General features: G+C 27.6%; 6 protein-coding genes across 11 annotated transcripts; 2 read left to right on the forward strand and 4 right to left on the reverse strand.

Moving 5' to 3' along the window:
- Nucleotides 1–16771: 16771 nt before the first annotated feature.
- LOC134830005 (multifunctional methyltransferase subunit TRM112-like protein) lies at nt 16772–17422 on the forward strand. The gene is made up of 3 exons (XM_063843338.1): nt 16772–16940; nt 17007–17108; nt 17166–17422. The coding sequence occupies exons 1-3, from the start codon at nt 16863–16865 to the stop codon at nt 17358–17360; spliced, it is 375 nt and encodes a 124-aa protein (XP_063699408.1). The 5' UTR covers nt 16772–16862; the 3' UTR covers nt 17361–17422.
- Nucleotides 17423–17446: 24 nt separating this feature from the next.
- On the reverse strand, nt 17447–22057 carry LOC134830004 (uncharacterized). Of its 2 annotated transcripts, XM_063843336.1 has the most exons (10): nt 21919–22057; nt 21694–21790; nt 21474–21605; nt 21218–21411; nt 20673–21053; nt 20332–20576; nt 19320–19512; nt 18779–19045; nt 18380–18529; nt 17447–18319 (listed from the first exon to the last, which is right to left on the reverse strand). In XM_063843336.1, exons 1-10 carry the CDS (start codon nt 21996–21998, stop codon nt 18115–18117), a joined length of 1944 nt encoding a protein of 647 aa, XP_063699406.1. In that variant the 5' UTR covers nt 21999–22057; the 3' UTR covers nt 17447–18114. The 2 variants fall into 2 exon arrangements, with proteins under 2 accessions (XP_063699406.1, XP_063699407.1); XM_063843337.1 differs by lacking the exon at nt 18779–19045.
- Nucleotides 22058–24871: 2814 nt separating this feature from the next.
- On the forward strand, nt 24872–29357 carry LOC134831107 (probable peroxisomal acyl-coenzyme A oxidase 1). Its single transcript, XM_063844758.1, has 7 exons — nt 24872–25188; nt 25405–25564; nt 25633–26170; nt 27786–28053; nt 28119–28306; nt 28366–28839; nt 28895–29357. Exons 1-7 carry the CDS (start codon nt 25041–25043, stop codon nt 29153–29155), a joined length of 2037 nt encoding a protein of 678 aa, XP_063700828.1. The 5' UTR covers nt 24872–25040; the 3' UTR covers nt 29156–29357.
- LOC134831108 (protein shisa-5) lies at nt 29348–30266 on the reverse strand. The gene is made up of 4 exons (XM_063844759.1): nt 29961–30266; nt 29744–29900; nt 29636–29683; nt 29348–29577 (listed from the first exon to the last, which is right to left on the reverse strand). The coding sequence occupies exons 1-4, from the start codon at nt 30067–30069 to the stop codon at nt 29466–29468; spliced, it is 426 nt and encodes a 141-aa protein (XP_063700829.1). The 5' UTR covers nt 30070–30266; the 3' UTR covers nt 29348–29465.
- A 2550-nt stretch (nt 30267–32816) lies between these two features.
- LOC134831337 (basic helix-loop-helix ARNT-like protein 1) lies at nt 32817–52040 on the reverse strand. Of its 5 annotated transcripts, XM_063845052.1 has the most exons (9): nt 51674–52040; nt 49238–49315; nt 38533–38568; nt 37026–37192; nt 36615–36963; nt 36183–36557; nt 34294–35267; nt 33431–33498; nt 32817–33362 (listed from the first exon to the last, which is right to left on the reverse strand). In XM_063845052.1, exons 2-9 carry the CDS (start codon nt 49303–49305, stop codon nt 33267–33269), a joined length of 2133 nt encoding a protein of 710 aa, XP_063701122.1. In that variant the 5' UTR covers nt 49306–49315; nt 51674–52040; the 3' UTR covers nt 32817–33266. The 5 variants fall into 5 exon arrangements, with proteins under 5 accessions (XP_063701122.1, XP_063701123.1, XP_063701120.1 ...); XM_063845053.1 differs by lacking the exon at nt 49238–49315; XM_063845050.1 differs by lacking the exons at nt 49238–49315; nt 51674–52040 and adding an exon at nt 43752–44497.
- A 2168-nt stretch (nt 52041–54208) lies between these two features.
- LOC134832899 (tyrosine 3-monooxygenase) lies at nt 54209–61534 on the reverse strand. Its single transcript, XM_063847104.1, has 9 exons — nt 61199–61534; nt 61073–61122; nt 59037–59148; nt 58845–58871; nt 58713–58775; nt 57778–58261; nt 57201–57533; nt 55615–55741; nt 54209–54965 (listed from the first exon to the last, which is right to left on the reverse strand). Exons 1-9 carry the CDS (start codon nt 61212–61214, stop codon nt 54564–54566), a joined length of 1614 nt encoding a protein of 537 aa, XP_063703174.1. The 5' UTR covers nt 61215–61534; the 3' UTR covers nt 54209–54563.
- Nucleotides 61535–70937: the final 9403 nt, after the last annotated feature.

Below are 70937 nucleotides of genomic sequence, written 5' to 3' on the forward strand. Positions count from 1 at the left end.
TATAATGACTAGTTTTGTGGAATGCAATTTACTTGTGAATTGAATGCTTTAAAGTTTATGGTTAGTTGAGTAACTTGTTGAAAATTTAATTGTTTTGAAAAGTGTGTGTGTGTGTGCGTGTATGTTTGCATCATCTAAGGTAATTAAGTGAAATTGTTTGTCTGTGTGATGGGGGAATTAGGTTTTGTGATGCCTGTGGAGCAGAGAGAGATTATGCAAAAAAAAACTGAAACTTGTGTGAACATACAAATAATTGGAGTTTTATGTCATGCGAATGAACTTTTTGCAAGCCTCGTGTATGAATTTCAAACAGATTTTTCTGTTTTTAACATATGCTCTAATTAAATGAAAAGGCTTTTGACCTCTTTTCAACCAAAATTTGAATCAAAAGCAATTTTGAACCAAACTTTTGTGGAGACGCCTGATCCATTTTATTTTTTCAATTTGTTTAAATTTCACCTGCAGATGAAAGAAGACCAACTTCTTCAACTTTGTTTATTTCTTACACTTTCTTATCATTCTTTTTCTCCGTTGAGCAGAATCATTTCAGATCTTTTCGGTCTGATACCTTTTTTTATTTATTTTTACATGTTTGTCCATCTCTTCCTTCGCTTATCTGATGCCGGAGCACGTCTAAATTTTTTTCACCTTCTCGACAAACATTTACATGATAATGCGATGAAATAATAAAGTTGAAGAAAAAAAATTGTGTTCTCTACACTTTATAGCTATATTTAGTTACAAATTGAATTGAATCGTTTTTTGTTGTATTTTTTTTTTTTTTTTTGTTTAAATTGGTTGCCATACCAATGACACGTCTAGCATCTTATGTTCTTTATTATCATCTCACAAAAATTTATTTCGATAATATTTAACGAGAGAAGACAAAGAAAAAGACGAAATATTCTCGGCTCACTGCGTGTATCTTTTATACTTTTTTGTGACAATAAAATCAATATGACAGCTACTTCGGCAACACAATAACAACATTTTTATGTAGAGATTTTTTTTTCTTCTAAGACATTTCAATTTTTTTGGGTAGAAGGAGTTTTTGTTCATTTTGACGTCTGTCTGTTGAATGGAATTAAATTCATTTAATAAAATTTCGTCTTTATATCTTGAACTTCTTATCTAAGTTTCATTCAATTTAAACTCCATTTCAGATCACATGATCATGGAAGCTGTCAGATGATCTGGTAGCGTGGGAAATTAAAGATGGATGCAATAATGAAACAAAATGGATGACTCCTGATTTTTTATGGATGAAGTTTAAATTAATTTTTTAATGAAGAAAGTCACAAGATTTTTTTAAGTACCTAATTAAGGTAAAAAAAATGTCTTTCTTATTCGAATGTTTCTCACAAAGTCAGGAATATGTGAGTTTTGTGACTTTCTACTAATACTAATACATTTTTCAAGCGTCATAAAAAATTTTTTTTTTCAAACATATCGGCGTATATTTTCTTCTTGATCTTTGCTTAAGAAATGTGTTTGAATTCTTCGAAAGGATCTTAAACTGTTCATTTTAATCATCTTGTCAACTTGATACTTCTGAAAAGCTATGACTTTTGAATTTTTCAGAAAATATGTTCAGTGAATTGTTCTCCAAAGTAGATGGAAGTATATTATCGTGCGATCTTAAGAAGCATGTAATGAATTGACCATTGCAAAACTGTTCTACATTCATATATGGATGCTTTTTGTTGGCAGTCTTCATCAAGTCAAATTGTTCCTTTTACAACTTTTTCTTAACTTTAAATGTTTTCTTGCCTTTTAAAATACCTAAAGAAAACATAAAGAAAAATAAATTTTTAATCAAGTTTAAAAAAAATCTTACCGTTTTACCGCATAATATTACCAGATTTCGTAGATTTCTAGATTTTGAATAATTATTTTAAAATTTTCCAATTCTTTCGAATTTTTATTCGTAAAATATTACTTTTGAACATTTATTACTCGAAAACAAAAAAATTCTTAAATATTACCACATTTTTTTACCAAATGCGGTAAGAACTCAAAATGCGCTCAAGTTATTCTTCTATCGAAAACTTTCTTCTCAAACAAGACGAGGATAAAGTCGTCATTATTTCGTTCGTTCATTATTATTATTATCATGGCTAACCGAAAATAGATGGCAAATAAAATTTTATTTGTGACAATTTTTTATGAAGTCTCTATAGTCACAAATAACAAGAAGAAGAAGAATACACGAAATACAATGATAAAAAATATTTTGAAATTCGGCAATTTATTTTATGTTAAGTAAGTCGAAATTTGACAGGTTTGTCACAAAAAACACTGCGAAACATTATAACGACTGTCTCGTTCGTGCGAAAAAAATTTTTTAAGACATTTCCTTTTTCCTTCGAACTTTTTATGACAAGTCGTTCAAATAAAAAAAAAATATTTTTAATTAACGTGTGGTAATAATTTTTTTACAACCGTAAAAAATAAACAAAAAAATAAAATAACGCGTTGAAAGGACAACACACACTTACGATTCACTTGAGCGCCTTCAAATGCGGTTCTCATGGCAACGGACACATTTTTCATTTATTTCCGCGTGTCATAAATGCATGCAAAAAAAGTTGTGTAACATGAGTGCAGCAGGAGGAATTGCGAAAGAGATATGGTACACTGACTTTTTTCCATTATTTTTATTACTGTGAATGTTTTTTATTTTGCACGCATTTCGCACACGACATGCACCCGGGATGCAGATTGCACTTCAGCAACGCCATGTTTTTGAATAATATTTTTATTCAAATCAAGTATCATCATATTTTGAATTCCTGCGTTATTACAACAACCCGTAAAGTATTTTTTTTTTCGTTGTTCAGAAATTTATGCAAGGGTAATATTTCAGTGAATAGAAATATTATTATTATTTGATGCGAGTAGCATTTTTCGAGGAATTCCCGGAAATACATGTGAAGTTACATGATTCTATTGGTTTTACCTTTTAATTATATATGAAAGTACCGTGTACAGTGGAAGCCCTTTTCATTTGATTATATGATGCGATGGAAAATAATTGGATGGGCATATGATTTGATTTGCATTTGGAGTTACATGCATTTTTCATGTCGGATAAAAAAAAACAGTTTTTGACATGACGGAAAATGAGATTTTTATGTTTTTCATTATTTTTTCCTCTCCTGACCTCGATGGGAAATTGAAATATCAGCTAAAAAATTCTCCTGTCCTACTTTTCCAAACAAAACTTGTTTTAAAAATCGATTATTTTCTGTCAATCCTTTAAAAAAGATGACAAGAAAAAAAAGAGTAACTTCCTTTCTACCCACTTTTTCGCACAATAATAATTCATTAAATAAAAATTAAATATCAGCGCCTCGCACAATTGCCTCTGTGCGAAAAATATGAATTTTCTTCCATATCTTCATTATTATCATTATTTCAATTTCAAAACTCGTACAAAACTTTTTTGAATATAATAACACTTCCGATTTTGCACAAAAGTATATAGAGGTACTTATCGTCATCATCATCATCAACACCATCCATGTCGTTGTCGTGTTCAGTGCTCCGTGTAGAAAGCGCGAACAAAAGGATGAAAAACTCAAAATGAAAATGACTTTATTTTAAAATACAATTTTTTTTGTATGTTCGAAAAAGTAAAATAAGACGGAAATGAATGAAATATGTTTTTTAATGAATGGAAAAGACGGAGAAGAAAAGATATGAGGCGAACAACAGAGAAGACGAGTCATTTATTATTATATAAAATTTTATAAATCAGAGCGATGAAGTGTTGAAAATTGTATAGAACTTGTCTGACGGCTAAAAATACGGCTTAATAATAACAATAAAATGAATCATTAGTAATAAAGTTGATTCAATTTCTATATGCCATGGCGGTGCCGAAATAAAACTTTTATAATGAAGCAATTTATTATTTTAATTAAGCGAGTTGTGAATTTGTGTAAATTTTATAAACATTTCAGCAATCTAGATTTTCAGCGAAGCATTCATCTTGATTTGATTGAGATACAAAAGACTAGTAGGTCACGCAAAATAAACTTTGCAATGTCGTCACGGAAAGTAACGACAGTGTTTCAAGGAACATAAATTAAAACAGGGGGTTCAATTAAAATTTTTACTTTAATTTTTTCTTCTATATCTATACGTTAAAAAAATCGATACGAAAAAGAAAATGAGTTTTCGCAAATAAAATTAAGAGTATTTCGCTTTTTAAAAATTTGCAGCATTTTAAATGATAAATCTGCTTAAAATTTTTGATAGATAAAAATCACAATATTTTTTTAGCATATGGTAAGAGTCAATGGCAATGGCTTTATAGAGCATCGAACGCTTATTGAACTTTTTTGTGAGTTATCATATTTTGTATATTGTTACTTGAAAAGTCGCTTCTAAGGATTTCGCGAGAAAAAAAAATCTTTAGGTCATAGGAGATAGACCTTCTGAATGTATGATATTCTTTTTACTTCACGAAAAGTAGTTAGGATTTTCAACTGATTGTATAAAGGTTTGTTCTGAGTCCGCGGCATGCCTCTTATCGAAGTTTTTTCTCAGAATCAAATATGAAACTTAATTGAAGTTGTTGTGTTGAAATTGTACGTCAAGTTCTTCAAAGTTCTTAGCATTACTTCTTCGCTGTATCATGGGACCATTTTTGATTTTTTGTATTTAAAGTATGTAAGGTAGTAAGGACTATTCCTCTCCATATCTCTTTAAAAAATATTTCACTTTTCAAGCTGTTTGATTATTTGTTGATCTAATTCTTCCTTCTGAGAGATTCTGTTACTTCATTGAAATCAAATTAGGTATTTAAAATTTATAGAAATTTTGATTGCTGTCAAAAAATTGAACACCCTGTAAAAAAGAAAAGAAAAAAATTAGTTGAACTCCCTGTACCTATTTATTTAAAAAAATATTTTAATAAAACTATTGCTAAATAAACAAGTTTCTCAAACTTTTCCTATTATTTATAATAATATAATCATAACAACATCCCGCACACAGCATTTCTCGTCCCTTCCTGTTTATTAACGCAGCCATAGAAAAACTTTTTTTTCGCGAATTTTTTTTATCGTCTCCCTTGTGTCACGAGAAAAAAATCCAAGTTTTCGTGCAATTATTAAAATGATTTAAACCAAAAAAAAAAAAAAAGAAAAATACTCAGAAATTCTCTTTTGTTCGCTCTTGAACCAAAAAATTTTTATCATACTTTTTTTTCTCTATGTTTGTGCGTTTTTTCTGTGAGTGTGCCACGAATTCTCTTGATGATTGTCTCCATGAAAATGCACTTAAAAATCGTTGTTGGTACGTATATCGCCAGACAACGACGACAAACACTCTACTGCGCAAATGAGTGACATAATTTTACTTGAATCGGTCCTTTGAGAGGTTTCGCAAATTGTAAAATATATGCACGGCACAAAAATTGTAATTGCACTGCATTTTATTTTATGGATGGGTGAATTTGTTGAAAAGTGTTAGTTGATGCTCAGCATAATTTCGTGCAATGGTCATTCATCCTTTTCGTCTTTGCCTAAAAAGAAGAAAAAAATTTCTTTGAAAACTTAAAACAATGGAAAATTATTTTTTTTTCTTACCGATTTTCTGTAATGACTTTGCTCAGTAAATGACAGAGAAACGTCATCATCAAGAGTTTGATCTGTTTCTTTGTTCCCTTCTCTGACAAGTCAATGAAGGAGGGGATGAGCTACCGTCTGAAATGTGTTGTTGTGTGCCTCAAGTATTTTTCTGTCTCTCTGCTGTCTTTGAAAGACTTGAACAAAAAAAAAAAAAAAGATGTAAAAAGGAAAACCTGACAAAGTAAAAATAATATGATAAACTTTATTTGAGCATGAATTGTACTTTGTAGGAGATTCTTTTGTGGTTTGATGTTTTTTTCCTTTTTTTTGTGTCGTGCAGACATTTCCTTGTGTTTGTAAAGTTATTTTCAATCGTATTTCATGTACTTTTATGATGACATGCAGCTTCTGTGTGCAGAGAGATTTTGTACAAAGTTAAGAAGTGTGTAAAAGTTGATAAAGGATTCCCATAAGAGAGAGAGAAATGTTTGAGAAATTGGGATAGGAATTGGTAAAAGTGCTTTGTTCGGTAGATGGGTTCTTTAGAAATGGTATTGGAGATATTTTTTGATTAAAAATATTTTTAAAAAAATTAAGGATATTTTTAATTTTTATATTCTGTAAAATAAATAAAAAATAAAAATAAAATGTACTAAAAAAATTAAAATTCAAAATATAATTAATTAATTCAAAAATTAAAAATATAATTTCACTTGAAATTTCTTAAATTTTACAATTTTTTTTTTATTTTTATTTCAAATAAACTTATTTTCTTATTTTAACATTTTTTTATTAAATCAAATAATTTTTTAGTAAATTAAATAAAAAATATTTAATATTAATAAAATAATTAGAAAATAAATAATTTAAAATAAACAAAAAAATTAAATATATTTTTTTTTAATTAAATAAAAAATATTTAATATTAATAAAAAAATGTTAAAATAAAAAAATAAATTTAATTGAAATAAAAAAAAAGTAAAATTTAAGAAATTTCAAAGGAAATTATATTTTCAATTTTTGTATTAATTTATTAATTAATATTTTTTAATTTTAATTTATTTTTTTTTTAGTCTCCATAATTTTTAATTTTATAATTATTAAAAGATTTTATCCTAAAATTAACACAAAATTTATAACGTTTATAAAGTTTCATATATTTTATTTTTTATTAAAATATCAATAACAAAATTATCTTTTAATTTGAATTTAATTTAAATAAAATAAAAATAATTAAATAAAAAAATAAATAATTTTTTAAAAATTTACTTAAATAATTAAAAAAATAAATAAAAAAATAAAAATTAAATTTATTTTTTTTAAATTTAAATAAATTTTTTATTTATTTTTTTTTTTATAAAATTTAATTTAATTTTAATATCAATAAAATAAATTTATTTATTTTTTTAATTTAATTTTTTAAAAATATTTTTTTTACTTTTTGAATTATTTTCTTCACATCAAACATTTTTTTATCAAATTTTATCCTCAACCAGGTAAAAAATTATCATTATTTATCCTTGTCTCATCTTATCCTTCTAATACTTTCTTCATCCGACAAGACAAAAACAAAAACAAGATTTACATAAATCCAAAAAAAAAAGTTGTTTCGTCAGAAAAAAAAAATATCCGCCAAGGGTCAAACAAAAAAAAATCAATGTTCAAATAATTTTACCTTTTCCTCGTTTACGTTTCCTCCTTTTTCTCACAACACATATGAGCAACATCATTTTTCAAAAAACACAAAATTTATATTCAAGTCACATCACATTTTTTCCTTCGAAGTACAAGAAACAAAAAAAAAGTTTACCATAAAAAAAATACGGAAAAAAGTGACTTTTCTTCATGTTTTTCTCGTTCAGCATGGTGAACAGAATATGAAGTTAAGAGATGATGTTACGGTGCATTAATTTTATTTATTTATTTATTTCAAGGCCAATTTTTGCGATAGTTGATCAAAAATTGCTTCGAGATAATAAATCGCAAAAACATGAAAATTTTCGGTATGACGTCAACCGGAGTTGTGAATTGTATTCAATTGAGTTTCAATTGGCTTATATAACAATAAACAGCGGGCCACATATGAAGTTGGTACATAAAAGGGAGGAACGTTTAAGGGAAAAAATTTGATTTTTGTCAGATTTTAAAGTTTTTCGAAGGAAAATGGGTTCCGGGCTAACGAATCAAGTGACTGACTCTTATATAATCTGAATGCGAGTGCATGAGGCGCATCAAAATGCAGAGTAGACGTGAAAATAGTACTATAGTATTATAGTGACCACCATTTTAAAGTGACCTACATGCGTATTAAATAATATTTTAACTAACATTTGTACACACGTTTTCCGCCTGCTTCCCTCGCAGCACCCTTTGTCCAATTTCTGGCGTTAGAGCGTGTGCATGCGTGCATCGTCCAGTGCGAAATATTACCGAATTCCGATTCAACATCCGTTCTTTACTCTACTACTTCACAAATCCCAGCGATGCAGGCACAAAACATGACCACACACACACACACAACACGTTGATTGGCAAATAAAATCATAATTTGATCGCCCTATTGCACGCTCTTTGTACTAACTTTGCCATGCGAGTCGGAATGAGTTATACAACTCTTGAACTTTTTTTCCTCTCTCTTTTCACCCAAATTCAGATATTCAGGCTAATGATGAACGTTTGTTGTCCAGCAGAGGAATTTTCAAAAATTGATTTATATGACGACGAGGAAAATTCGCTTCGGGCGGAAAAGTCGAACAGATGGCTTGAATTTTGTCACGTAACTTCGTGTTATCACATAATAATCATAATCATATGACATGAATTATGTACTACGATGCGACCGCTGACATGACATCACAATGTTTAAGAATAACGTAAAAGTTACAAGTTGAAGAGCAATTTTTGTTTTTGTTTGAAAGTTTGTCAAGATGGATGGGATTCAAGTGTATTTTTGATATAAGAAGTGAAAGTTTGAAAATTTTTTGATATTCTTAAGATTAAATTTTGAATAAATTTTATGTTCTAATAATAAAGAATTAAATTTCTTGACGAATTTTAAATAAAAAAAAAATATTTTTAGAAGTTTTAAAAAAAACTAAAAAAAAATTATTCGAAAAAAATTATTGAATTTTCTTTTGATTTTTATTTTAAAAAATTATTGAATTAAAACTAAAAAAAACTAAGAAAAAAAATTTTTAAATTAAATTAAATAATTTTTAATTATAAATATTTTAAATAACCTTTAATTGAATTTTCTTTTTTTTTTTTGACAAAAACAGATCATTTTTCTTAAAAAAAATTAAATTTTAGACAAAAATTTTTTTTTTTTTTGAATATTTTGTCTAATTTAATAAATTTGGTAACAAAATCTAAAATTAATTCATAAAATTTGTGATTCTCTGAGAAAAAAGTCAAAATTTTTGAGAAAATTTAAAGAAAATGTTTGAAAAAAATTCAAAATGCCAGAGGAAAATTTTATTTTTTAAATTTAAATTTAAGATTCGAGAAAAATTTAAAAAAAATTTTAATGAATAAAATAAATAATTATAAAATAAATTAAAATAGAATTTAATTTAATTTTATAAATTTTATGAATTAATTTAAGATTTTATTTCAAAATTTAATTAAAATAGACAAAATATAAAAAAAATATTTATTTTTATGTAAAACTTCAATTTTTAAGAAATGATCTGTTTTTTCAAAAAAAAAAAAAAAATAAAAAAAAAAAAAAAAAATAAAGAAAATTAAATATTTTTTTTTTTCTTAATTACAATTTTTTATTTTTAATTTCTCAACTTTTAATTTAAAATTTAATTATAAATAAATAAAATTAAATCATTTAATAAAATATTAAATAATAAAAATATTTGAGAAAAATAAAAATTATAAAAATTATTAAAAAAAAAGAAAAAATAATTGTTATTGAATTAATTGAATTATTTTTTTATTTTATTTTATTTTTTTTTATATTTTTTGAACTAAATAATTAAAGAAGAATTAAAAACTAAATAAAGAATAAATAATTTTTTTTTCTTTTAGTAAAAAATTGGATAAAATCTCATAAAATTGAATTTAATTCACGAAAAAAAAACTCTCAAGAGAAATCATAAGAAACCAGACGTCTCCTCTAAATTTGATTCAAGCAAGAATCAACAGACAGACGTGTCAAAAGTCTCGCAGCTATAAAACACTTTGATAACACGACACGCAGCAGAAGAAGAAAAAACAATAAAAAATAAAGCAAAACTAAGTCTCTGTGACTGTTTCAACCACTGCATCAATAATATGATGTCACATTATTCCACAGGGAAATCATTTCTAAAATATATCTCTCATAACACACATGCTGCGAGTGTTTCTCCTCGTACCTCCCTACTTTTAATGTGTATTCTGCTTTTTTATTTTCATTTTTTTTTCTTTTTTACAGTCATCAGCATAATAATATTTTGTACAAACAGAGAAGAAACACTCCCTCTCCCATTTTTTTATTTCCTCTTCTGGCTCCGTTTTCAGTAATATTTTTAAGGATTTTTTCTTGCCTCGTCCGCCAAACTGTTTTTCGCGTTGTGGCGGTGCGTGCCTTGCTTGCTCATTTATATAATTTTTTTTCATCATTTTTATTATTTTTTATCATACATACGTTCGTCGCATATTATTGTTTGACGCAAAGGAAGTAACATGCCAACCCAGTTGAGAATATTAGTAGCGTTAAAATGTGCTGGTAATATTTTTTTTATGAAGTTTAAACTTAAGTAAGCATTTTTCTTTTATTATGTCTTCATTTTTTTCACTCCAAAAGCATTTTTCATGAGAAAAAATTTTTTATTATTAGCAAAAAAAAAAGTCTGTCCGGATTAAAAAAATTATTTTTTTTTTAATTTTTATTAAAATTATTTTTTTTAATTTATTAAAAACAAATTTTTTATTAAATTTATTAAAATGATTTTTTTAAATTTAATAAAAAAAATAATTTTAATAATTTTATTTTAAATTATTAGAAATAAAATTTGATAAATATCTATAATAAAAAAAATAAAGTAATATAAAAAGATTTTTTAAAAATTATTAAAAATATTATTTTTAAAAAATAAATAAAATTAAAAAAATATAATTAAAATTCAAAATAATTATTAAATTTGATTTTTTTTTAAATTTATAATTTTTTATTTATTATAATTTTTTTTTTAAATAAATAAAATTTAAAATTAATTTTTTTTTAAAAAAATGAATTAAATTAATTAAAAAAAAATTAAATAAAATTATTAAAAAATATTTTTCTTTAATAATTAAATTAAATTTATTTTATTTAATTATTTTTTTTAAATTAAATATTAACTAAATATCATAGAAAAATTTTAAAAAAATATTGAAAAATTAAAATAAAAAAAAAAATAAATTTTTAAAAATTAAAAAAAAAATAATGAATTAACCTTACGTAAAATTTTTTATTATTTTTTTTAATAAAAAAAAATTAAAAAATGCGATAAAGTAATTTTTTTTCAATACAATAATTATTTAAAATCTCCTTTTATTTTCTTTTTTTTTTCTTTCCAACGCACATACCACAGAAAAAAATATGAAAAATAAGAGAAAAGCACTCTTATTACTGCGGAAATGTGGTGTACAGAGGAAGTGTGATAATAACAGCAGTAGGAGTTGTTTGAGGAATCTGAATACTACAACGCAGGTCATTGCCATTTGCTCTTGCTTGCTGTTTTTTACAAGATAAAATTAATTTTTTTCTTTCTCATTTTTCTCCCGCAGGAACACTTTTCACTAAATGATGACATTTTTTTATAATTTTTTTTATTATAAGCAAGTTTTCTCTTGTGACTGAGATTGCTGATTTCACGAAATTGTCCACAAAAGCACCTTGAAAATATTTTTTCCTCATTTTTTGATTTATTTACGTGAGGAAAAAGTTTTTTTTTTATTTTCCTCATAATTTTAATTTATTTCCCTAAATTATTCAAGCCTGTTGTTGAAGCAAGGCGTCGGCATTGAAAAGCCTTCAGCAACGTGCCATTTATTCAATTTCGGAGGCATTAGTGCGTAAAAAGGGTCTTTCCTTATGAATTTATATCGAAAAAACCTGTTTCATGTAACAAACAACAAAAAAAAATGTTTTGTACGAAGGAAATGAAGAAACCACAAGAAAAAGACTGAAAATCAAACATGCAGTAAATCATTTTCTTATCCTTATCACCGTCGACAACGTCGAAGAGACAAGAAAAAATCCACAAGTTTTATTGACAATCCACAAAAAAAAGGGACACATTTTTCATCGTTACATCTTTTTTGTGTCAAATCTCGTTTTTTTCTCGCATGCCGAGATGAGATACAAAATTTATAATGATAAAAATTTAAAGAAAATTGATTCTCGTCGAAGAAAAAAACTTTATTTACATAAAAGTCGACCCGAAACACAAAAAATTCGAAAATCTCCATGGAAAAATTCTGCACGACGCAAAAAAAAAGTTTATTTATATGTCGTGCATGCATATTTTTCGTGTCAAATCAAGTTAGATGTGAAGAAGGCGCCACATTGTTATTTTCGTGTCCACACAATTTTCCTCTCGTTCCTCCGAGCAAGACACAAACCCAAGACGACGTTGTTACGTTGTCACCTGAAATGCCGAGCCGTGTGAAAAGATGCGGAGATAATGATGCCATATCAAATTATGTTGCCTTGACTATTGTTGCGAGATTGAGATGTATATTGCTTCATTTGGATGTCGTCGTCTTCGTCGTTGTTTGCGTTTTCCTCGGAAATGATAATAAAATAAATATATAAAAAAAGGAGGAAAAGTGAGAAAAAGATGAATTCGTATAAGAAAAAAAAGGATAGTTTGTCATGAAGGTACTTAATGTGTTGACTGGAGATATTAATTGTCTCGGTTTCGTTTTATTTGCTGATGTTTTAGGTGATTACGAGACATTTTTCGGAATTGTTTTCGTACTTTTTGGGGATTTATTTTGCTTTAAGTTGTTTTGTTTTGGGATTTAATGGTTTCTCATGAAATTTATTTTTAAGCTAAGATAAAAGAATTAAATTTTTACGAAATTATTTTCGAATTAAATCCGATACAAAACTTAAAAGTAGGCAAAAAATAATTTTAAGGACTTGAAAATTAAATAGGTTTGAAAATTCTTAAAATCTGACAAATTTTTAGAGCCGAAAATTTGTTAAATTAAAACATTTTGAAAAACTGAAAGCATTTCAGGCCTGAAAATTTGTCAGTTTTTAACATTTCGAAAAACTGAAAGCTTTTTAGGCCTAAAAATTTGTTTTTTGAAAACTGAAAGCTCTTTAGGCCTAAAAATTTGTTAGTTTTTAACATTTCAAAAAACTGAAATCTTTTTAGGCATAAAAATTTATCAAATTTTAACATTTTAAAAAACTGAAAGCTTTTTAGGCTTAAAAATTTTTCAGTTTTTAACATTTCGAAAAAGTGGGAGCTTTTTAGGTCTTAAAAATTTGTCAGTTTTAACATTTCGAAAAACTGAAAGCTTTTTAGGCCTAAAAATTTGTCAGTTTTTAACATTTTGAAAAACTGAAAGCTTTTTAGGCCTAAAAATTTGTTAGATTTTAACATTTTGAAAAACTGAAAGCTTTTTAGGCCTGAAAATTTGTTAGATTTTAACATTTCGAAAAACTGAAAGCTTTTTAGGCATGAAAATTTGTTAGATTTTAACATTTTGAAAAACTGAAAGCTTTTTAAGCCTGAAAATTTGTTAGATTTTAACATTTCGAAAAACTGAAAGCTTTTTCAGGTATGAAAATTTGTTAGATTTTAACATTTTGAAAAAGTGAAAGCTTTTTAAGCCTGAAAATTTGTTGGATTTTAACATTTCGAAAAACTGAAAGCTTTTTCAGGTATGAAAATTTGTTAGATTTTAACATTTTGAAAAACTGAAAGCTTTTTAGTTCTAAAACTTGTTTGATTTTAACATTTCGAACAACTGAAAGCTTTTTAGGCCTAAAAATTTGTCAGTTTTTAACATTTCAAAAAACTGAAAGCTTTTTAGAGCTTAAATTTTGTCAGTTTTTAATAATTTGAAAACTAAAAGTTTCTTAGGTTTGATATCTGAAGAGTTGTTCAAAACTTGAACCCTGAAAAAAACTTTAGAAAATAAAATTCTAACAAAAGATCTGAGGAACAAAACACAAAAAAAAGTTCATTAAATATTTCCATCCTACAAATTTCCCAAGTACACTTCTAAACATTCAAAAAGTTCGCAGAAATACCATTACTTATCATCATCACCTACTTTTCAAGAGTTTCCCTTTTCAGAAAACAACCCGATTAAAGCAACTGTAAACATGTAATTAACAAAGTTCAGGTTTCATTACTTCCATTACACCTCTTTGCCGCAACAGCATCAACAACAAACATTTCATTAACATTTTTTTTTTTAGTTTACTCATTATGCCGGGACATTATCAATCCTAATCTTCATCATCGTTGGCAGTTGTTTAAAAAAAAAGTAAAGAACGTGTTTTTTTTCTTTCTTTCGAGGCGAAAAAATATGAAAAAAAAAAGTTTGTTGTGTTTTTTTCCATATTTTTTCGCTTTTCATAGAAAAACACGTACACGTTACTATTTAACACTGCGCTGCACTGAGTTTCTATTGCCGGCGGTGTGAGGCGATGCAACGCATGGAAAAAGCATGAGAGTGAGGCTCGGCCCGAACATGAATGAATAAAAGTGTACAACAATTTTTTTTTTAAATTGGAAAAGCAATTACATGGAATTCGCACACGACTTGCGTGACATGCGCAGACTGAAAATATGTACAAATAATAATCAGAAAACAACAACAACAACAAAGTTTTACTTCTGATGCTGCACACGAGAGAAAAGCATTGCCTCGCAGCAATTTCTAAAGAGCCTTTTGCACTTTTCCACTTTTTTTTTCTCGTGCGTCGTCGTACGAACGTTTAAAAATTATTCCTCTGGCTACGAAAGTCTGACATGCCAACCGAACGAACACATAACATATGTGAAAAATGTGTGGCGTTTTGCTGGAATGGAATGCATTAAATGTGAAATGATAAGTCTTATTACTTTTTTTCGTTCGTTCCACAGCGGAGACGTGAGTGCGGGGAACACAAACATTTATCAGACAACATTTAAAAAATGCATGCAAATTTTTATGTAAATATGTGTGTTTTGTGCAAGTCACTTCATCTCCATTTGCCTACGACGACGTAGCGAAGTTAAGAAGAAAGGGATGACGAAGAAGAAAAAAGGCGGAAAAGACAGATTTTTATAAAAATAAGAGGAAAAATGTTGCAATCATTTGCAGATGTGTGTGTTTGCCTTCATCTTGTCTGACGTTCACATCAATTTGAATGTGATTTCTGACAAAAACAGAAATTTTGTCTTTGAAAGTTTAAGGATGAAAGATAAAAGGCGGTTTTTGGACATGAAAATTACAGTTTTAGAGGTTTGGGTTGAAAAAGATGTTAATTTAAGACCTTTGGGGTGTAAATTAACACTTCAAAGGTATTAAATTAACATCTTTTAACATAATTTAAATTTTACATGGGATTATTTTAACACTTTGAAACGTCAAAAATGATTCTTTAAACATTTTTGAGTTTCAAGGTGTTAAAATAATCCCATGTACGAGTAAAAAGCGCCTCATGTGATGTTAATTTTTGTTCCTTGAGGGTTATTTTAACACCTGAAGAACAAATTTGAGTTGTTCAGGTATTAAAATAATGACTCAAGGGACAAAAATTAACATTTGAGATATGAAAAGAGTCCTTTTGAGGTTATTTTTACTTCCAAAAGGGATTAAATTAACACCTTTTGACGTAAAAAGTAATACTTAGAAAAGTTTTTACGTCTCAAGGTGTTAAATTTAATCCTTTAATGAGAAATAAAAATAATTTTTCAAAAAATTTAGGACCTCAGGGGAATATTTTGTAATTTAAAGATGTTAATTTAACACCTTTAGATGTAAAATTTGTATCGAGAGTTATTTTTCTTCTTCAGATGCTATTTTAACAACTTTTGAAAATAAAATTTTTCTTTTTTGAGTATTAAAAAAAATCTTCAAGATGATAATTTTACTCTCTCAAAAGGATTATTTTAACACTTTTGGAAGTAAAAAAGCTTTTCATATGATATTTGTACTCATACAAGAGATCATATTAATTTTTTTTAAATAAAATTTGTTCTGAAGAATTATTTTTACGTCTTAAAGTGTTAAAATATCATATCAAAATATAAAAAATTATATTTAAAAGTGTTAATTTAAGTCCTCGGGGTATTAATTTAGCACCCAAAAATTTAAAATTATTTATTTTTCAATTAAAAATTCAATAAATCAACAAAAAAATTCAACAGACAGACACATTAACAGTCAATATTTAAAATTTTTTAATCCATCTTTCGAAATAACGCGTCAAAAAGATCTGAATGATGTGAGGGACGATAGCGGAGGCAGAGGTGTATTAATTATTCACAATATTTTATCCTGTAATTTTTTCTCTCTCTTGTTTTATGTATTCATATGTATTTTTATCTCGGTACATGTTATGTTGATATGACAGGACGAGATATTTTATGAAAAAAATGTTCACAAATGTGTGTAAAGTTTTTCATGTAGAACTGTTTTTGTTGTTATTTTTGTCGTTGTACCGAGAAAAGTTGTTTTAAAGTTATTGAAGTTCGTCGGTTGAAAGAGTTAAAGGTGATTTTTTTGCAGCTATTTGGCAATAAAAATTTTAAAAAATTTATCGAGAGAAGAATTTTTAATATTTAATAAATTTTTAATTTAATTTTTAATAAAATTTAATTTTAAGAAAAATTAGAAGACTTAAAAAAAATTAAAAATAAAAAAAAAATATTTTTTTTAAATTTTTTAAGCATATACCTAAAGATAATTTTTTTACAACCTTTGTTTATAAAAAAATTATTTTACGATGAAAAAAAATTAAATTTTTAAGTTTCATGAAACTTTTATAAAAAATATTCTTAAAATTTTAAAAAATTAAGAAAATTTAAATGTCTATTTAATTAATTTTTACAAAATTTCAGCTTTTTATAAAAAATTCTTCATTTAATTATAAAATTGAAGTAAACCACGTGGTTAAAATTTACCGTTCTCAATTCAAATCCATTTCAGGGTTGAACTTTTTTCACAGGATTGACATTTATCATTTTCATTCGTCTCAAAAATTAACAAGGTAAACAAAAATCCACATTGGAACTTAAAAATTCTCAAATTTCGTTACATTTTAACTGCAAATCCGCATAAAATCAACTCAAAATGAAACTCTTAACTTACAACTTCTTGACGTCGAAATGCATTCGCGGTGTTAAAGTTGGATATCCATTAAAACTGCACGTAAGCCTTTACCGCATTAATTTTTTTCAAGGATTTTCATGAAATTTCTCCTAATTTCCATCGTAGGTCGAAGAAAAGAAAGAAGTTCAAGCCGAATTCAATCCCGAGTTCATCACAAAAACCCTCCCACGGTTAGAATGGCCCGCGATTTATGCAGCAGCTCAAACTGTAAATCAATTTTTCTTCAAAAATTCCTCATGAACTCAAAAATTTTTAATTTTTTAGGTAAATTGCAGTGAAAACCTCCCCCAATCCATTGACGAAAACGTGTGCAAAGACCAAGATTTCCTCAAAAATGTCCATCATGTGCTCTTGGAGATCGACATCGTCAAAGGAAATCTCGAATGTCCCGAAACCGGCAGACTTTTCCCCATTTCCGATGGAATTCCGAACATGTTACTGAACGAACATGAAGTTTAAAGAATTTTTGCCGCATTTTTTTAAGTTTAACGCCTAAAAATAAAAAAAAATATTTTTTTTAATTAATTTTTTTTATTTCCGAAAAAGTAACTTTAATTATTTTTTTTATTATTGAGTTTTTTTTTAGAGAAAAGGATTTTTTTATTAAGACCTTCCTCAACAATCACATCAATTGACTGAATTTTCGACATCGAACATTTTTCATCTAATTTTCTACATTTTTTATTCGATTAGTTAGACATAGTTTATCAGTTTTTTTTTTATTTTTTTATTGTTTCAGTGTCAAGTACGACTTTAATTAAAAATAAATTCTTCGTTAAAATATTTTTTTCGGTTTTTGGCTTGAATTGTGTGTAAAATATTGTACTCGTGAGTGTCATGTCGGTCGAAGAGATTCAGAAAAATACATTTTTTCAGCAAAAAATTTCAAAAATTACGCCACAAATACGAGAAACTTCAACTACAGAACATTTTTCTATATGAGAAAATGGACTTAAATCTATTCACGCAAAAATTTTCTAATTTTAATGATTATGTAAGGTCAAATAACGACCAAAAAAATTCAAAAATTGAATTATTTTAGGTAAAAAATGAATTAAATTCAATAAAAAATGCTTTTAAAAAGCCTAAAAAGCTAAAAATATGTAAATGATTGCACTGGTTTGTTCTTTTTTGGTTGTAAGAGATTCAAAAAAATCTTAAAAAATAATTTAAATTAACGTTAATTGATTGTATGTGACGAAAAATCGTCAAATCAGTTACAAACAACATCGGGACGACTTAATTGGGCGTACATACTGCCCTTTGCCAACGATGAGGGACCCTTCCAGAGCTCCTTCTTGCTGCCACGTGCCACATAAGTACGTTCCGAGAGGAGATTCTTGTCAGGACCGCGTGCTTGGGACTTTGATCCGTTACTCAAATCGGGATTGGCGCCATTCCAGGTCATGTAATCCGAGCTAAAATGAAAAAAAATTAAAATTTTTACATTTTTTAAGGGAAAAATTAAAATTTTTTACAGCAAAAGTTCATCATTAGGCCCATTTCGTAAATCAGGATTAGGTCCGGCGGCATAAGGACTAATATGGATCTTCTTCAAAGGCTCATCCAAGGAAGTTGCTTCGGTTTTGTGATCGGTGACATCCTTTTCAGGGACTTTTGATTGCGCTCTAAATGGAAAAATTTAATTTTTTTAGTGAAAAATTCATGAAATTGTAAAAATCTACTCTAAAATGATCAGAAAAACGTCTAAAAATGCGATTTCTAAGAGAATCTAATGATAAAATGACAGATTTCTATCTAATTATTTGATGAGGAAAGCCAAAAAAATGCCAATCCCAAACGAAAAGTGTTAAAAAGTCATCACACAAACGACAAATCACACAGAAAATGATGAAAAATGTGGCAAAAAATCATACTTGAGGTGATAAAGTTGCGTTTTCGGGAAACGCGCTTTCGCATTTTTCTCCTCGGGCGACGTTTCCAACGATGACGTGAGGAAATCCTCGTACGACGGCGACGACGAAGGCAATTCTTCCATCGTTTCCAGCATCCCGTAGTGCGATGAGGAGCGTGATTCGCCGGAAAGCAAGGCGGTCGTTGCACAACTTTCCGTTTTTCGCATGTTGCTTGTTGTTGCTGCTTGGCTCGGAGTGGTTTTCGTTGCGACGGAACTTGAACTTGAACTTTTTTTTTGGAAAATGATTTTTTTTTTTTTTTGAATGATGAATGAGGAAAAAGTGGGTTTCAGACGGAAACGGACCAAAAATTAAGAAAAAAAAGGAAAATTTTGAAAAATATTTTTTTTTTAAATGGAGGTGCATGCAAATTTTGAGATAAATTTCGTGGTAAAAAAATCTGCATTTTGTCATAGGTGCAAAAAGTGCACGATGATTGCAACATGAGATTTGTGGTACAAAAATTTTTTTTTTGTGGGAAAATTTTAAAAATGATTTTTACCTCAATGGTTCGTTATTTTCGACTTCGGATTCTTGTTTGATTTTTTCAGTAGACGAAGTTTTGGGATTGTCTTCTTGCATGACAATGTTGAGGATTTGGATTGCACGTTCTTCGGAGTATTCGACGCTTTCGAGGGCCATGAGAACAACTCGTTCGGGAATGTCGGGGAATTGCGTTTGAAGTTTTTGACGAACTGAAAAAAATAAATAAAAAATTTAATTAAAAATTAGATTTTTTTTTAATTTTAATATTTTTAATAGAAAATTTTTAAGAATAAAATTTAAAAAAAAATAAAAATTATTAAAAACAAAATTAAAGAATTTTGTTCAATTTAATTTTAAATTAATTTATTTTAAAAAATATTTGTTTGAAAAAATTTTTAATTATTCGATTTTAAATTTCTTTAAAGGTTAAATATTAAAATAAATTATTTTTTTTTTTGAGATTTCGTTTAAATTATTTTTTATTGTTTTAATTTAGATTTTTTTTTAATTTTAAATAATTTTTACCATTTTTATATTGTTTTTTATAATATTTTTTAAAGATTAGTTTAAAATTAATTTAAAAAATTTTAAAAAAAATTATAATTAGCTCATAAAAAAAATGATAAATTTATTTTAAAATTATATAATTTTATTTTAATAAAATAATTTTTAGAATTTTTTAAATTATTTATTTTAAAAATAATTTTAATCATTTTTCAGGATATTTTTTAAAAAGCTAATTTTTTTCATAATATTTAATTAAAGAAAAATTAATTAATAAATAAATAAATAAATTTTTCGCGATTTTTCAAAATAAATTATAATTTTAAAAATTTATTAAAAAATTATTAAAAAAATCAAAATTTTTATTTACTTTATAGTTTATAATTTTATTTTAATAAAATAATTTTTAGAAAATTTAAAATAAAAAATTAAATTTTTCAAAATATTTTTTATTAATTTAATTTATTTTATTTTTAATTTAAAAATTAATTAATTAATTTTTTTAAATATTTAAAAAAACTTACTTTTTCGTTTTTCTTCGATAGTTTTGACGCGAACAGGCTTCGGCGTAAGAAGCAATTTCTCCTCTCGTTCCTGCTGTTCAACCTCTTTTTTCTTCAGCGCTGCCTTATTCGCTGCGACAACATCCTTCTTTTGGTATCCCATCGTAACAAGTCGTTCGGAAGCTTTTTGCACGTTATTGTCAACATTCGCCAAGACATCCAAAATTATAGTTTCCTCCGCTTTTGGGAACAATCCTTTGACATATCTACAAAAAAATTCAAAAAATCATTAAAAAATTCAAAAATTTTTTTAAAAATCCCAAAAAAAGCAAAAAGCTACAAACTACAAAAGCAATCATCACCTCAACTTCATCTTTGGCGACGAATGCGGCTTCGGCGACATCCGAAAGCCTCCCTCGAACCGCGGCGAACCACAACTTATGCCTCCGCCGCCGTGTTTCTCAACCATCGACATGCAAACGGTCGGCGCATTACTCGCAACACTCGCTGGTCTCGTCACGGGCGACGCATTTCGCGAATCAAAGTGACTGTAATTGATCCCAACCGCTGACGAGCCTCGATGAACGGATGGCGGCGTCTTTTGGAATGCCGAGACGCAAGTTGCTGCTGTCGCTGCCGTGTGAAAATTACGAATTGGCGGCGGAGTGTAAGGACCGGGCGTCGTAATGGGATGTTTTTCGACTTGCAAGGCGGAAATGACGACAGCTTCACGATTGTGATATCTTTTGTGGGGTGCGGCGTGTTGGCAAAGTGACAAAAAAAGGCACGCAAAGCAGTTTGTTAGTAGTTAGTGAGTGCATGAAGGAAATTTTTTACAGAAAAAGTGATTAGTTGTGTGAGAAAAGGAGAGAAAAAGTGCAAAAAAGTTAAAAAATCAGTGACTTACTTCTTCAACAACGACCGAATATGGGTTTCTGGCACAGTAGGGAACATCGTATTGATTTTCGAGACAACCGCTTCCGTGTCCGTTTCGGCAACTTGACTCGAAAAAGACGTTTCTTGGATGCTTTTGCGTGGCGCGACACTCCGATGTTGGCTGCGAGGCGTATGCGGGGTTGAACGAATGATCGGAGACATTTCCTAAAAACAAAAAATCAAATTTTTTAATGAAAAATCAAAAAATTTTCGTATTTTCAACTTACGAGCTGCTGTCGCTTTAAATTAAACTGTGGACTGTTATTGACACTTGGCACACCAGATGGAGGGTTTTGAAAAGCGGTTTGGGCCGGATAATTACTCGTGGGATAAACATGATACGGGCTCGCATGCATTGGCTAAATTCATGGTTAGAGAGACACAAAAACAAAAACAAAACAGGATTTGAACATTTTTTTTCAACTTAAGGGCTCGAAAATCGCTCACCTGTAACGGAATACTCTCGGAGGAGATCTGAGCAGTTCTGAATCTCGCTCGTGGATCATCCCAAGTCGTTGATTTTGTGAAAAGATTCACGAAATAACTGCAAAGAAATTACATCATCAAGGACGCCATTCGACAAAAACATCCTTGAGGTCCGTTTTTGCAAGGAATCAACCTCGGGAGGGGAGGAAATTCGATGTTTTTGAGATTTATGGGTAAGTTACTTACTATCTTCCGGTTCTGGAGTCAAATCTGCACTCCCAATTTGGCGGAAGGGGAGTTTGATCAAGTTGCTGCATCCCATCCATTTTTTGCACAGAATTTTATATTTGGAATTTCAGCGAACGTTAACGCCTGCGCATGTCCAAAAGCCTAGTTTCATCCCGTTAACAATAACAAAACATCAAAATTGGAGATTGTAAGTACTTGGGTTGTTCGAAGCTCGAGTCTCGAGGTTCGGTGAAAAATTTGTGAAAGCTCGAGTTTCGAGCTTATGATAAAAATGTATCAGAGGGGCTCTAATTTATCATTTTTAATCATTTTATAACTCAAAACTGCCAAAAAATTGAAACTGAAAAAAAATTTTTTCCTTTGACATAGTTTTGATTTGAAAACTAAATCAAGAGCAAAAAAAACTGTGTCAAAGCAATTTTTGTCAAATCTTGCTCCAAATGGATAAAAATTTATCAGAGGGGCTCTAATTTATCATTTTTAATCATTTTATAACTCAAAACTGCCAAAAAATTGAAACTGAAAAAAAATTTTTTCTTTGACACAGTTTTGTTTTGAAAACTAAATCAAGAGCAAAAAAAACTGTGTCAAAAACTGTGTCAAAGCAATTTTTGCCAAATCTTGCTCCAAATGAATAAAAATTTATCAGAGGGGCTCTAATTTATCATTTTTAATCATTTTATAACTCAAAACTGCCAAAAAATTGAAACTGAAAAAAAATTTTTTCCTTTGACATAGTTTTGATTTGAAAACTAAATCAAGAGCAAAAAAAACTGTGTCAAAAACTGTGTCAAAGCAATTTTTGTCAAATCTTGCTCCAAATGGATAAAAATTTATCAGAGGGGCTCTAATTTATCATTTTTAATCATTTTATAACTCAAAACTGCCAAAAAATTGAAACTGAAAAATTTTTTTTCCTTTGACATAGTTTTGATTTGAAAACTAAATCAAGAGCAAAAAAAACTGTGTCAAAAACTGTGTCAAAGCAATTTTTGCCAAATCTTGCTCCAAATGGATAAAAATTTGTCAGAGGGCTCTAATTTATCATTTTTAATCATTTTTTAACTCAAAACTGCCAAAAAATTGAAACTGAAAAAAAATTTTTTCCTTTGACATAGTTTTGATTTGAAAACTAAATCAAGAGCAAAAAAAACTGTGTCAAAGCAATTTTTGTCAAATCTTGCTCCAAATGGATAAAAATTTATCAGAGGGGCTCTAATTTATCATTTTTAATCATTTTATAACTCAAAACTGCCAAAAAATTGAAACTGAAAAAAACTTTTTTCTTTGACACAGTTTTTTTTGAAAACTAAATCAAGAGCAAAAAAAACTGTGTCAAAGCAATTTTTGTCAAATCTTGCTCCAAATGGATAAAAATTTATCAGAGGGGCTCTAATTTATCATTTTTAATCATTTTATAACTCAAAACTGCCAAAAAATTGAAACTGAAAAAAAATTTTTTCCTTTGACATAGTTTTGATTTGAAAACTAAATCAAGAGCAAAAAAAACTGTGTCAAAGCAATTTTTGCCAAATCTTGCTCCAAATGGATAAAAATTTGTCAGAGGGCTCTAATTTATCATTTTTAATCATTTTATAACTCAAAACTGCCAAAAAATTGAAACTGAAAAATTTTTTTTCCTTTGACATAGTTTTGATTTGAAAACTAAATCAAGAGCAAAAAAACTGTGTCAAAAACTGTGTCAAAGCAATTTTTGCCAAATCTTGCTCCAAATGGATAAAAATTTGTCAGAGGGCTCTAATTTATCATTTTTTAACTCAAAACTGCCAAAAAATTGAAACTGAAAAAAAAAATTTTCTTTGACACAGTTTTGTTTTGAAAACTAAATCAAGAGCAAAAAAAACTGTGTCAAAAACTGTGTCAAAGCAATTTTTGCCAAATCTTGCTCCAAATGGATAAAAATTTGTCAGAGGGCTCTAATTTATCATTTTTAATCATTTTTTAACTCAAAACTGCCAAAAAATTGAAACTGAAAAAAAATTTTTTCTTTGACACAGTTTTGTTTTGAAAACTAAATCAAGAGCAAAAAAAACTGTGTCAAAAACTGTGTCAAAGCAATTTTTGCCAAATCTTGCTCCAAATGGATAAAAATTTATCAGAGGGCTCTAATTTATCATTTTTAATCATTTTATAACTCAAAACTGCCAAAAAATTGAAACTGAAAAAAAAACATAGTTTTGATTTGAAAACTAAATCAAGGGCAAAAAAAACTGTGTCAAAGCAATTTTTGTCAAATCTTGCTCCAAATGGATAAAAATTTATCAGAGGGGCTCTAATTTATCATTTTTAATCATTTTTTAACTCAAAACTGCTAAAAAATTGAAACTGAAAAAAATTTTTTCTTTGACACAGTTTTGATTTGAAAACTAAATCAAGAGCAAAAAAAACTGTGTCAAAAACTGTGTCAAAGCAATTTTTGTCAAATCTTGCTCCAAATGGATAAAAATTTATCAGAGGGGCTCTAATTTATCATTTTTAATCATTTCATAACTCAAAACTGCTGAAAAATTGAATTTGCTCAAGTTCGAGATTTAATCAAAAATCGAGCTTGAAGTTGAAAACCCTTGAGACGAATAAAAATGATAAATATAGGGGGCGCATTTTCGTTACCCTGTAAAAAGTTCACTTCGGATTCAGAGTTAAACTTATATGAAAATCCAATTTAATCGTTTTAGGCGACAAAATAAAAGTAAAATTTAATAAATTGTATTGAAAAATTGCAATAATTTTCATTTCTATAAAATTTTATTAAAAAATCTAAAATTTATCTAATTTATTTTTGAAAAATTAGTAAAAAAAGCGAATTATTTTTCTCTTTATTTGTATAGAAACACATACGAGAATCAGATTTGACTCCAAAATCTCGTTCGCAGGGACCAAAGCAATAACAAATTTCTCGTATCGCGATTGAACGGGACGACAAGACGTAAATACGAGCGAGACGAGACGAGACGTGTATTTCAATGCTCCGTCGAATAATTGGTCAGTTACAAAGAAATTATAGAAGGAGTTGTTACGTACGAACGAACAAGTGAAATTACTTTCTGCTTTGAATTGTTGCTTTGTTTAGGCAACAAATCACGAAATTGCATCGAAAAATGTTTAATGTTGACAAAATTAATACCATGGCGAAGAAGGTGAATCCCGATATCGCCAAGGAACGGAAAAAGTGCACTTTCGACGTTGAGGAAATGGCCTGTTGGTGGAATAATGGCGCTCAAAAGCTCAAGGAGAAACGCGAAAGAGGTAAATTTTGGCAAAAAATTTCGATTTTTACGTTCATCTTGCAATCATCCTTGAAGAAAACTTGTTTTTTTGTAAAGTATGGACCGAACTTTGCACTCTCATGTTACGTTAGATAAACTGCACGGCACGTACATGATGTAAGATGAGTGTAACAAGTGCCCTAAGTGCTGAAATTATAATAAAAAGGCACGTTTAATAATTTTTTTCTCGTTTTAGAACAATTTTTCTTGAATGATCCGGAGTTGAATGACAAAGTGCCGTATTATTTCAAGTCACATACCGAAAAATACGAAGAAAGTGTGAGAAAAGCTGTCGTTATTTGCAGAAAAATCAAAGAGTTGCAAGATCAAGGCAAAGATGGTGTTGACAATTACATGTAAATAGCGATCTTGACCCACATTTGTGACCTATTTAACGATTTTTTGTCATTTTTTCTCGTTTTAGGGCTCTTTTGGGAGGTCTTCTTGGCTCCGGTCTCATCGAAGAAGGAAATCCGTTGAGTGTTCATTATGTCATGTTCCTTCCGGCACTCATGGGACACGGAACAACGATGCAACAAGCCGAATGGATGAGCAAAGCATGGACTTGTCAGATAGTAGGAACGTATGCGCAAACCGAACTCGGGCACGGAACCTTCATTCGAGGCTTGGAAACGACAGCAACGTACGATCCAGCGACAAAAGAGTTCGTTTTGAACAGTCCGACGCTCACATCGCTCAAATGGTGGCCCGGAGGCTTGGGACATACCGCAAATTATTGCATTGTCATCGCCCAGCTGTGGAGCAAAGGAAAATGTCACGGAATTCATCCCTTTATTGTGCAGCTGCGCGACGAGGAAACGCACATGCCGCTGCCCGGCATCCAAATTGGCGAAATTGGAGCAAAATTGGGCTTCAATACCGTCAATAACGGCTATTTGGGGTTCAAAAATGTGCGGATACCACGCGAACAGATGCTCATGAAGAACGCCAAAATTACCGAGGTGAGTTACGAACGATAAATTTTAATCTCGAAAAGACTTTGGCACTCGATGTCTCGAGTTGTAAACAATTTTTAAACAATTTGGTGATAAGAAACGAAGTTAATCTTCGGCGCAAAACGATTTTTTTGCTTAGTTCAAAGACAAATCAGGTCAATTTTATGATATTAAGCTCTTATCACGTCAAAAGCGATCGAACACTTGCGTGACGCACCGATAAGGAGGAATGATTTCAGAGTCTGATGGAAAAAATTTGAATCTGATGTAATTCGGCGACATTTTGAACTCATGTTTACTCAGCAAAAATTGATTTTTTTTTTTAGATAATTTTAATCGAGAATTATCTTTTTGCGCAGGAAATTCCTAATTTTGTCTATTTTAATGAAATTTTCCATTAATGTTTTTTTAAATGTTTTATTTTTGGACTAAATGATTTTTGATTTTTTTATTTTTTGAAGTTCACGGATCTCAAGAAATATATTTTTTTAAAAATTTATTTCAAATCAAAAAAAAAAAATAATTAATAAAAAATCAAAAATAATATAAATAATAATTAAAAATAATTTTAATAATTAATTAAATATAAAAAATAATTTATTATAAAAAATTTTTTTTTTTTAAATAATTTTTTATTTAAATTATTTTTTATTTAAAAAATATTTAAACTTTTGACCTTAAAAAATAATTTTTGGTTGAATTTGTTGTCTAAATTTTCAAAAATTAAATTAATTTTTTTTATTTTAAGAATTTTTAAATTTCAAACAATGATTTCATGTAAAAATTTAAAATAATTTTGATCAAATACACATTTTTATTTAAAATTTTTAAAAAGATTTTTTTTATTTTTTTATTAAACTTTTTTTAATAAAATTATTTTAAAATAATTTATTAAAATTAATTTAAAAATTTTTTAAAAAATTAAATTAAATTTTTTTAAAACTTTTTAAATTTCAAAAAAAATATTTAAAAAAAAAGTTAAAAAATCAAAAATGACCGTTTTTTGGCATATTTGCATGATTTTACAAGAAATTTTCAAAAAAAAATTATTTTTTTTTGCTTTTTGCATTGGAAATGATATATTATAAAGAATTTCCTTCTCTAAAAATATTTTTTCAAAAATCAGTGAACTGATGTTTTCAAAATTTTTTTCAAATTTTTTTTGTGAAAAATTATTTTTCAATTTTTTAGTTGAATTGCTCTGAAATCAATTTTAAATAAGAAATTATCAATGAAGATACTTTAAAAACAACGAAAATATTGATCATCGGTCAAAAATTTATTGAATATTTGTCATTTTGTATGAAAAAGTATTTCAATTTTTTTTTTTTTTTTTAATTTTTTTTGAAAAAAAGGTTTTTAAATAATTATTAAAATTAATTTTAAAATTATTAAAAATATTTAATTTTATTTGCCATTAATTCGCATAAAAAGTTTATTTTTTAAAAGAATTTTTTATTTTATTTTTTTTTTAATATTTCAAAATTTTTTTAGACTTAAAATGAAGAATTTTAACAATTTTTTATGAACATTTCTAAAAAAAAATTAAATATTTTCATATTTTTCCTTCAAAAATTTTAATTTTCGATAAATTTTTAACAAATTTTCTTTTTAATTTCAGGATGGTGAATTCATCAAACCAAAAGCCTCCGTCCTGACCTACGGAACAATGATGTTTGTGCGTGTCGTCATCATCCGCGACATGGCTTCATACCTTTCGAAGGCAGTAACTATCGCAATTCGCTATTCCTGCGTTCGTCGTCAGAGTCAAATCAACCCCAAAGAGCCCGAAATTCAAATTATCGACCATGTCACGCAACAAAATAAACTTTTCGTACCTTTAGCGAGCGTCATGGCATTCAAAGTTGCCTCAGATTATCTATGGGATTGTAAGTAAATTGAAAACTTTTAAAAAATTTTAACAAAAAAATTAATTTTTCTAAATTTTTTGTAGTGTACAATCAAGTAACGCACGAATTGGAGGGCGGAAATCTAGATCGTTTGCCGGAACTTCATGCGATTGCGTGTTGTTTGAAGGCTGTTTGCACCGCAGATACCGCAAAATACGTCGAGGCGTGTCGTTTGGCATGCGGCGGGCACGGGTACTTGCATTGTTCGGGCTTTCCAGCGACATATGCGATGGTTTGTTACATTAAAAATCTAATTTTGTAACAAAAATTATTTTTTTTTTATTGACTTAGGTGACAGCTGCGAGCACATATGAAGGCGAAAACACCGTTTTATTGCTGCAAACCGCCCGTTATTTGGTTAAAATGTGGAGCGAGGCCCTAAATGGGCGTGCACTTGTACCAACAGTCGCTTATCTCGAACACGCCGTCAAAAATAACGGACAAAAAGTGAAATGGGATCAAAGTTTCGCCGGAATGATCGCCGCGTTGCAGGGAATTGCTGCGGGAAAACTCAAAAACGTCTTCGGCAAAGTCGAGGTTTGGAAATCGCGTGGTTTGACGCAGGAAGAGGCAGCGAATAAATGTTCAATTGAACTCGCATCGACCGCAGATGCCCATTGTCGCGCATTTTTGGTGCAATCGAGCTATGTGATGATCAATCAAGCATGTCGCGATGTCTCTCCCGCACTCGGGGACGTGCTGAAACACATAATTGAGCTATTTGCCGTTGATACGTGCATTAAATCGCTCGCTGATTTACAAAGAGTGAGTTTTTTTTAACAATTTTTTATGAAAAATTTAACAAAAAAATTATTTTTAGTACACAACCATCACGGAAACGGATATCAACAACCTTCAAACGACATTGGAGAACTTGCTGGCAAAGATTCGACCCAATGCCGTGAGCATCGTCGATGGTTTCGACATCCCCGATAAAGTTCTGGGCTCCGCGCTGGGCGTTTACGACGGAAATGTCTACGAAAAACTCTTCGAAGAGGCCCAAAAAAGCCCGATGAACCAAGAACCTGTCAACAAATCATTCCATTTGTATCTAAAACCGTTCATGAAGTCAAATCTTTGAGGAATTAACGAAATTTTTACATGTACTTTACACGAAAAAAATATTTTTAAGCCAATTTTAGGGGGGAACGGGGCAATATTCTGTGATTAGCGTTAAAATAAGGCACGTTGGACGTGCTTCATTGACATTATCAATGCAAAAAAATCGGTGAATGGGTAAAATTTTAATAAAAATAGACAATTTTTACTTATTTTTACTTGTCTTTTTAATCTCGAACGTTAACAGGTCACAAAATTAACTTTTTTTTCAATAAATTATCTTACACGCGACAAAAAATTCAATTTTCTGGTACAAAAAAAGCGTCATTTAATTAATTTCCAGCGTAATTAGGGTTATAAGGGCTCTGTTGTTGGTAAGGTTCTCTCACGACTTGGTCATAAGGGGGCGGAGAAGCGAATTGAGTAACTGCAGGTTGTCCGTATCTGTCAAAAAAAATTAAAAATTAATAATTTTGGATGAAAAAGATAAAAATTCACTTACGGCATCGGCATTTGCATCTGAGGAGGACCTTGAGGAACCCCATGATAGCTAAAAAATTAAAAATTTATGAAATTTTTGAATAAAAATCAAGAAAAAATTGATTTTTACGGTTGTGGCATCCCCATTGGAGGCATAGATTGACTCGGAGCGACTACAGTAGCGACTATCGGAGGTGCCTGCGTTGGATAAGGTGCTTGATGAGCGACGTATGTGGTTCCGGGAGCTACTGCTACAGTCTGATTCTGCACAGGAACTGCTTGAACAGCTAAAAATAATTAAAAATTCATAAATTTTTGGATTTTTCGAGGAAATTTGGGATTTTTACTCGTAAAAATGACTCCCGAGCTCCTTTTACGTCTTTTGAAACAAATACTGCACAAGGAAATGAAGATAAAGATAGCAATTGCGTACGCAATATACTTCACAAATCCCATTTTGTGTCGAAATTCAATCCTTTCACTGTCGCCGGTGAACTTTTTTGGTCCTTTTTTGTTCGAATTTCACGTCGTGCAGGGCTTTAATGCATTTTTCCTCGTTTTTCGAAGGAATTTTAATGTCTGAGTCACAGCCTTTCAAGGTAAACAAGGGAAAAAATCTTTAATCCAAGCGTTTGTTTTGTTTATCTTCTCTTATTTTTCGCGTTTGACAGCTCGCATGACATTTCAACAGGGGCGCAAATCGTGATTCAGACGGAAATGCAGAAGATAACGGACCGGATTTTGTTCTTAAAGGACTGAAAAATGTCGGATTCGGGCAGATTTTGTAAAGCTCTTGGAAAAATTTTATGTTCGCCATGTTTGATAGTCTATTGGCTCATCACGGGAGCCGACAAACATGAAGAAGGTAAAGAATTTTTTCGATTTTTAATGATTTTTTATTAAATTTTTAATTTTTTTCAGAAGAAACATTGATAGTTCCGCAACCTCCAGCCTCGCCTCTTGATCCGGAAGTGCAAATACGTGAAAAGAAGCCAAGTTTGGATTATGGAACGACTTTGCGGAACAAAGAAGTTGGAGAAAGACGTCCTTCAGCAGGGAATCGAAGTACAATGTTGTAAGATTTTATTGAAATTTAACTTAAATCGTTATTTTTTATCAATTTTTCTTTCAAAGATGGGATTATTCCGACATTTTGGTGCAAAAAGAAGAAGAAGAAATACCTCAAAAGCCAAAAATTGAAAAGGAAATTAAAGTAAGACCTCCTTCCGCTATCCCTGAAGAGGAAGAAGACGAAGATGATGTGCCAAAAAGACTTCCGGCGACAATTGGATCAGCTTTTATCAAGCCAAATAAGAAAGATATCGAGGAAGCGTTCAAGAAAATCGTGAAAAAGGACATTTCTGGTACTTCTGATGATTTTGTACAACGTGAAGGGGAACGAGAAGTTCAAATTATGACGAAACCTGAAGAAGTTTTGGCTGAAAAAGGAGAAGTTGAAGAGAAAAAAGAGTAATTACTGAAATTTTTTTGAATTTTTAATAAATTTTAATATTTTTTATTAAATTTATTTTTAGAAAAGACGAATCTGAAGCTCCTATCTTTGCAAAACCCAATTATAAAGATATTAAATTTACAGCGAAATCATTTTTGGATCAAGAAAAATATTAAAAATTATTTTTTCTCCTAAATTAAAAAAAGAGTAAAAATTAAACTTTATAAAAAAAAATTTAAAATGTTCTAAAAAAATATAAAAAAATGTTATTGTTAAAATTAATTTTAAAAAATTGAATTTTTAACGGTCATTTTTTAAATTGACATTCACGAATTTCGGTAGAAAAGAATTTTAAAAAAATGATTTTTCTCTTTTTTTCCTATTGAGACTTTATAAATTATTTTTCTATTGAAATATTTTAATTGAAAATTTTAAAAAAATTCAAAAAACAATTTTTTTTAAAAAAATAAATATTTAAATTTACCTTTTCCACATTTTTCATTTTTAATATTCTTAATTTAAAAAAAATAGTTTAATTGAACTTTTTTGCTTTTAAGACTTTAGGTGTAAATGTTTTTTTTCTATCGAAATATTAAAAAAAAATATTTAAAATAATTTAAATTGAAAATTTTTAACTTTTTTTTAAATAATAAAAAATTGTAAAAATTGAATAATTAAATTTACCTTTTTTTTTGCTTTTTTTTTAATTTTTAAAAAAAATTTTTAAAAATATTTAAAAAGGTTAAAGAAATAATTTAAATAATTTTTCGAAAAATATCAATAAAAATTGCAAAAAAAAAATAAATAATAAAATAAAATATTTAAAAAAAACTTCAAAATTCAATTTATCCAAGCAATTGTTTTTATTTTTAACAAATTTATTTTTTTATTCATTATTTCTTTTTTTTTAGTTACAAAATTCATTCAGAGGTAGTTTTCTTATGTACACTTTGTTCTCTATTATAAATATTTTTTTTTTGTTTTTTAGCCCCTGACTGTTGCTCAATTTTTGTTTCTTTTATTTATTTAATTATTTATTTTTTTTTTCAATAATTTCGTTTTAAAATTTTATATATTCTTTTTTTTAACTTACCAGCAGATTTTAGAAGAATTTGTTTCATTTTTTTGTAATTTTATTTTAATTGTGTTTTTTTCTCTATCGACAATAATTTTTTTTATTTATATTTATATATATTTACTTATTGAATGATAATAATTCATTCACAAAGAAAGAAAAATATTGAAGAAAAATTAGGGAAAAATAATAATTTCTTTTTTTGAATAAAACACAACACTTTTTTTTTGTTTTCTCTCAATATATAATTAACAATTTAAATATTGCTTAATCTTAAAAATATATATTAAACATACCATAACATTCATAAATTTATTACACTAACACGTTCGTTGCTATTTTATTATTATTATTTTTCAATTTTTTACTTCTCCTTGATTTTAGTGAAAATTTTTCGTTCCGAAGAATTTTAAAGTTTCGCTAAATCCAAGAGTATCACACCAATTTTTTCTTTAATAATAATAATTTTTTTAATCATATAGCCTCAATTTTGTACAATGCTTGTGTAATTCATTATACAGTCTTTAGTCTTCTTGTTTTTCTAAATTTATATAAAAAAAGAGATTTAATCTCATTTATCAGAATATTTATTTAAAACCTTTTTCTTTAAATTTTCTTCCTTTTTTTTGTACTGAATGTCACTCAGCCAAAAATAAAAAAATAATAATTTTCCTATTAAACTTAATTTTTTTTTATATATATTTTTTTTCTCTATCATATATATATTAATTAACCCTTTTTTCATATTTTTTAAAATAAAATAAAAATTAACTAATAAATAAAACTTCAAAATAAATTGAAGTGACTCTAATAAAATCGCTAAAAACATCAAAGACGAAAAAACATGAAAAATTTATCGATTTTGAGCCAATTAGTTGATAAATTTTCATGATTTTCGTCGATGCGGTCCTCAGAGACGACGGTAAATACAAAAATATGTAATATATAGTACTGCTAAACACTTATCCTCTAAGTTGTATAAGTGCGACAAAAATCGGATGTAGTTTCTAAATGACACTGGAGGTGCTCTTTTACAAAAAGAAATCCCAAACGTGCCTGCGAGTCATTTATTACAACGAGTCCAATCCCTGTGTTTTGCGTTATACAAGTACTGCACGATTTTTTTTAGTTAATTCTTCGATCAGATCTGTTTAAACTGCCGTTCAGTAGATCATGTGGGAGGTCGTCTTGGGATTCTCGCGGGGAATCTGTGGCATCGTCCTAAAATTTAAATTTTTTTTTATTAAAATAATTTGAATTACAAAAAAAAAAGTTGTTGAAAGACTTACGAAAATTTGCACAAGTGACTCCACGGGAAGATCTAATTGACTAAAGGGATCAGGTATGTCTGCAAAATCTGAAATTTTACAAAACAAAATTTTATTTTTGAAAAATTTTAAATTTAATGAAAATAAATGTTAATAATTAATTTCTTAAAAAATATTTTTTTTTAATTTTTTAAAAAGAAAATTTAATTTAATTTTAAAAATTTTTTAATATTTTTTTATTGATTTTTATTTTTAAAAATTAAAAATTAAAAAAATTTTATTTTAATAAATTTTTAATAATATAATTATTTTTTAATTATTAATTTTATTTTTTTTTATTAAAAAAAATTAATTAGATTTAATAAAAATTTTAATTAATTTTATTTAATTTTAATATTTTTATTTTTGATTTAAAATTATAAATTTTTTAATAATTTAAAAATTTTTTTTTAAAAATTTTTTTTTAAAATTATTTAATTATATTTTTTAATTAAAATTTATTTTTATTTTTTGAATTATTTTAAGAATTTTAATTTGATTTTTTTTCAAAATTTTAATTTTTTATTTCTTTTTTTAATTTTTTTTTTTAATTTTTTAATTATTCGATTTTTATTTTATTTAATTAAATTATTTTCTTCAATTTTCGAATAAAAATAAGAAATTTCCTCATTTTTTTATTCAAAATTATTAATTATAAAATTTAATAAAATTCTTTATTTTTTAAATAAATTTTTCAATAATTGAATTTTTATTTAATTTGATATTTCATTTTTTAATACTTTATTAATTATTTAATTTAATTAATTATTTTTTAAATTAATATTTATTTTTATTTTTTTTTTTTTAAATTATAATTTTTTAATAAATTTAAATAAATTTTTTACCTGAATTTGAGTCATCCAGAAGTCGTGAAGGCAATTCCGTCTCCCTCACATCGACAATTCGCCGCTTCGTGCCCATCTCGTCCTCAATTGTGTGCGTTCTCTTAACACTACTTCTACTCCCGTTACTCACAACCACACTCGACGTACTTTGCTGCACTGTCGTTGCGTGATTCTCATACTGCGGCGGTGACATTTTCATCGTTTTTTGGTATAGTAATTCGTGTGTGCCATTCAGTGTTGTTGGTTCACGTTTGATCGTGGTGCGTTGCTGATACATCATCAGTGTGGGCGTTTTTTGGGAATAATTCCGCAGCACGGAGGGACGATCCATTACCATCGCAGCATTGGAGGGCGAGGGCGACGATGACGATGACGATGATGACGACGAGCACGGCGACGCTGTGAGTAAACGCGATGGCGACGTCGCTTCAGACTTGATTTTGGGCGTTGTTCGATGCTTTTTGTCGATAATTCCGAGGACGTCGGCACTCCGCGTCACCGTCGACTTGATAGATTCGGGTACAGGAACAATAATTTGCGGCGTTGTGGTGTGCGAGTCGCGACTGTTGTCGGAATCGACGGTCTCGGGCAACGCATTTGCTGGCGGAAAGTTTTCGATGAGCGACAAAATTGCACCTTCGACAGTCGGAAGATTCGCGGTTGCCGGAACTTCGGGAGCTACGGGACGGGAATCTTCTTGTTCGGCGGCTCCGATACTTTGGATAATGACGTTGAGGCGATTTTTCATCTCGCGGATGAGATAAAGACCTTCCTCTTCGCTCACGAGCGTGTTGACACAGACGAAAGTCTCGACTTTGCCCGTGTCTTTGTTCACTTCGAGACGCCCACTCGTCCTCAGATAGATGAATTTCTTCGAACTGTCGAGTAAGCGATAACAGGAATACCCCACTGGTTGGTTCGTGTCGTACATTTGTCTTAAAGCTGTCACGACGTACTTCATATCGCTGCGATGCCTGCAAAATAAAAAAAAAACAAAAAATTAACAAATTTTCATAAAATAATCATTAAAAAGACAAAGATCTCGTTAAAAATATTCAAAAATAATTGAAAATATTTCTAAAAATTTATTTTTTTATTTAAAAAATTTTAAAATTAATTTTTAATTTTTTTTTTAATTTTAATTTTTTTAAATTCTAATTTATTATTTTTTTAAAAAAATATCTAAAAAAGAAAAAATGAAAAAAAATAATTAAAAATTCATTTGAAATTTCGTTTAAAAAATTTTAAAATTAAAATTTTTTAAATTAAATTTTAAAAAAAAATTAACTAATTTTTTTAATTAAAATTTTAAAAAAGACAAAATATTTAAAAATTTATGATAAAAAAAAGAAAATAAATGAAGATTTTTTCGAAAAAATTTAAAAAAATTAACTCATTTGTTTTTTAATACAAAAAGTTGAAAAATTTTCGTAAGCAAAGAAAAATAAAGAAAAAACCTTCAATTAAGAAAAAAAAATTAAAAATTAAAAAAAAAAAAAAAATTAACAAATTTTCGAAAAATTACTTCATATATGAAATTGTCATAAAAAAAGAAAAAATATAAGTAAAAATAATTGAAAAGAAAAAATAAAATTTCATTACTAAAATTTCTTTTAAAAAATTTTTAAATTAATTTTTTATTTTTTTTTAATTAAATTTTTAATTTATTTATTTATTTTTTTTTGAATTATTTTTTTTTTATTTCTTTTTTTGTTAAAAAAATTGCGCAACTTTAAAGAATAAAATAAAAAAAAAAATTAAAAATTTTTTCATTGAAAAATTTCAAATTGTCTTTTAAAAAAATAAAAATTTAAAAAAATTAACGAATTCACATAAAAAAATTAAAAATTGAACAAATTTTCCTTAAAAAACGTAAAATTAAGACTTACATGAAGGAAAATGGACTCGCATTCCGGATCTCGTCTGTCATGTAGCCCGCAACGAGCGATATCCGTTCATCCACGTCGATAATTCTGCCATCCATGAGATGCCGCGTTTTGTACTCGTAGTGCATGATGACACGATTGTGGATCGGCACGTATTTCCGAACGCATGCCACAAGCTGGATGTCATTTTGACTGACATTGCTGATGATCGGTATCGAGTCATCCGGTCTAACGCGCGATCTGCGCATCAAATGTGGTCCCGGAGTGTGAGAATTTGCCGCTTCGCCTCGCAGCGCTCGATCGGCACGTCGAAAGGAACCGTCTATCGTCACTGCTTCATACGAGGTTGGTTCACTTCGCGGTCCAGGTCTCGCAAGTCTTTAAAAAAAATTATTTTAAGCAAAAAATTTGAAGAAATTCGAGGAAAAATCTCACCTAATGACAAATTTCCGTCGATCTTGACTCAATTTCCTGTCAATCTCTTCCTCCTCTTCGGGCGTTCGCGCTGCGGGATGCCCATTTTCGTCGAGACGCGTCTCAAACAGCTGCGACAAATTGGATGGCACTAAATTCTTCGTCAGCACCTCGATATCCTCGGGATGCGTAATGTTCTTGAGGTTCTGTCCGAGCAAATCAGTCTGGCAATGCCCGAGATACTGTTCAACCTTCTTTGAGATGAGCACAATTTGACCGCCGCAGCAAATCGTGAGCATGAAACCGTCGAAAAGGCGATCCAGGACGTCCTCGTCAACGTCAATATCTTCGTTGTGGGAGTTTCCAAACACTAAAAAAGGCAAAATTTTGAAATTTTTTTGAAAATTTAATGAAAAATAAAAAAAATCTTACCATAAGGAATCCGTAAAGCATGCACCGCAAATCTAAGTACTGCCGTTTTGTCAACTCTCTTTTGTGCGTCGGCAACATGAGGCACCATCGCACTAATTTCAGTTATGGAATTGTTTAGTTTGTCTCGACGATTTTTCTCGGCGCGATTTCTCGCTTCTCTGCCGCTACTGCAAAAAATTTTAGAACAAAAGTTGGTTGATTTTTTTAGAATAAATTTGTTTTGTTTCATTTTAAATGAATTTTTAGAACAAATAGGTAACAAATTGTCGTGAAATGAATAAAAAATATCACTCAGGTTTTAATTTTTCAAAAATAACTTTATGATTGTTTTTCAAAATTAGACTTGGAAATGAGTTTAAAAGCAATATTTGTTAATTTTTAAACTATTAAATAGATAACCAATTACTGAAAATTGATTTTTTGTACAAAATAAAAGTTCTTTTCGATAATTTTTGAATAACAATGTGCTAAAAATGAAAAATTGAAGTAACGATAGTAAAATTTTTTATAAAAATTAATTAAAATATTGCTGAAAACGACTCATTTTTCGCTTTGGAAGATTTTTTAAAAATATTTTTGATGCAATATTAGTTCTTTGAATTCTTGCAAAAAATATTTTTAATTAAAAATTTAATTTTTTCTCTCAAATATAAAATTTACAATAATTTCAAGACAAAAACGTTAAAAAATTAACTCAAATCCAAAATTTGAAGCATTTTTCAAATATATTTTTTTACAATATTTGAACAATATGATAATTAATAATAATTATTTAATTAATTATTTTTTAATATGATTAAAAATTAATTAAAATTTAATAAAATTATTTATTAATTTATTTAATTAATTTATTTTTTATTTATAATAATTAAATTAAATTTTAAATAATTTAATTATATTTTTAAAACTGAAAATTTTTTAAAAATTAATTTAGGGAAAATTCACTTAAATAATTGTTTTGAAATTCAAAAAAATTAATTTTTATATTTTAGAAAAATAATAAATTTTTTAATAAAAATTATAATATTTTAAAATATTTTGACGATATATGATAAAAATTTTATTGTATAATGATAATTTTTATAATTATTTGACCAATTTTACCTCAAAAGAGTAAAAATTCTATTAAAAAAACTGAAATTCTGATGATTGAAAATCTAAATTATTCTCTCCAATTGAAAAAAGACCTAAATTTTGATAAAAATCTAAATTTTACAACAAATAAAATTTGTTACTATCATTTTTAGTTCAAATAATGTTAAAAAAAAAAATTAAAAAATTATATTATAGAAAAATTCTAATGACTATGAAAAATTTTCTTATCATAATTTCAATCAAAAATTCACAACTTTTCTAATATTTCAAGCTAAAAATATTTTTTTTTTATTTTATTTTTTAAAATAATTCATTCTAATGATTTTTTTTTCAAGAAAAATAAAAAAAAATAAATTCCAGAAATTATTAATTTTTTAATAAAAACATCGACGAAATTTGTTACAATTCTTACGTCATTTTTGAATCTGAGCCATCTGAGCAATCATACCTGAAAATAGACAATAAAAAAAACAATTTTAGTATATTTTATCGATTTCGTTCGTCACTCAATGATCTAGATCTAGAAAAAAGCTGTGTTTATATTACAATTAAAATTTTTCGAGCACTCCATAGACACACACACTCAAAAAGTCATCAGCAACATTTTGAATAGACAAAAAAAAAATAAATTCTACAAAAAAAGTTTGTTTATTTTGCTTTTTTAATTTATTTTTTTTTTCTTTCTATGCATGTTTCGCGACGTCCACGACGACGATGTTGATGATGGTGTGCCACTGTAAATTTATTTGATTACTAAACACTGACCTTCGTCAATGTTATAAAAGTTATATTTTCTCTACACAAACCTCTATGTACAAAAAAAAATATTTTATGTATTGGCGGTCGAGCGACTCTCCGACAATATTTTATTATTATTATTATTATCGATAGGTGACTAAGGCGTTGTTGTATTGTGATGGTGTCGTATTGTGATGTCTTTTTCTGTGTGTTTGTGTGTCGTAAAAAAAATATTTTTTTCGCTATAGCTACCGGAACAACAACAACGAAGGAACGACGCGCAAAGGCATGTATAATACGCGGGACGAGGCGAATTCTCTTCTCACGTTTGATTAGAATATCGTGAGAGAGTGACGAACAGCGACGAAGACGACTGTTATATTACTTATAAATAAATACGAAGCGAGAATGAAAAAGAAGTCGATGTTAAAGGAATAAATTACTAAAGCGGATTTTGATTTTTAAGAGATTTTTTGAAGAAATTTCACATTATTGTACTCCTCGTAGTAAAATTTTTTTTTTCTCACTTTATAATTTTGTACTCCGCATTATTTAAGGATTATTTTTAACAAAAAGACACTTTTTAGAATTTTCTTCTCTTAAATTGTCAATTTTATGCTACTCAAACTGAGAGTTTTTCACTAAAATTAACAAATTTTCACATTTTCATACTCCTCACTTATCATTTTTCTTAAAAATTTGTATTTTTTTTAAATCCAAATGTAAAAATATTACATTTTGGAACTCCTCATAATCTTGAATTTTTTTTTACAATTTCTTACTCAACATTATGTCAACATTTTTATTATATCTTCATGATTCTTTGAACAAATTAATAATTTTAACATTTTTATACTCCTCCTCAAATATTTTTATTTTTTTTAAACTTAATTTTACAAATATTTTTATACCATTTTCTTTGGATTTTTTTATATTTTCATGCTTTTAAATCGAAATTTTTAATATTTAGAAATTTTTCTCTTTAAATATTTTTTTTTACATTTTTGTACTCCTCATAATTCTAAATTTTTTTTACAATTTTTAACATTTTTTATCTCCAAAGCTAATTATAATTCCCTATTCCTCAAAAAATCCAAAATTTATAAAATTTGTCGAATTCTCGCAATTTATTACTCCTCGAAATTTTTTCATATTTTCTTGTTCCTCAAAATAATAAAAAAAAAAATTTAACAAAATTGTAAATATTTTCACAAATTCGTACTCCTCAAGAAATTCAAAATTGATAAAATTTGACAAATTTTCACAATTTTGTACTCCTCGAATTTTTTTTTCCACATTTTCTTACTCCTTAAAATAAAAAAAATCAAAAATTTAACAAAATTGAGAGTATTTTCACAAATTCGTACACCTTAAAAAATACTAAATAAAATTAAATTAAACGAATTCATAAAATTTTTTATTCCTAAAAAATTTGTTTCACATTATCATACTCCTCACAATTAAAAATTCAAAAATTTAATGAAATTATAAAAAAATTTCAATTTCATACTCCTCATCAAAAAAATTAAAATAAAATAATTAAAATAAAATAAAAACTACCGACAGACAAATTTTTTCTCGGAAATGCGCAAAAAGAATTTTAAGCGAGAAAAAACACTAAAATAGTAACTTAAGTACTTTCTTGTTGTGACTGGACTTGTCGTCGTCGTTGTCGTCTTATTTTTGTTTTGTAACAAGTCGTCGCGTTTAATTAAAATCGTTATCTAAGTATAGTTTATTAGGGCGTCATATTTTGTAATCTTACACTTTTTCTTTCCGATAATTGGCTTTTCTAGACTAGAAGAGCTTCGCCTCACTTCTCCGCGTTTGTTAAATCAATGCTAATTTATTTTTTAATTTCTCAAAATAAATTTTATCGATTTATTAATTTATTTATAAAGAGGAAAAAAAGGCCAACAAAAAGTTTTATGATGATGTTGGAGTCATTAAACATACGGAAAAAAAATTTTTTTTTGTTTGTTTTTGTGTGCGAACAGGTCGCGGAAAATTTGGTCTTTCTGACGTCGATTGTCGTATAATTTAGTGCTAGATGTTTCTGTCAGACGAATATCAAATAAAAAAAAAACTGGAAATACAGGTGTGAGGTCGCGATCCTATTAAAGCGACGTTTTTGCTGCTAAAAGAGGAATCGGAGACTTTTTATCGATTCGCGTCGTCGAGATGAGACGCGACACACACGACATTGAACGTTGGCTTCTCGAATGACCTTAAGATAAACTTAAATTACCATCATCATTATTTTATTATTATAGAGAGAGAGCTCTATTCGCTTGCCAAAGTACAAGGTCATTTAGTTCTGTTTATTTATTTATTCTTGTTTAGTATTTTTTTTTGCTGCTCCGAGAAATTCTACTTAGAAATGTCACGTTATTATTCAGCTACGACGACGCGACGATGCGACAACGATGTTTGTGTGTTTGAGTTTTGTATTCATATTGTAAATATTAAATGCATAATTCTGAGTTAAGACGCCCTTTTTGTAAAAGCAAAGTACCGGGCGCGTGCATCAAGTGACCTTCGATGAAGTGTTTTAATGCGCCTTTTCTGTATTTTTAGTAGAGTTTGAATTTTTTTAGATTTTTTTAAATTCAAATTATTAAATTATTTATTTAAATTATAAAAATAATTTAAAATTATTTAAATTAGGTATAATTATTTTTATTTAAATTAAAAACATTTAAAAATTGAAATTTAAATAAAAACTTAATTTAAATTTTTTTTTAATTCTTTGACCAAAAATTAATTATTTTCATTAAAATCGTATAAAAATAATATTATAATTTAATATTTGACACTTTTTCATAATTTTAAAATATTTAAAATTAATTTTATTTTAAAAAATAAAATAATTTGAATTATTAATAATTTTATATATTAATTATTATTAATTAATTTTTTCATTTTTTTTATTTTAAATATTATTAAATAAAAAATATTAATATTAAATATATTTAAAAAAATAAAATTAATATTAATCTTTAAATTTGAATAATATTCTTTAGTAATTAAGAAATTTTTTTAACTTTTATTTAAAAAAAAAATCCTAAAATTCGAAAATATTTAAATTTTTAGATAATTTTCTTTAAATATATTGATTTATGTATTTTCGATAAGAAATGTTTGTTTCGCAAATCTTCTTAATTTTTTAAAAATTTTCCATGCATTTTAGATAAATAAATCACATGTTTTAAATCTTCTTTTGTTAAATAATTCCATTTGTAGAAAGAAGCAACTTTAAAACTAAAAACCTGAATTGATAAGAAAGTTAATTTAAATTCAGCAAATGAATAATTTGTTACTTGATTTTAACAAAAAGAAAAAAAATTAATTTGAATCAGGATATTGATTTAAATCGCATAAATAAATTAGTTTTTACCTGAAATCAGAACACCTTGATGATACATTGCGCATATTAAAGTTAGTAATGTGTGACATTAAGCAACTAACACACATGTTTATAAATAAAAATGTCAATTAAGGGGAATGATAAAGGGATTGTTATTTGTTTTACTCGAAAAGTTTTTTTTTTTAATTTTTAATATGGGATTTTAAATAATTATTTGTTGTAGTAATTTTAGTTTAATTATTTTTTTATTTTTTAGAGGTATTTTTTTCATATTTTTTTTTGTTTTAGAATTTTCTCTATTTTTTTAAGATTTTTTAATTAAACAACTCTTAGTATTTAATTTTAATATAAGAAATTAATTTATTGATTTTTCAAAAATAATTATTTTTTAAAATATTTTTTAAGTTTTTTTTTGTTTTTAATTTTAATTTTTTTTTATCTTATTTAATTTATTTTTTTATTTTATTGTTCATTTTATTTTAATATTAATTAATTTAATATAATTAATTTTAATATTATTTTAAATTTTTTTAAAAAAATTTATATAAATCATACTAAAATATTAACATTTATTAAATTATTAATTAAATTGTTTGATATTATTATTTAATTAATAATTTAATATAATATTATTTATTTTTCAAATATTTTAAGATTTATAATTAATTTTTACTTTATAAAGATTTTTACTTTATTCTAGAAAAAAATATTTAATTTTACTAAAGGAAAGGAAAAGAGAGATAATTTTTTGATATTTCAGTTTTTTCTCATAATTTTAATATAATTTAATAAATTTTTATGAATATTTTCACATCTCACGAAATTTTTTTAATCAATAAATAAATATTTTTAATAAAGTTGAAAAAAAATTATCATAAATTCGTTTGAAAATAATTAAGAGAGAGGATACTTTTGAATATTTTTATATAATTTATTTTATATTTTTAAATATTATTTTTAAAAATAATTATTTTATTTATTTTTATTAAATGGAAAATTATTTCATTTCATTTCATTAATTTTTATTTATTTTAAGTTTATTTTATTTTATGATAATTTTTTATTAAATTTTCATTAAAATTTAAATTTTTTAAAGAAAATTCTATGATATTTTCTTTAAAAAAAAAAAAAAAAAAAAAAATCTCAACCATCAACTTCAAAATTTTTCATCAATTTACCATAAAAAAAGTAAATTTAAATGAACAAAAATTCACAAATTGATAAAAGATACGCATCCAAAATTTCAAATACTATTTCTGATCAAAAGTCACACAAAAACACGAATTTCTACTCTGCTCCCAATGGAAATTACATTTTTTTTATCATACATTGACCTCTATTTTATTGACCTTTTTCGCTCGCACTGTTTGCCCTGTTTTTCGCAGATTAGTCTGCGCTTTGTTCTGTGAGTTTAAAAAAATGTCAAAAATAATGATAAGGATCCATTTCCGTTCCGAATCTCATGCAGCGTGTGATTTATGAAAAATTTTCTCTCATTTCACCCAAAAAAACCAAAAAATAGTTACCTGTTCAAAATATTCGCCATTTGCTCGGGCTTGACTTGATTGAACCACGGCTTGTTAAAGTAATTCTGGTTGTTGTTAAAATTCGCGCCGGGATTCAAGTAATTATTGAGATAATCGTTGCAGGACGGCGGCGCGATTGAGGGCGAATATTGTTGTAAGTACGTTGGAGCAACGAGCGGCGGAATAATTGGCTTGACATCGATGGCTTGTGAGTAGCCACTGCCCATGTAGGACGAGGAGGGTCCGCCGTAAAATGACGCCGCATCGAGATTTTGATGGGTTTGGTGCATTTGCGTTGCTGCCTCGTAGCCGGCCGTTTCATTGAAATTGCCAAAGTCGTCTGTCAACAAGAAATCCTTCCGATCCAAGTCCTCGTCGTCGGTGCTGGTGTAGTGATCAGGATTATTTCCCTGATGATATTCATATGCATCCATTATTGTAACCATAATAGAACAAATATTTTGATGTTTGCTTTTGATTTGCAGCTTAGATCATGAGTTTGCATGTGTGTTTATACACCAACTCACGTTTTGTTATTAATTCCTCGCATATATGATGGAAATTTATTTATTTTAATAGCTCTTTTGTATATACAAACATTTCCAAGTTATTTGTTGTTTACTTTCATGTAACTAAAATGTACACATTTTGTAATCAGCACGTTCGTGTTTGTACTTTTGATTAAATCTTACTTTGATACTCTTGCACTATCATGAGACTTTTCGCTCAAAAATATTTTTTTTATTTTTTTGGTCCTCTGTAATAATCTATTATTAGTTTCAAGTATTTTTTTTTTCATATATTTTTAACAACCCGCGAAAATATCAATTCATTGTCGAAAAAAAATATTTTCAGTAAAATCTTCTTTGACTTTTATTAATCACACGACATCATATGTTTATATAATAAGATGTATAAGTTTATTTTAAGCTCTATTTTGTCACAGTTCTAAGGTTTATTGATTAAACCCACTCATTTTTATCTTTTCAACTTGAACGCCACATGAGAGCGACGACGACGACGACGACTGTTGATGACGCTGCGATAATATACAAAATATCAATTTTGTTTGCTAATAATAATTTATTTATCATATATGTTTACACATTTCCAACAAAAAACACTTTTCTCGACAATATATATAAATTTTAAGTTTTGTTTGACAAACACTTTTTAGGCTGTGTGATAATAACGAACTGATATGGTGTCGAAATTTAATTGTTCTAATCGTTATCCATATCCACTTGACTACTTGTTTAATCAATATATTATTATATTATATATATTTATATATTTTAATATATATAATTATTATTATTTATCACTTTTATTATCTTTTTTATGTATAATATATATGTTATATATTATATATGTTTAAAATTTAAACATTCTTCATTAATAATTTTTTTTTTTTTTTATATATGTTAGTATATAGCGATTTTTATTATATATACATATATATGTTTAATTAATTATATATATATGATGTCTTGAATTTATTATACACTTTGAGAGAATCTTTTATCGAGTTTCATGTAATAATAATAATAATTGTAACGTTGTTTTATTATTATTTTTTTCTGCATATATAAATGTTTAATATTTATTTTTTTTTTACAAATCTGTATATATGCGGCGTAATTTATATTTTATTTTCATTTTTTGTACTTTTTGTTTCATGTTTATCATATATATTATATATCATAATAATAATATATATATTTAAATGTACTTCAATTATTTATTTATTTTTTGTATATAATAAAGAAATAATCAATAAAGCTTCTTTTTTTGTTTTGTTCCTTTTCTTCGTGTACAATTGTATATGTTTATACATATATATTTCGATTTTCCTCTAAAAATATTTAGATTTTTTTTTTATTAAGACCTTGATGTTTTATTTTTTTTTTTGTATTTGTGTCTCTCTCACTGTGTGCAGGCACATTTATTTATACACAAACAGCACGAGTTGTGTTGGTTGTTTATCAGTATCAGTTTTTGCACATTTTTTTCCTATGTATTATTTTTTTTTATTATATATATATTTTTTTTATATATATATAATTTTTTTTTAATTTTAAATTTTTTTTAAATATTTTTTTTATATTTAAAATATATATATTTATATAAAAATTATATATTTTATTGAACTCGAAAATGTTAATCCATCTGAACCGTTATGGATTCTACGAACAACTGTTCGGTCTTCGTTTCTTCAAATAAAATAAAAAAAAATGTTCGTACGTAATTTCGTACAGAAAATGAGAGACTTGAAAACTACACACAGAGAAAAGTTGTTTTTATTGTATATATATAATGTTATATTAAGTATAATGATGTTCAGAACAACATACAGAAGTTTTGTATTTATTTTTTTTTTGCTCTCTCAGAAAATATAAATAATTGCTACTGTATAATAATACACATAAACGGTAAATGATGCCGTTTGTTGAATGGGCATGAATGAATACGACAACAAAAAAACATCAACAGACGTGTACAATATGTTATAGGTACCTTCCATGACATGACAGGGACTTTGCAATAAAAATGTTTTTTTTTTTGATAGCAGAGAGATAAATATCACGAAACTTGATTAAGTCACAAAGTATAGATAAAGTTTTAATTTCTTTTCTGGAAATTACCCAGAAAATCTGATAAAAAAGAGCGGGCGTCTCCATTTTGCGACCTATACCTGAAATTCAATTAGAAATTGATGATTGACCGACATAAAAAAAAAACGTTTCAAGTACAAAAAGGACATGCAAGTTGTTTATTTCTTCTTTTTCGGTTCTCTCTCGGTTTTTTCGCAGGGAAACTTGTTTTTTTTTATGGCTTTGTACCAGCTTTGTACTTAAAAAGTTATACATCGACTGGATATACGGAGAGACATTCATCATTCATGATACGAATCCGAAATTTACTCAGGCAAGCAAGAAATAAGAGAAGATGAGACATAAATTATCACCATTGCACTTGCGCAAAAAGCCAAATTTTTCGTGTGAACGACAATTTGTTTTGTTCACACACACAAACATGGCTCAATAGACACACACAGGTGACTCTTTTTTTTCTGTCATATTTCTTCTTCGTCTTCGAAATGGTAGAAAAATAACCTGTTGCATCTTTTTTTTCCTGTACGGGAACAATAGTTTCTCCTCAATAATACGAAAAAACCAACAAAATAAAAATTTATAAAAAAAATTTCAAAAATTTTCCCTTGTCACGGAAATATTGATAAAATCGGGTTCCGTTTTTTGCCGTTCGTTCGTGCGGCACAAGAAACAAGAAGATCTGCCATTTCCGAGAATTTGCTAACAAAATGCCATACCGTGCATGATTCTTTAATGATGTACCCAGATTCTGTCGAAAGAGACCACCCTTAATTCGTTGTGTGCCTTTTTCCATCTCTTTGCGTGTTTTTGGGAAAAATTCTTTGAATGAATGTTTTTTGAGAAGAGTTTTGTTTGTATCGTCAACAAAAATCTTTTCTCTTTTTTAAGGATTTACGTAATTAAGTAAAGAAAACGAAAAAGCAAAAAAAAAAGAATGAAAGGAAAAGTGAAAGTTTGTTGGAAAAAGTACGTTTCCAGCACTTTCTCGGAAATCCCTTCAATTTTTTTTATTTTCATTTCTATCTTGTTCGCAAAAATTTTGTGCGCGTTTCATCATTTCATTTCTCGGAACTGTACCTTGAGCTTATTACAGTTCAGTGATGCTGATGCCTCGTTGTCAGTCACGAAAGATTTTTTTTTATTTGGCAGATTTTTTGCGTCCTGAAGACAAGTGCAATGGAAAAAAAATTCCATGTTTCGTGAGAAATTTGAGAGAAAAAAAAAGTTAGTTGCTATGAGAAAATCAATGGAATTAAAAAAAATAAATTGATGGATAATCTTTTGAATTAATTAATATTAATTTTCTATAATAAATTGAGATTTTTTGTCTCAGAATTTAATTAATTGAAAAAAATTCACAAAATATTATTTTTTAAATTTTTAATATTTTTTAACGGTTTATTTTTTGAATTGACAGATGTCAAATTTTTATTAAATTTTTTTTTTATTAAATTAATATAAATTAATTTTCAGAAAAATTATATTTTATTATTTTTAGTTATTTTTATTATTTATTTTGTTTATTTATTTTTTACTAATTTTATTATAATTATTCTTTTATTTTTTTTTTAATAAAAAAAATTATATTGGAAAATTTTTATTATTTTATAACGGTAAGATTTTTAAATTGACAGATGTCAATATTTCTTGAAATTTGTAAATTTTTTCTTTCAAATATAAAAAAAAATAATTTGTCGAAATAAAAATTCGACCTTGATAAAGAATTTTCAATAATTTAAATTAATAAATAAAATAAATTCATAATTAATTAAAAATTTAATTTATTTTTATTAATAAATAATTAATTTAATTATTTTTTTTTAAATTTATTAAAAATTTAATTTATAATTAAATAAATAATTTATTTAAAATTTAAATTAATAAAATATTATTAATTATTTAAAATTAATTAAATTTTTTTTAAATAATTATATTTTTTTTAATAAAATTAATTTAATTTTTAATTGAAAAAAATTAATTTAATTAAGATTGGATATAAATTTATTTTTTTTTAAATTAATTAATAATTTTAATTTAATAGTTTCTTACTAAAAAAAATAAATTAAATTAGAAAAAATATAACCAAATTTTGTATGTCACTAACTTTTTTTTAGAATATTTAAATTTTTCATTTTTTTTCTTCTATTTTAAAATTTAATTTCAATAAAATTAATTTTCTTCAACTTTTTCTCATACAAATCCACAGAAATTCTCGGTTACCCGTCACAAATTCCTCGCAAATGGCATCATTTCCAACCACAAGCAATTTATGCAGGAAACACAAAAGTATCGAAAACACAGAGAACACAGCTTTATTTGCCGTCTTTAATTACTCGACAAACAATCTGTGGCACAAGCTGCCGACTTTTCGCTTCAGAAACAAATAAATACAGTCATCATCTCGTAAATCGGGTCAATCAGCAGTAAAAAGTTCGTTCATTTCGAAACAAACCTTCGAACAAAACGCAAAATTTAACGGTTGGATGAACATTTCCCCAAAAATACCTCGGATTTCTCGGAATCAATGGAAATGATTAAAATTCGTTCAGATTCGTTCAAAAATTTAATTTGCGAAAAAGAAGAAGAAGAAAAATCTTTCTCCAGCTATAATGTTACTTCTGGGTATTCTCTAACCGGAGATATCGATCCGCTTTTCCAGAAAACGATTCCACGCTTGTTCATGCTTTATTAAATTCGAACGCTTTTAATGAAATAACGGGAAAAAAGTATCCTCCGAGTGAATTTTTCATCATTCACAGCGCGGAGGAAAAACAACAGCAGCAGCAATACAAGGCCATGTACACGACATAATGTCAATATTTTCAAATTTTAAACACATGTCAATAAATTCCAACAACAACGTGTACTTACGTTTTGCTGTTACCATATAGCTGATCGTCGCTACTGTATGATAACGTCGTGTTATCTGTGTTTTTCATATTGATGTTCCTAAAAAAAAGAGAAAAAAAAGAAAAAAAATTATGAACATGGAAACTTTGCAGAAAAAAATCGAGGAGATTTGTCAGACAGAATACAAATTCGCAAAAGTCCAACAGAGAAAATTATCTCCGTACTGCGATAAAATGCCATATGTGTCGTGTCGTATTTGTGTACGAATCGTATCCAGCCTCCCTCATTCGTTCATTCGCTCTCAATTCGTTGCCGAGTATGGAAAAAAAGACACAAAAAAAAAACTAGAACAACATTTCTCTTCGCATCGTACGATGTTGTTGTTGTCCTGCATATGCGGATAACTCTACGCATGAAAAGAAACAAAATTAGAATAAAAATTGTGGCACATGGCGCTCCTGTGGCTCTTGTTAACTTGTTAGCTTCCACAATCAAGGAGTTATTATTATAAATATTTATTTCTTTCGAGAAGGATTCGTAGATAAATGGGCGACTAAGTAACAAAAAGTGAAGCGAAACATTTTTTTCGGGGGAGTTATTTCTTCTTAGTCGCTTTTCTTTTTGGAAAATTTTGTGAATTTTATTTTCATATCTGATATTTTAAATTTTTACCAACAGAAAAAATTTAAAAAAAAATTGTAACAAAAAAATTGATCTTTTGATGATCTTTAAAAATGGCGCCAAATTGAAGATCTTTCGAAAAATGTTAAAAAGCATCAAAAGTCAGTTTTTTTTCTTTTAACTAAATTTTAATTATTTTTATAAACAATTTAAAATTTTGCAATCCTCAGCAAGATAAGTAACATAAAAAATATACTGATTTTTAAATTCATTTTAAAAAAAGGCGCCAAATTTGTGATCATTACTAAATATTTCAAAGAAACGTCAAACTATCTAAAATTTGATTTTTGAATTTATTTTTTATTTTTAATAAGTCTTACAAGATACTAAAATTAAAAATTTTCTTATATTTTCAAAAAATTAAATATTTTTAATTCATTAGCTTCGACGTTTCAAAAGGGCGCGAAATTGAAGATCTTTCGAACAATGAAAAATGCATCAAAATTCAGATTTTGAAACTGCTACTTTTTAATATTATTTAAAATTAATTAAAAACTTTGCAAGAGTTAAGAAATCAAAAAAAAATTTCATTAGGTATCTATTGATTTTTTATTCATTTTGAAAATGGCGCCAAAATTAAAGATCGAAAAATATTAAAATAAATCCAAATTTATTTAAAAATTTTTAAATTTGTCAAATTAAGAAATAAGAAATAAAAGAAATAAATTGATTTTTCATTTATTTTAAAAATCGCGCCAAATTTGTGATCAATACTAAATATGTCAAAGACTTTATAAAATTTTGTTTTTTATTATTTTATAAATTTTTAATAATTCATGAAAGATAAATACTAAAAATTTTTCTTTTATTTTTTACAGAATTAAACATAATTATTTTTATAGCTTCTAATTTTTCAAAATGGCGCCAAAATGAAGATCTCTTCTAAGTCAACGTAAAAATTAAAAAAATGCATTTTTTGCGAACAAAAATAAATTTTTTAAAGCTTAAAATATAATTAATTGTTTAATTATTTTTAAAACTATATTTTCAAAATAAATAAATTTTCCGAAATTTTCTTTATTTTCCTAATTTTCCGCGAAATAAATAAAAAATAAGCGACATTCAAAAAGACACATAACCAAAAAAAATCTCCCAAATTTTTGAATGAAATGCTCTTAAAAAAAAAAAAAGAAAAATAATAACTCTAATAAAAAGATGATAAAATGAATGGCTGATATGACTGCTGAATGAGTGAATGCCTGACTGACAATGTTGTTCTTCTTCTGCGTGTATGTGTGTGTGCCATACTTGTATGTCGCCGTACCGCATGACACGCAAAAGATTTTTATTTATATTTCTTGTGACGCAAAACAGCAGCGAAAGAGCAGCAGCAGCGGCATTTACTCGGAAAAACAAATAGAAATTAGCTTAGATGAAAATCAATAAAACTCCCTCGTCGCAAAGGCACGAAAGGCCTTGAATGTCAGTCAGCTGCACGTTCCCAGATCCCCGCTTTTGACATTCACCTTTCTTCTTGCTGCGGTCGAAAAGACCGGTTTTCAGTGTCTGTGCTGCTTTTTTTTCGTGTGTGTATGGGACAGAGAGACAGTAACATGTGTAATTAAAGACATGTCATAAAAAAAAAAAATTGCGATAAAAAAAATGGAACAGATTTCGTTGTGTCTTCTCGGGTGACGACGAATTTTGCTTAGAGGACTGATAAATAAACGCAGACAACAATCTACAGAATCGTTCTCGGGTATGGCTGTATGTCGTGTCGCATATATGTACAAAAACACATCACACATTAGAAATATATACATTTTTGGTACTTACTCAATAAATTTTGAGTTAAGGCGTTTTGTTTCACTTTTTTTTTTAGATAAATTTTTAATCTTGCTCTGTCGTGCACTTTTTGTAATTCAATTTTTTATTGACTCCTTTTTGATTATTTGTTAAATTAAGCACGCACACGAGAAATTTTATGTGGTGTCTCGTACTTTTGCTGCGTTTTTATCGTACAGTTTCACACGAATTTTTATTACTAAATCGATAAAATCTGAGTAACGTTGCCTGTGTCTTCCACACTTGTCCGCAATACCAACGACTTAATTGTTGCACGCAGATTGCACAAAATCACGACATTTTTACTATTTAATCGCCATTCTATTGTCCGATTTTTTGAATAAAAATAAAATATAAATTTTTGTATCGTCGATTGAATGTAACGTGACTAACTGGCGAAAAACTTCCATGGGAGCCTTAAATTCTATGGAGAAAAATACAAATTTCGGGAGTTTCGTGACATATGGCTACCGAAATTTGACTGACAATATTTTTGTTTTGGTGACATTTTATTGGAGGAGCAAAAAGGTTTTTGGGGAATTCAAGGTCTGTCTGTCCTTGAAACAGGAAATTAGTGAAAAATCTTTAGTTAAAAGAGGAAAAAATTTTTAAAAATTTGTCAAGTTGAAATTTGAGTAAAATAGCAAATAATGAAAGTGAAATATTAAGAGGTCATTGAACTTTAAGGAACGAGAAAGAATGCGCGTAAAAGAGAGATGACGATTACTGTAAATGCTCGTTGAATGTGTAGTAGGAGAGTAAAATTGATCGAATTGTTGGTTGGGATAACATAAGGTTCGTTCGATGTGTTGCGGAATTTTTGTTAAGTTGAGGTATTTGAATTTTTTAATCGTTTTTGCTTGAATAAAATCTTATAAGAATTTTTTTCAAGTTATATATTTTCACTTTTAGTATTAAAAGTGAATTTTATTTTTCATTATTAAATATAAAATAAGGTAAGTTATACTTAATTTTTTTATTTTTTTCACTAAATTTTAAAATTTTTAATTAATTTTTGATTTCTTAGGTATTAGACGAATTTTTTCAACAAAATGCTCAAAGAAGTATTCACTTTACTTTTAAATATTAGAGAATGTAAAAACAAGTAAGAACTTAAAATTAAACAATTCATTCCGAAATCAATCAGTAGTTTTTCAAAAATTGAATAAAATGAGCAATTGAAGGATCAATGAAAGGAAAATATACATGAACCTATGTCGTTTGACAAAACTTAAATTAGTCAAAAGTTCACAGAGGCTGAAGTACGATATGAAATCTATGTTTCTATATCAAATGGAGATATTATTTGAGCATTTGGTAGAAATCCGAACGATATATAAAAATTGAGCGAAACTCCTATGTTCACGTTTTCAGAATTAGAACTTAATTTAGACTAGAAAAGCTTAAAATTTCACGAAAGTTTTAAAATATAGCAGATTCCTTAAACGAGAAAACAATTTTCAACACACCCATCTTAATAGCTTCAAAATCTTAAAAAAAAATCAAAAACTCAAAATAGAGAAAATTTTTTCAAAGTCGAATAAGAAAAGAAAAAAAACCTTTTTCTCGATAAGTAAAATGATTTGTGATAAGAATTGATATAAAAAGTTCTACTCAAAGTAGGCAGAAAAAATAATAAGTTAAAATTCAATGAACATTCTATCATAGGGCATCCAAAATTCATATAAGTGTACCAAAAAGAGAAAATGTATCTCTAATAGGGCATATCAATATCCTCAAATCGATACATATTTAAAAGAAATTTTGTAAAAAACGATGGTTTTGCAGAAATATTTGATCATTTAGCTGAATATTCAATATTTAAACTAAAAATTTTCAAAAAGAAGGAAATTTATTAAAAAATTTAAAAATGATGAATTTCTTTGAATTTTTTAAAATTTTACATTTTTTCGGATTGTTTTACTTTATTTTTATTTTTTTAATTGTTTAGAGCTTTTTTCAATTGAAAATAGTTAAAATAAACCCAACACATAAGATTTTGATAAATAAATTCAAATAAGAAAATTTTTTTCATTAAGTTTAACCATTCCTAATAGAGATAAAATATTTCATGTTAAGCTCAAGTTCATTAATATTCAATTGAAATAAAAAGTCAAAATTAAAGCTTCAGTTAAATTTAGATAAATTTTGTACAATTTGTTTAAATTTCAAATTAAAATTTGAAAAAAAAAAATATATGTTAATTTTCATTTTGTTTAAATTTTCAATAATTTTTAATAAAATTTTGACAAAATAAATATTTTTTTTTAATCTTAAGATGTTCAATAATCGATGTTAATAATATTCTTTTTTTTCATCATTAAAAAAAAAATATATTTTTGTTGGGCAATAGTGAGGAAAAATTTAGAAAATTTTAATTTTTTAGAAATGAATTTAATTAATTTAAAAAATTTGAAAAATTTATTTTGGAAATTTGAGAAATTTTAATGAGGAAAAATTTAAAATAAAAAAAACAATTTTTTTCTATTATTATTATTTTGACATGAAGTGCAGTTACTTTATTTATATCTTAATTCTTTAGTTTACATGTGTTTTCATATTTTTTTGTATTTTTCTTATAATTTTTTGGTTATACACAAACATTCATCGACATTATATATAATAATATAATATTATACAATAATACATATAAAAAATACTTGAGATGTGATCTAGCGTCTATATAGTGTAGTTTTCTGCGGCGCCGTGCAAAAAAGCAACTAATAGCGAGAAATTTTTCTTTAAAATAATAACTAATAACTTATTTGGTACACATAATATAAATAATAAAAATAAAATAATGATAAAAATACATTTTCTCAAAAACGTATATGTAACAAGACAGTAAGTAATTCATCCGGGAAAAATTTTTTTTCACAATTTAGCAAAAGGGTTTCTTCAATTTTTCGATTGCATTCGTGAGATGGAGCATCTCGGTGTTGAGCTGTGAGATGAGTGTCTCGAGTTTTTCGACGGAATCGAGCACTTCGACGCGTTCTGTGTGCGGATTGAAGCGCACTTCGAAGGGTCGGGACATTGTCGAGACCCAGCGTCTGAATTTCTCCTTGGCATCTTCGAAGCTCTCTGCCACGTAGTAAATGGGTTGGTATTCTTGATCCTGGTATGGCTGCACGGCGGTTTTTGCGGGCTCAAATGGACGATGTTCGGGTTTCTCGCTGATGGCGTGCAAAAGTTCGCCATAGGCGGACAACAAACCAGCACCGTAGGCCTTCACTTCGCCATTTTCCTTGCACAAACCGAATTCAACGGTGAACCAGTAGACCTAAGGAGGAATAAGGAAAGAAACCATTAAACATGTAAACAAATAAAAAAAAAAATTCGCCTTGACAGTGCAAAAATTTCGCGTTTCCTGACAATCGAGCACAATGACACGCGCGGTGTAACCACAATCTCCGATCAATTTGTGATCTCTCATTAAATAAAATGAATCGGAAATAAATTTTATTATTTTTTTCTGCTGTTTTGATCTAGAACTGGTTTCTTCAATTGTTGCAAAAATTTATTTATTTAAAAAAAAATCCGTTTCAAGGTTTATCGTCTATCTAGTTCGTGCACGATTTTGAACACCTTTCAATAAACGTGTATGCGCCGCGTCATAAATTCACTCAGCGAATCAAGTTCAATGATATGAAGTTCATTAAAAAGCAAAATTGAAACATTAACTTGCTGCACATACAGGTGATGTGTCTCAAAAATGCTTTTAATTGTTTTATTAATTACTGAACGTCGTCGTCGTCGATGTTGTCTCGTAGGAGTGTGAATCGCACTTGAACTAAAATCATGCTCGTATGTGAACTGCATTTCGACCATGTACAACTGACATAATTGTTTTGCTCGTTTGTCAAGGCAGCAATTTTAATGCACAAAAGCACGATTTTTTGCAATAAATTTCGAGTTAAATCGAGACTTACCGTCGATAGTTTTTCAATTTCTTCGTCGGAAGCACCCAATGAGGCCAAGCCAATTTCTTGCGAGAATTGCGCGAAACTCGGGTCAGCTAACAAAGGCATGTGTCCCAACAATTCGTGGATGCAGTCACTGTAAACGAAAAGAGGAAAAATGTTAAATTTAATTATGTGCGATGACAAAAAGTAATCAATATAGTTTTAATTTGATTTTTAACGATCGACAAGGAAGGTAATTAAATTATTATTTGTCCTTAAAATGGGAAATTGAGCAAAAAAATGGTAAGGGCAGCAACTTTTTTTGTGAATGGGAAAAAATAAGAAGAGATAAAAATCGATAACGATAAAAGATTGCTCTTAAGGTTGGTAAAATTGTAGAAAATATTTCAGATTTTTTAATTTTGGCGGGAAAATTTTTTCGAGATCGAAAAATTTTATTTCGACATCAAAATACTTTATTTCGAGAATTAAAAATTAATTTCGAAAATTTGTGATTTATTTCGAAAAATTTAATTTCGAAGTCGAAAATTTCATTTAAATAATTAAAAACTTTATTTATTTCGAATTAAAAATTAATTTTGCGAAGAAAAATATTATTTCGAGATTAAAAAAATTATTTAAAGAATTAAAAATTAATTTCGAAAATTTGTGATTTAATTTCGAAATCGAAAAATTTAATTTCGAAATCGAAAAATTTAATTTCGAAGTCGAAAAATTTAAATAATTAAAAATTCTATTTCGAGAATTAAAAATTTATTTCGAAAATTAAAAATTAATTTCGAAAAAATTTTAATTTAATTCGAAAAAAATTCAAATTTCATTTAATAATTAAATTTCAAGAATTAAAAATATATATTTTAAGGGAGAAAATTTCAAATAAATTAAAGAATTAATTTCGAAAAATTCAATTTCGAAGTCGAAAAATTTCATTTAAATAATTAAAAATTTTATTTCGGGTTAAAAAATAATTTTGAGAAGAAAAATATTATTTCGAGAGTTTAAAATTTAATTTCGAGATTAAAATGTATTATTTTAAGAATTAAAAATTAATTTCGAAAATTTTGATTTAATTTCGAAATAGGAAAATTTTATTTCGAAGTCGAAAAATTTTATTTCGAAATCGAACAAATTTATCGGAAACATTTTCAACTATTGTCTCAGCTTTAAGAAAGCACTTTATCTATGCCAAGAGCGCGTCAACGTGGAAATAACGCGTAAATTACTTTATGTAGTTCACTTTCCTTCACATGACATAAAAGCACAATTTTTGCCTTTTTGCATTGAATCAAGTGTAAAATTGTATCCTTCCTGTATCTTTGCTTTCACACAGAAACACAAGAAGTGACAGCAAAAGTGAAGCAAAAATGAAACTTTACCGCACAAATTATTATTTCATTGCTGCGAACATTTAAATAATTACTTGAAAGGAAATGAAAATGGAAAAGAATGGAGAACGAGACAGAGAGACAAAAAGCGAGAGGCATTTTTGCAACATCAAAGTCGTTCCGTTTTAATTTAATATAGTTTCCTTGTTCGTTTCGCATTTTTTTTTTCGTTCTGCGGTAGCAAAAATATGACTTGAAAGTACTTACGGTTCAGGTGTGTGGAATGGGGTCTTGATGTGTCGCACGTATTGTGTGCTTTGGAAAACACGGAACGCGAGAGATGCCAAGAAGTCACGAGCTGTCAACAAGCCGGCGGCAGGTCTGAGGGTGAATCCGGTATTTTTGCGCAAGAAATCGCTCATTTCTTGCAGCTGTGGCACGCGATGAGGAACGAAAATCTCTTCAGCTTCGAGTTTGCGGAAGACTTGAACGTATTCGGCGCATGCATGTTTCACCATCAAATCTTTGACCATCTTGAAGACTGCCTCCCATGTTTTGTTTTCCGATTCGGTGTATTCGATATGGGGAATTGGATCGCCACTGTTGAGAAAAAAATCGTTAATATCTGTTTAAATTTTACTTCGACAGTGAGATTTTTCGTCAAAAATTGAATATTACCGCATTTTTTCTATGAAATGCGGTAATGAACTCGTATATCTTCTATAGAACTTCGTACTGAAATTTCTGTATGAAGCTCTATAGCAGTTATACGAGTTTTTGTGTATGAGAGACGAAAAATCTCACTGCCCGAGTAGAATTTAACCTAAAAAACTGCAAAACTTACTATTTGTAAGCAAATGCGATTTCAGCAATTTGCTTTCTGCGTGCACGATAAACTTGATCGGCGAATCCAGGATGGTTCATGTCCAAATCGGGCTCGTATTTGGTCATCAAATGGTTGCAATTGTCCAATTCCGAGGCATGTTTCGGGAACCACGGAGCTTTTACGCTCACATTATTTTCGGCAAGGAGCGAAATGCTTCCGAGCGACGAAGTTTGACGCAAAGATCGAATCAATTGCAGCAAATTGCCACGTGTCATATCGATTTTCACCAAAACGTCAAATTGAACGCCCTCAGTTTTGGAGGGACGCGATTCCAAATGGATTACAGTGCCGTGGAACGTTTCAATTGCCTTCAAGACACGTCCCAAGTTGATCATCTCACGAATACGGATGACGAGAGCAGCACGTTGAATGGTATTTTCGGCTTCCTTTGATTCGGATGCCGCATTGGCAAGCACGATTTCGTCCTCTGTCAAGCCAGGATCTAAGGAAAAACGAAAAAAAATTGAATTTTGTTGCTCTTGACGACAAATCAGATTTAATTCGCGTAATATTCCCGTTGCGTCATGAATTTTTTTTATTGTCTCTATTTTTTTTCTTATTACATCAAGTAATAAGCTTAAGAAAAAAAGGTAAAATTTCTTTTGTGTGACATTAAATGATCATCATCATCATCACCCACTCATGAATTATTGTGAATTACGGCATTAATGGAAATATGATGTTAGTGTCTCACATATAGTTCCATCACAAAAAGGGTGAAATCCGCTTCGAATGTGACTACTTAGGATTTTTTTTTTGTTCATTCATCGTAAATTTCACACTCAATAGAGATTTTTCTTTATGAATTCCGTGAGAGTTTTTGTTAAAATATTTTCTTTTCTATTTTTAGAACGACGGGAAATTTTTTTTTTAAATAAAATTACTTGACCTACCTTCATAATTTATTTCTGTCATGTTTTCACTGTCTACAGTAGTAACATTGTCAAATTCATTATCTAATCCAAAAAATAAAATAATAAATCATAAATAAATGAAGAAATAAAAAAAACAATAAAAATTATTACCTGATGAATTTTCGAATTCATCTCCATCTGAATTTCGGAACAAAACATAAAAAAAATAATAGAAAAAAAATTTAAATTAAAAACAAAACAAATTAATCACAAAAAAAAAATAAAAATTGAAAAGGGGACAAATGTCGGATTGTTCACCGCGACACACATGCCAAAAATAATGTCAAAAACAGGCAGACTCACCGTTCGCTTTAACGCGAGCTTCGTCAAGGATATTTTGCTTTGTTTGCTTGACAACACTCGATTCGAAACGAGCATCATCGACGAGAGAGCGGCGGCGTGATGGGTATCCGTTCTGCAAATAAAAAGAACAAAAGATTAAAATTCCATTCAAAAATGAGGTTTTTCGAGCCTGATTTGCGATTTTTCAACATTTTCTCGTGAAATATTGCAAAAAGAACCTTTAGGGGACAAAAGTGAAAGTGCGATATCGTTACAGGTGTTTAGCGAGAAATAATTGACGATACATGAGTGACTGTCAAGAACACGTAATATTATGTCTGACTACCTGTTGTTGTTATTAAACAACATTTTATTGGAATGTTGACTTAGAATATTTTTCTGGTTAGACAATTTTTTTTTTCAAATTTATTTAATAATTTTTTTTTTTGAAGGAAATTTTATGAAAAAATTCATTTTTTACGAAATTTGATTAAAAATGTTCTAAATTTAATCAAAAATATATTTTTTTTAAATTTAAAAAAAAAATTAATAGAAAATTTTGTAATAGGATTAACTCGAAATTAATCATTTCTTGGATTTAAATGCTTTGGAGAAAGGAACCTTGACTGATATTCGGTTAAAATGTCAATAAAATTAATAGTTGGTAATCAAGAGATGTAAATTCGATGTAAAAAAATAAATGTAAGTTTGTCGAACTTTTGGCCCTGAATGATTATTTAATAACAAACTTTCGATTTTTGTCACATTTTTGAGAAAAATTTATTGAATTTAATTAATTTGATTTTTTTTTATATAAATAAAGAAAAAAATTTTAATTTTTGAAAAATTTCGTAAAATTAATAAAAATAAATTCTGGAATAATTCTTAATAAAATTCTGAAATTTAATTTTAAAATATATTTTTTTAAAAATAAAAATAATTAAAAAAATTATTTTTAAAAATTAAAGGAAAATTTTTATAAATTTTATTTAAAAAATTCTTGAAGTTATTTTAAATTTTTTAATCAAAAAAGTTTATTAAAATTTTTAAATCAAAAAAATTTATTAAAATTTTTAAAGCAATATTTTTTTTATAATTTTATTAATTTTTTTATTTATTAAAATTTTTTACATTTAAATTTTAAAAAATATTAAAATTTAGTTTCTCGAATAATTTTTTTGAATTTTAAAATTTTTTAAAATATTTTTTGTAATTTAAATTTTTTTTATTTTATATATTTTTTTTATTTTTTATAATTTTATAATTTTTATTCATATTTTCATGAGTTTTTATTTAATTTTTTTAAAAAATATTTAAAAAATTTTTTTTTCATTAATTTTTTAATATTTATAAATACAAAATTTTTAGATTTAAAAATTTTCTTTAAAATTTTAGTTTTTTTTATTATTTTTTTTAATTGTTTAATTTTTTTTTAATAATTAAATAAATGATTTTGACAAAAAAAAAAATATAGAAAAATTATTTTTTCTTATAAAAACCCATAAACTCGGAGAAAAATACAAAAATCTCTTAAAAATTAAAATTTCTTAAAAAATTTTTACGATAATCCCACAAAAAAAAATCTTTCCAATCGACTAAACCGTTAAGCACTTGAACTTGGCTACTTGGTTAAAACGCGATAAACGATTTTTAATTAAATTCCTTCCGAAAACCGAAAAAAAAGATTAATTATCGTCACGTTCACAAAAGCTTAACAAGTTCCATGTCAATGATCACTAAACAGCACAATAAAAGTCACTGTGTTAAAAATCATTGAAAGCTTTGAGATTATTAATTATTTTATTTATTACATTTGTGGTCAATACTAAAAGGCAAACAAACTGTTGGACAATGAAAAATTATTTTATTTTTTTTTATTTTACTTTGAAGCAATTAAAATGCTCAATTAAAAGTTTTAAATAGCATTAACCTTGATTATCGTGTTCTTTTTTTAATTCTTTTTTTTTTAGCATTGAAATGCATCTAGAATTTATCAAGGATTTTTTTGTAAAAGGCTCGAATGGAAAAAAATAAAAATTCTTGAAAATATTTCTTACCTCGATGCTGTATGATTTTTTGATGGCGAACATTTCGCGGTTCTTTTGTGCTGCAAGGAGATTTTTTTTAAGAGAGATTATTAACACGTGCGATTAACGGAATTTATTATTTTTTTAGAATTTTACCTGCAGCGACAGACATTTTTGGATTTTTCTTTATTATTTAAATTTTATGTGTATTTTTTAAGTTAATTTTTGGATTTTTTTTTGACGATCACAATCGTAACTGCACAATTTTAGCACTTTTTGATTATTTTTTTCAATTTTCCTCTTATAAGAGTGTTCACTTCTTTTAACAACTTCTGAGGGTAGTGGGTGTCTAATGCTTTTTCTCTGATTTTTTTCTTCGTTATTTCTCTCTTTGTATTGCGTTTGAACAATTTTCTTTAATTCTTTTAATTTTTTCTGATTTTTGTGAAACAAAAAAAGCGATAATTACACGAGCACTACCTGTGAACTTTGCAAATGCAAGCAAACTAATGCATAAACGTTTCAAATAGCGCCGTGTTTAAATAGCTGCCGTCGGACCACAATGCTCAGCCTTCTTTGGTATCCACGCGCTGTACGGCACGCTACTTACTCCTTTTTATTACTTTTTTGCTTCGTGCCCGCTATACGACGCACCGTACGTCGCTATCATTCGGTATTCACGCAAAGCAAGTTCAACTGTTGCTTGTCTTCACTTGTTGTATCGACACGCTACCCAGAATATACGCGTGCGTCATCGATGTTTTGATATTTGATTGGTTTGGAGAAAAAAAAACACAAAAATTTTTTTTAAGCCAGGGTTTCCCCGTGCTGCTGGTGACATATTCTCAACGTGTTAATTTTTTTTTTTTATTTTTTGAGAATTTCTGAATTGAAGAACGAGAAAAAACCGAGAAAAAGGGATTTTTGAAATGAGGAGGTCAAGAACATTTATTTGCGGTGACAGTTTACGGAAAAAAATTGCAAGGCATGCAAAGTGAACGAAGTTCTAGATCAGAGAATTAATAACTCGGTCGTGTGATCTGTATTTTTTTTTCGTTTTTACTTGCTGGTAGATGTTGTTAATCTACCTCAGTTGTTGAACATTCGAAAAACATGTAATTATTTGTTAAATACAAGGCAAGAAACGTAAAAAGACCTTTAGAAGTTGAGTTGTTGCAATAGATGTTTGCAAAAAAAAAATGATCGCAATCGTAAACAAATAATTTTTTTTTTTTGTTCTAAGAATTTTTTTGGTTTCTGGGTGAATCCAGTTTAAACCATGAGCTTCGGGATGAATTTAAAGAAAAAACGGGAGATGATAAAAAATTGTTTTGGTTTCAAAGGTTTTAAAGGAGGTTTTTGATGATTAATGCATTTTAACCGGTTAATTCCAGAGAACAAAAGTGCTTTGACAGACAAAATTCTGACAGCTGATTCAAGTTTTTTGTTCAAGAATTCACTTTTGAGTATTTGGAATGAATTTGTAATGAATTGTTTGACTTAAGGGTAATTTTAAAGCTTAAGTTGTTAACTTAAGAAATTTTTGGATGAATTTTAACAACTTAACTGATAATTTTAACCTCTCAAGGGCTTAAACTAATTTCTAATTCTCTCATTTTTATTTATTTTTAAAAATTGGAAGAATTTCAGAATTAAAAAATTAGGTTTTACAACTTAAGCTTTGTATATGAACGTAAGGATCTTAAGTCAAGAACTTTTCATAGAAAATTTGAACCAAAATTTGAAAGAATTTGAACTAAAAAGCATGATTTTTTTAATTTTTCATCAAATTTTAGTAATGATATTTGAAAATCTATTAAGTTACTTAACTTAAGAATTCTTAAGAACTTAAACTTAAGAAAAATTAGACATTTTTTCACTTAAAAAACAAGAAATTAATTCAGCTTTTCAAGAGCAGATTTTTTTTTCGATTTAATTTAAATAATTTTGTTTTTAATTAAAAATTAAAGACTTAAAGTTAACTTCTGAAAGTTTAAGACTTAAGATAACTTTTGAAAACTTAAGGAATTAAATCTTCATTTTTTTTTTTGTATGAACTTAAGATGTCATAAGTCAATTTATTTTTTCATGAATTATCATAAATTGAACAAAATTTGTTAAAAATTTCAATTCAACTTCTGACAATTCATGAAAAAAAACTTATTTGACTTAAACATCCTTAAGTTCATACAAAAAATTAAACGTTTGGTTCCTTAAGTTTTCTTAAGTTGTATTAAGTCTTTAAATTGCAAATTTTGTTCTGAAATTTGTTAATTAAGTCATTAAATGAAGAACTTAACGAATTGAAAAGTAAACTTAAGCTCTATTTTGATCGATACAGGCAACTTAAGAGCAAATTAAATTTTTTCAAAGCATCAAATTATTCAAAAATTGAAATTTCATTGACAAAAATTTTTCATTTTTTGAATAATTTGATGCTTTCAAAAACTCAAAATGCTCTTAAATATTCATAATTTATTTACAAGAGCTTTAATTTACTTTTCAAAAACTTAAGTTCATAACTTAATGACTTAATTTAAACTTTTTAAAGGAAAATTTAAAATCCCATAACTTAAGTTAAGTTATAAAATAAGCTTCAAATCCTTCAAACCCTCATAGAAATCGCAAGAAAAATCACCCTCAGACAGGATAATAACTTCCGGTCTACTTTTAATGATCTCGCCTCCCTTATCTGACTTTGGCATCGCCTCAACTGCAGTTAATCATAGTCAAGCAAGCAAAGTAAAAGGCGATCATTACCTTTGAAAAACTACTGAATATTACATAAGTTCGCTTCCACACGACTCACGTAATAATCGCGCTCATCTCAGAATCCGAAGCTTCTATTATTCTATTTCGATTGCATAAAAACGTCAAAAAAATATTGAATTATTTATTACTGTCAAGGAGATTCCTTTTTTTCCAACAAAACTCAAAGTATAGCGTGCAGTTCCCAACGTACACGAAACAGGTGTTCAATATTCTATTGAAAAAATCAGCCTTTTAAACAGGTGTAATCGTGCGGTAATAACATGATCAAGACTTCTAGTCGTATATTTAGTTACATGCAGCTTACTACTTTAACACTTCTACTACAGTTAAAGGGTGTTCATTACGAATGTGCAATTAGACGCTCGCCTGCCTCGATCTTATCTCGCGAGTTTTTTTGCTAATTCGAGAGACAATGAAGTGATTTATCAACAAAGTAACGAGTTATTTATCGGAGATTTCCGAGAATTTCTTAAGGATTTATTGGAAAAAAATGCAAAATTATTAGAAAATGCGATTTACTTGCGGATTTGTAGCGAAAAAAAAGACCCGAGAAGCTTTGATCGATGGAAAATGCTAGATTTGACACAACTTTCGCCATCAATGTCTGTCACAAGTAGAAAATATTTTAATGACATGTGTGTGATACTGCATCATTAATGAGTAACAAGAAGTTTCCAATGAGTTTTGGGGACGTTTCATGCTGAAAATTTGAAAAAAAATCACTTTTGAAGTTGATTTTTTGAGCTAAATGAGCTGAAAGGAAATAAATGATACGGAAAACGATTCGTTTATGCATTTTAACCATTTACATGCGGTTTTTGTCGAAGAACATGAAAATTGTTGAAACGAGTTATAATATTGAAATACGATATTTTTTCATATTTCCAATGAAAAAATTGATAGATTTTACATTTATTAAGTTTATTTGTTAAAAATTATCTAAAATTATTGAAAAAGTCAAAAATTTAATTCTAAATTTTTTCAAAATATTTTTTTAAAAAATTTAAAGAAATCAAAAATTTTATTTTTTTGAAATTGAAAGTCCATAAACTGAAGAAAAATTTTAAATATTAAAATTTATGTACAAAAATTTGGTCAAAAACTGTAATTTTAATTAAATTAATTTTTGAATTTAAAAAAAATTAACAAACATTTTTTTTACAACAATTTTGGCGGGAAAATACGACTTTTTCTAATTTTTTATTAAAAAATTTTATTTTTACAAATATTTTAATTAGAATTATTAAATATTTTAATTTTTATTTATGAAATATAAAATATGACAATAATTTCCTTTGAAAATTTTTAATTTTTCTAACTTAAGAAATTTGATAATTTTTGAAGAAAAATTGTACATAAATAAAAATTTTTAATTTATTTTATTTATTTTAAGAAATATTTTTATTAATGAGTTTTTTTAAATTATTTAATTTAATTTTTTTAAATTTAATTTAATTTTTAGTTATAAACAAAAAAAAATAAATTTATTATTTTTCTTTAATTTTTTTTTATTTTTAATTATTTTTTTTTTTTATTTTTTTAATTAATTTTTTTTTATTTAATTTTTTTTTTAAAAAAAAAGTAATTTCACGCTAAAAATTTTCTCATGCACTCAAACATGAAATTTCCCAACTCAACTCACATATTCATTGTTCACAACTTTTTTCGCTCGACTTTTTTCCAATCATCACATATTTATTGGAATTCGTCGAGATATATTTCATTTCATATTTTTTTCATATTTTATTTTTATAAATACAAACAACTTGTTACCCAGTTGTTACTTGAAGTCTAGTTTTAATTATGTAAAATAACTAGTCATTAACGATTGTATTTTTTTTTTCGCTTTTTAATTACTCGCCTTTACTTAAAATTTGCACTTAATTATTTATTTACAGCAACAACATATTATTTGAAAAAAAAAACTTTTTAAGAATTATTGCTATTGAGAATGCGATTAACTTTGAGGAAAAAGTCTCGCATTGAACATTCAATTCACAGGAAAAACATTCTAAGTCTTTGTTGAAGGTAAATTAATTGAATGTGAAAATCAATTATTGTTTAACACAAAATCAAGTTCAAGTTACAGCTGCTTGCATTTTCTCACGTAGTCACTTCTAAGAGTCGCTTTGAGAAGAGGAGAAAAGTGTTTTGCATATTTTGTTTGTTTTTTTATGAAAAATTACATTTTTGTTACGTTACGACTGCTGATTGATCGGTCTGACACACAAAAGAAGGTGCTTCACAAAAAAACTTACAAAATTTCGCGTGACGTAGTCGTTTCGCGTGTCATTCAACAACAAAAATACGGTTTTGAAAACCGGTTTTTTACTATAATATTTTTATTTTGATCTTTCTTGCCGGTGTTTGTTTGTTGCTTTCACATGCGCGCGCGCGCGTAAAGTGTAATTCACCAAAGCACAAGGTTTGTTTTGGAAAATCCGTGACGTTGATGTACGAAGCGAAAGAAGATGATCAAAAAAAACGTCACAAAACCCGTTTTTTGTCGTTTTTTTGAATAGTTTGAGTGATGCACCGATCAAACGCATCATGATAGAAGTAAACTGCATCAAACTAGTTGAAACTAGATATTATGTTGCCGCCCGATTGACGTAAAAGCAATTTTTTTCTAGCTAAGTAAAAATGTAAACCAAATGCTGGTTTTTCCAGAAAGCATTAAAAAAAAAAGAATGTTGAAGCAACGGAACAACCGAAGAAGTAGAAGACGAGAAGAAAACATAAAATGAATGTTCCTTTACAAACAACTCCTTAAGTTTTACCTTGAATCACGCGTTTGCCTGTTTTTTGCTCGCACATTTTTTTTTCTCGTTCGTTTGTCACTTCCGAAGTGCTTGATCCGGGCGAACATAGCAAAAAATGTACTTGCAAATTGACTAATAAAATCGAGATATATTTATAACATAATCTGACATGATATAAGGAAGTATTCTGTTGTAAACAAAAAAATCGATTCTAAACTTTACCAGGCGGAAGCACGATGACTTGCTGCTGAGAGACAGACATGCTACGACGACAAAAAAAAATACCAAAACAAAGAGACGCTATTAGAGAAGCTTTTTTTTCTACTTGCTCGTGTTTGGTTTTGAACACGTTTCTCAAACGAAAACTTGATTGAGGAACAGAACATAAAAAGGGATCGTAGAAGAACTGGGAAGTAATTAGAATTGAATTGAGACGCAGAAGAATTTTTAGATCCGCATAAATGACCTGAATTGACCTGTTAAGAAATGATTCAGCGATTTCGGCGTGAAGTTGATTAGAAGATTTGACACGCGATCAATGGAAGTTTCCGCTAACACGATTTGCAACATTGTAAAAAGTTTCAATTGGAGCAGCAAAGCTAAGGTTATGAGGAAAATTCAATGTTTAAAGAGTCACGAAGTTTCGATAAGTTGTTTTCAGAAACTTCGTGTTCTGAACCTTCAAAAGTAGAATTCTGATGAAAAAATGTTTTGGGTAGAATGAATTGAAACTTCCTGAACCTCAGTAAAACTCTTGAGTTGATGGATAAGTTGATTTAATTGAATTTCTCGAATACAAGTTGAAAGAAATGTTAAAAGGTTCAAAGTTCAAACATCGACGGATCAGAAAAAGCCCATTAGAATCATCTCTTAATAACTCAATCTAATTGTTGACGTTGTTTAGAATCAGTTTTGTCTCTCTGTCGATCTTATTTCTCTTCTTCTTTGCTTTATTAAAATTTTTCGTCTTAAAACTACACAATTTTTGTCTTGGTTTCAATTAATTAATAATTGGTTCAAGGTTAGCATCTTAGCGTCTTATTGAAAAAACCAACCTTCTTTGCAGTCTTTTTTATCACAGTGTTCAGATTTTCTTTCGTTGTAATTAGTCAATATCATCTGCAAAGATGAATCCATCGAAAAAGTAAACTTCTAGCTTTTCATTTACTTTTTCGATGGATTCAACTTTTGCAGATGATGTTGATTAATTTTTCGATAAAGTCCTTCTTACATCTTTTTCCTTTGGATCTCAATCATTTTCCTTTAGATTTCATTCAGTGTTCTTCTTCACACAGGTCGAAAACATTGCATCAAAGTCATCTTTCATTTTGCACTTCAGATTATCTTGTGGTCCTTCCTAGCCCAACTCCTCGTCATCTTAATTACTTATCTTCGAGGCTTTATAAAATCCTCCATCCAAAAAGTCATCCAATTCAGATTCATTTAAAATTTGAAATATTTCAAAGGTTTTGTCATCAGGTGTTTCCAAAATCAATTAATTATTCGTAATGCAATTAATTGCAATAAAACTTCCATCAGTTGACACCTTCTAAACTTTTTCTCAGAACCTGAAATCGATTCATAATTAAGTGACGTACAAAAACAAACTTCAAACTTACCAAGAAATTCCAAAGTTCATTTGTCACACTCAACCACAACAATTAATCCACTTTGTAAAATTAATATGCGAAAAAACCCGGTAGAACTTTTCCTTTCTCGACCTACCTATTCTGAGAAAAACATTATGGAATTATTTTAAAAACAACAACAAATCCATAATTCAACGCAAATATCAGATATCAACAAAAAACAGATGATAACTTGTTAATAAGATTTTTGCAGCTTTTTTTTTTAAATCAACATGAATCACAGCCTTGTTCTTTTTCATCTTTCTTTCGTTCTTTTTCGCATTTCGATCACATGCCAAAGTTTATTTATGGAATTCCCTGCCGTTTTGTGGTTTTGAGTTCAACCAATTAGTTGATTTTTGTTGTTATTTATTGATCGATGGGAAATGGAACAGGAATTGAGAGGTCATTACTTCGCGATCACGTACTACTAAAAATATCCAGCTATTTCCAGTTTTTTGTTTTGTATTCGTTTAGGCAGCATTCACAAAAAAAAATTGTTGAAGTTCTTATTTTTTGCAGGTACTTGTATGTGTTTAATAAATGTGGATAAATATGAATCAAGGGCACCGAAATGTATGAAGAATATAAACATAGATTGGCACGTAGTCATTGCTCTATTATTATTGTTGCTATTTAAATCACAAACGAGTCTTATTATTACCAGTTTTTCTGTTTCCATCTGTCCATTTTTATCACGAGCTTAACTTCCTTTTTGTACTTGCTCGAATTAAAAGGCACTTGATCGCACTAAATTAATAAATTGAATAATAATTAAATATAGAACATTTATATTAGCATTCATTGAAGTGACACTCTCATTAATTTATTAGCAACAGACAATCACGCTTTTCAAGTTTTTTTTTTTGTTTCGTTTATCTTTAGTTTTTTATTTGCTTGATTTTCAAGCTGCTTCTCTCTCTCTGTTAGAACATTCCAGCTAGAACAACACCTGGGTGTGTAATGTACGGGGTATGAAATGTCGCGTCGCAAAACGACTTTATCAGCACCAATTATCGCGAGTGTTGATAAATGCCATTAAAAATGATAATGCGATTACAACAAATAGATACAATTTGCCCACATTAACCGGTTTTTCGTCATTCGACATCCTTCATAGAATGCGACGTCGCACAAAAAATGATTAAAATATTGATTGATTTAAATATGATTAAAAAAAATATTAATTATTAGTTTTTTTCTTCTAATACGTTAATTACTTTATCAAAATACAATGATAATTAATTAATCGCTCTATTGATCTATTATCGCAAGTTTTTTTTTTTGCAAATCACAGGTGAAGCTCACATAGTTGCAAATGTTAATAGTCATCTTGAGGTTGAATTCTTGAGTTTTATTGCTAGCTGAGAAGTCACATTCTTTGAGATACCTGATATGGAAATGACCAGATGTTGGATTTTTTTTATTAACTGAAAGAGGTTTGAATGTCATTACCTATTTTACATTAACATAGGTTATGAATTCAATGAAGTTAATGAGGTTCGTTGCTTGTTGAATTCTTTTCATGTTCTCGATTATTCTTTGATCGAAACATGCTTTTGAGACTAATTGAGTTGTCAAATTTTGGCTTTGATCATCAAGGAAAATTTTCTGAACTTTAAAGTTCAAGGTTTTGAGTTTTTTGATAGCAAGATATTTCGAATGCTTAAAGACAGTAAACCAGATTCTTTTACTTTACTTTTACTTTTTCGATGGGTCCATCTTTTACAGATGATGTTGACCAATCAGCTTATCTCGTTCAGTTGCATGTTCCTTGAATTTTTTTTGCTTAGCGCTCGTCGAAGGTGTCACTTCTCATTTCATTTTGTTATACTCTTTCAGGCCCTTGTAAAAAAAGGAGTTCTGCGCACCGGCTGTCAAGTAGTTTGGCAATCTAAAATCACTTCTTCTTCGTAGCTCGTGAAACAGAGGGTTTATTTTAACGCACTGAAGCTGATCGACAAAGCCAAAAATAGCATGATTTTCGTGTCTCTGTCAAGCATTTTCTTCATTCGTGACATAAAGTAGACTTTTTTGGCAATTTTCTTTCGGACAAGGTCAGCATGAAGGTTCAGTCGCAGTTTTTCATCAACCATGATGCCCAAGTACTTCATCTCGTTGACGTTTTGAGATGAAGAATTTCGCTTTAGTTTTTTACTTTTGATTAGAATTCAAACAATTGATATTCGGTAATTGTTCGGGAGCGATGACATTTGGGAAAGGAGGTTCACTTCAGTGTCAAAGTTTTGATGAACAGTGATTTTTTTTTTCTTTTTCTTACTTCCAAAGTGAGATCTGAAAGTAAATTTGTTATTTTTACTTTTAAAAATCTTCAAAATTATTAAAACTTACCTTTCATTGAAAGATTTAACTTCATTGAACTTCAAATCTAAAAATAGAAAAGAATAAAATAGAATGATTGAAAACTTACCACGCAATTAAATGCTAACCAAAGTCCAGATCATCACACCAATTAAGCAATTTTTCGATTCGTCGCTCATTCGAATCCTAACCTACAAAGCAAAAAAAATCCAAAACCCTTCATCTACAACGACGAATCTATAAATAAAATATCAACTCATAAAAAATGCGAATCAAATTAAGAATCAATAATAATACTAAGTAAGCATACCATCACATGACCTAGACTACAAACAAATCATTCATGTGTAAAATCATCATCTCAAAAAATAAATAAATAACTTTTAACATTTATTCGTTCGTTAAGGTACT

The sequence above is a fragment of the Culicoides brevitarsis genome, chromosome 2 (assembly GCF_036172545.1).
Source record: "Culicoides brevitarsis isolate CSIRO-B50_1 chromosome 2, AGI_CSIRO_Cbre_v1, whole genome shotgun sequence".
Taxonomy (NCBI): domain Eukaryota; kingdom Metazoa; phylum Arthropoda; class Insecta; order Diptera; family Ceratopogonidae; genus Culicoides; species Culicoides brevitarsis.

Bases quoted from the DNA above. Each gene is read 5' to 3' on its own strand.
- LOC134830005 (XM_063843338.1), top strand. From the start codon at position 16,863: ATGAAACTCTTAACTTACAACTTCTTGACGTCGAAATGCATTCGCGGT. The intron at 16,941-17,006 runs GTAAGCCTTTAC...TTTCCATCGTAG, and splicing joins GATATCCATTAAAACTGCAC to GTCGAAGAAAAGAAAGAAGT. The intron at 17,109-17,165 runs GTAAATCAATTT...TTAATTTTTTAG, and splicing joins TTTATGCAGCAGCTCAAACT to GTAAATTGCAGTGAAAACCT.
- LOC134830004 (XM_063843336.1), bottom strand. From the start codon at position 21,998: ATGGATGGGATGCAGCAACTTGATCAAACTCCCCTTCCGCCAAATTGG. The intron at 21,054-21,217 runs GTAAGTCACTGA...ACCCCACAAAAG, and splicing joins ATTCGGTCGTTGTTGAAGAA to ATATCACAATCGTGAAGCTG. The intron at 19,513-20,331 runs GTAAGTTTTTTT...TATTTTTTTCAG, and splicing joins TATCGAAGAAAAACGAAAAA to TTCGTCAAAAACTTCAAACG.
- LOC134831107 (XM_063844758.1), top strand. From the start codon at position 25,041: ATGTTTAATGTTGACAAAATTAATACCATGGCGAAGAAGGTGAATCCC. The intron at 26,171-27,785 runs GTGAGTTACGAA...TTTTAATTTCAG, and splicing joins AGAACGCCAAAATTACCGAG to GATGGTGAATTCATCAAACC. The intron at 28,307-28,365 runs GTTTGTTACATT...TTATTGACTTAG, and splicing joins TTCCAGCGACATATGCGATG to GTGACAGCTGCGAGCACATA.
- LOC134831108 (XM_063844759.1), bottom strand. From the start codon at position 30,069: ATGGGATTTGTGAAGTATATTGCGTACGCAATTGCTATCTTTATCTTC. The intron at 29,684-29,743 runs GTAAAAATCAAT...TTAATTTTTTAG, and splicing joins CCAATGGGGATGCCACAACC to CTATCATGGGGTTCCTCAAG. The intron at 29,578-29,635 runs GTAAGTGAATTT...TTTTTTTGACAG, and splicing joins CAGATGCAAATGCCGATGCC to ATACGGACAACCTGCAGTTA.
- LOC134831337 (XM_063845050.1), bottom strand. From the start codon at position 44,197: ATGGTTACAATAATGGATGCATATGAATATCATCAGGGAAATAATCCT. The intron at 36,964-37,025 runs GTAAGATTTTTT...TGCCTTTTTTAG, and splicing joins TGCTTTACGGATTCCTTATG to TGTTTGGAAACTCCCACAAC. The intron at 33,499-34,293 runs GTAAAAAATTTA...GTAAAATTTCAG, and splicing joins TCTGGATGACTCAAATTCAG to ATTTTGCAGACATACCTGAT.
- LOC134832899 (XM_063847104.1), bottom strand. The intron at 58,776-58,844 runs GTAATAATTTTT...TTTTTGGATTAG, and splicing joins TGAATTCGAAAATTCATCAG to ATAATGAATTTGACAATGTT. The intron at 57,534-57,777 runs GTAAGTTTTGCA...TTTTCTCAACAG, and splicing joins ATCGCATTTGCTTACAAATA to TGGCGATCCAATTCCCCATA.